This window comes from Panthera tigris, chromosome D1 (genome assembly GCF_018350195.1).
Source record: "Panthera tigris isolate Pti1 chromosome D1, P.tigris_Pti1_mat1.1, whole genome shotgun sequence".
In the NCBI taxonomy this organism is placed as follows: Eukaryota; Metazoa; Chordata; class Mammalia; order Carnivora; family Felidae; genus Panthera; species Panthera tigris.
Window position 1 is genome coordinate 102,902,914 of NC_056669.1, and position 72,089 is coordinate 102,975,002.

The 72,089-nt window shown below is 37.3% G+C and overlaps 2 protein-coding genes across 2 annotated transcripts; both read right to left on the reverse strand.

Annotated features, from left to right (window-relative positions):
* Nucleotides 1-26,882: 26,882 nt before the first annotated feature.
* Nucleotides 26,883-30,852, reverse strand: LOC102955840 (olfactory receptor 1440-like). The gene is made up of 2 exons (XM_007092679.2): nucleotides 30,835-30,852; nucleotides 26,883-27,840 (listed from the first exon to the last, which is right to left on the reverse strand). Exon 2 carries the CDS (start codon nucleotides 27,825-27,827, stop codon nucleotides 26,883-26,885), a length of 945 nt encoding a protein of 314 aa, XP_007092741.2. The 5' UTR covers nucleotides 27,828-27,840; nucleotides 30,835-30,852.
* An 8,214-nt stretch (nucleotides 30,853-39,066) lies between these two features.
* LOC102956131 (olfactory receptor 1440-like) lies at nucleotides 39,067-57,072 on the reverse strand. The gene is given in 5 exon segments (XM_042958740.1): nucleotides 39,067-39,921; nucleotides 39,924-40,085; nucleotides 40,088-40,671; nucleotides 40,673-40,775; nucleotides 56,307-57,072. Coding segments are annotated over 5 exon segments (1,752 nt in total). The 3' UTR covers nucleotides 39,067-39,784.
* Between the last annotated feature and the right edge of the window lie 15,017 nt (nucleotides 57,073-72,089).

The following is a 72,089-nucleotide window of genomic DNA, read 5'->3' on the forward strand; positions in this document are numbered from 1 at the left end:
AGAATAGACAGAACCCAATTAATTGATTGCTCTTGGATCCTGAAATGGAAGAATCCAATATATTTTACCACTTAGAAGTCTGTAAAGAGACTGAGTAGATCAAGAAGTGGTAGAGTTAGTTGATAATGTACGAGCAACTGCTTATGACATTGCAGTAAGTATTTTATACTCACTTTTGTGTGTAATAAATCTAAGCCATCATTTAGCAAACACTGCAATCTCCATTTTACATAAATACATTTTTTTTGTTTCAAAATCAAATATACAAACAACACAAAGCTAAAGAGTTAAGTAAATTTTGATATATTAATGGTCTTACCCTAATAAACTTCATAAGAGTAATTATCCAAAAACTCATAATAGGCTATAAACATCAAAATTATGCCTAATCCTGGATGTTCATCAGTAAAAAACTGATATGTTTATCCAATATTTAAAATATTTTAAAACATACCATTTTCTTCAGATTTATAAATATCTGTTTTTGGCAATAAGCCAAGTCATAAAACCATTCATATCCTTTGATGCTGTTCCTTCTATAGAAAGCTCTTTTTAGGGCCAAAATATTGAAAAATATATATTATTTAAAAATAATTTCAAGCACAAACATATGCATTGTAATGTAATTCATTACATTTTACTAATAGTTTATTAATTTTCTATTAATTAGCTCCATTCTACACAGTAATTGCATTTCATCTTCCTGCAAACTTCCTGGTGTCTGAGTTTTCTCATCCCATGAGTGCTTGTCCTATCTGCTTAGATAATAATCACTGTCATCATGATCAATATAGAAATCAATATATAGACCTGGGTAAATTTCAGGTACTAATCTAACCCAGGTTAACTTTCTTTTTTCCAGTGAGTAAACAGAGAAGAGAAGAAACTTTAGTTTGAGATCTTTCAAGTACTCTGCAGTATAACATCAGATGTTAATAACGTGTACTTAGCACAAACTATGTGTCATTAAAATGAAATTACATTAAAGTATTATTAAAGGACTTCATGTATAAATTAACTCAATTTTCACAGCAAAATAGGGGAGCAGATGATAAACAATAAATATAAATAAGTTCTATAGTCTGAAAATGAGTGCAACAGCAACAAGTTGAGCAGGATGAGGAGAGTCAGGGCATTGGGGAGAGGGATAACAGGTTGCAGTTTAAATAAGGGGTCAGGGTAGGTGTCAGTGAGAACTCACAGTGGAGTTAAAGCTTTGAAGTTGCTGAGAGAGGTGTATATAACTGGGGAAAAGCATTCTCAGCAGAAGGAACAGCCTATACAGAGGCTGTAAGGTTCGGAATAGCTGAGGTGTTCAAAGATGGTAAGTGTGGTTGGGACAAAGTAAGTAGGAGACAGAGATTAAATCAAAGGCTATTGATTCGTCCTGGTCAGATCCTATAGATATTTTAATGATTGACCCCAAATAATTTCTTAATAGATAAGACTCAGATGATGGAAAAACAAAGGGATTTGAGAATGGTCTCAAGAATTTTGGCCTGAGCAACTGGAAGAATAGAGTTGTCATGAACTAAAATGGGAAAAGGGGGAGTGGGGGGCAGATTGAGATGGTGGTGGAAGAGAATCAACAGTTCAGTTTCAGACATGTGTAAGAAAGTTCTATAGACATCGAAACACAAATACTGACTAGGTGGTTTGATACAGAAATATGGCATGTAGGAGAGGGGTTTCTGCTAAACACTGAGAGTTGTCAGCATCCAGGTGATATGAAAGCTGAATGAGATCACTGAGGAAATGAATGCGGAAAGAGAAGGAAAAGGACCAAGTATTGAGCCTAGACCCAGGGTGCTCCAAAGATAAGCAGTCAGTAGCAACAGAAAGAGTCAGCAGTACAGGCTGTGTGGGTTGGAAGCCAAGTGAGGAAAGTGTGTCCAAGAGGAGGGAGTGGTCAGTTGGACCACATGGGGCTGGTGACCCATGAAACAAGAGTTGATTACTAGACTTTGCAGTAGGGACATAACTGGGCATCTTGACAAACAGATGCAGTTTTCATGAAGTCATGGGCTAACAGCCTGATGAAGAGCGTTTCAAGCGAGACAGGAGAGAGTTGGTAGTAGTATAGATGCTCTTCTAAAGAACTGTTACTAGAAAGGGAGCTGAGACATGAGGCTGTGGCAGACAGAGCAGCTGAATCAAGAGAAGTTGTTTCTTAAGATTATTGAAAGGACTGAATAATTTTATTCTGTTATCACTGAATTAGACTTTTATGCATAAAACATATGAGGTTTTACTTAAATGCATGAGAAAGCTAAATCATTTTATGTCTCTTATTTTTCATCGTATTGAACATCCCTTCAAACGCCTCTAGAAAGACAAAATGAAAACCAGTCAGTTAAAATTTAAGGAAGGGCTTTGGCTTCAAGAAGATGAACTAGGAGGATCCAAGATGGCAGAATGGCATGGAAGTTTTTTGTGTGTCTCGCGTCCATGAGATACAGCCAGACCAACACTAAACCATCCTACACACCTAGAAAACTGACTGGAGGATTAACACAACAATCTGCACAAACTGAACCACAGAATTCAGCAGGTATGTGGTGTGGAGAAGTGAATTTGGGGAGTGAGAAGGTGCAGGAAGGGAGGTGCTTTTGTGAGTGGAGAGAGGACAGAGACTGGGGGGAGGGGGAGAATACAGGAAAAGCACCCCTCCCCAAAAGCAGCTGGAGAGAAAGTGGAAAATTAGAAACAGCTGCAGTGACTAAACTAAAAAGGGAGAGAGGAGAAAGGAGAGCGCTTAAATTCCATTAAGACTGTAAACAAGGGGAGTGCAGTCTGCAACTCCACAGCTTGATACCTGGTGGTGCTCTGGTGGGAAGGGCAAATCCCCAGGAGCTGAGTGGGGTCCGGGAGGTTCTTGGGGCACACGGGGAAAAGCGGTTCCACTGCTGGAAGGATTCGGTAGAGACTGTTGAAGCCACCTGGTCCCAGCAGACCCCAGAAAACGGCCACATTCGCTGGTGCTGGAACAAGGTCGTTAAGGGTGACGCCTGGTGCCAGATGTGTGTTGCAATTTTCCATAATCCCTGAAACACTGATGCTACACTGTCGCGCATCTTTTTTGGGGGCGGGCTGGCACCTGGCTGCAGTCTTGGGGCACCAGCAATAGCATGGTCCAGAGGGCGTTCCTGGGCGCAGCCGACATTCGGCCATGGCACCCTCCCGCAGAGGGGTGGAACGGGTCAAAGCCGCAGTCCTTTGGAAGTAAGGGGCTGGGGAAAACATCTGCATCTGAGACAAAATTTGGGAGGGAGGTACTGCCTGGGGCCTGGTCATGGAGAGTGAAAAAGTGGAGAGTGGATGAGAGCTGAAGACAGAGGACGGGTGTGCGATTGCTGATCTGGGAGAACAGATTGGGTAGCTGGGTGGCACCATTTTCACCACTCCCGCACATGCACATACACACCTATGAGCGCCGCAACAATCCACCCCAGGAGGCTAGAAGTGCCATCTAGTGGAGAGCGGAGCCATTACACTGAGCCCTGCCCAACTGGGCCAACTTGGCTCTGAAGAACACAAGTCTCACCGGTGGCTTAGTTTATGGACTGTAAAGCACTACATGGACTGACTACTAGGGGAAAATGAAATAATTTCAGTCCTACTTCAATCTGTTAGCAATTCCATCTATTCAATTTTCTTTCTTTCTTTCTTTTTCTCTTATACACTTCTTTTTCTTGAATACAGAAAGAAAAGAACCTCATTTTTATTTTCAATTTGTATTAAAAATATTTTTCTTTAATTTTTATTACTATATTTTTTACTTTTGTGTAGATTTTTTCAAATTCTATTTTACTTCCATCGTTTTAGTCTACTTCAGTGTATTCACCTTTTCAAATTTTCAAACGATTTCCTTTTCCTTTCTTTTTTTCTTTCTTTTTTTTTCGTTTCTTTTTCTTGAATGCAGGAAGAGAAAAACTTCATTTTTACTTTCAATTTTGATTAAATTTTTTTTCTTAAATTTTTTTTACTATATTTTTTCTTTTATGTAAATTTTTTCAAATTCTATTTACTTCCATTATTTTATTTTAGTCTACTACAGTGTATTCACTTTTTCAAATTTTCAAATGATTTCCTTTTTTAAATCTTTTTTCTCTTTTTCGTTTTTTTCTTTTTCGTGAATACAGAAAAAGAAAAGATTCATATTTATTCTTAATATTTATTAATTTTATTTAATTTTTTTCTACTTTATTCGTTACTTTTGGGCATAGTTTTCAAATTCCATTTTACTCCCATCATCTCATTTTAGTCTACTTTACTGTATTCATTTTTCAAATTCTCAAACGATTTCCTTCTTTAAAAAATTTTTTTAAATTAAAAAATTTTTTCTCCCCCTCTTTTTTTCCCTCTAATCTCTCAAGCCACTTTCAACACCCAGACAAAATACACCTAGGATCTAGCATCATTTATTTGATTTTTGTGTGTGTTTTTAATTTTTTAACCTTAATATTTTTTTATTTTAATTTTTTAAATTTTAATTTTTCTACCTCATTAACTCCTTTTCTCCCTTCAAAATGATGAAATGAATGAATTCACCCCAAAAGAAAGAGCACGAAGAAACGACAGCCAGGGATTTAACCAACACAGATACAAGCAAGATGTCTGAACAAGAATTTAGAATCACGATAATAAGAATACTAGCTGGAGTCGAAAATAGATTAGAATCCCTTTCTGCAGACATAAAAGAAGTAAAAAATAGCCAGAATGAAATAAAAAATGCTACAACTCAGCTGCAATCATGGATGGATACAGCGGCAGCAAGGATAGATGAGGCAGAACAGAGAATCAGCGATATAGAGGACAAACTTATAGAGAACAACAAAGCAGAAAAAAAGAGGGAGATTAAGGCAAAAGAACACGATTTAAGAATTAGAGAAATTAGTGACTCATTAAAAAGGAACAACATCAGAATCATAGGGGTCCCAAAAGAGGAAGAGAAATAGGGGTAGAAGGGTTATGTGAGCAAATCATAGCAGAAAACTTTCCTAACCTGGGGAAGGACACAGACATCAAAATCCAGGAAACACAGAGGACCCGCATTAGATTCAACAAAAACCAACCATCAACAAGGCATATGATAGTCAAGTTAACAAAATACTCAGGCAAGGAGAGAATCATAAAAACAGCAAGGGAAAAAAATCCCTAACCTACAAGGGAAGACAGATCAGGTTTGCAGCAGACCTATCCACAGTAACTTGACAGGCCAGAAAGGAGTGGCAGGATATATTCAGTGTGCTGAATCAGAAAAATATGCAGCCAAGAATTCTTTATCCAGCAAGGCTGTCATTCAAAATAGAAGGAGAGAGTAAAAGTTTCCCAGACAAACAAAAATTAAAGGAGCTTGTGGCCACTAAACCAGCCCTGCAAGAAATTTTAAGGGGAACTCTCTGAGGGGAGAAAAGATGAAAATAATTTTTTATATTTATATTTATATTTATATTTATATTTATATTTATACCAAATGCAACAAAGATTAGAAAGGACCAGAGAACACCACCAGAAACTCCAACTCTACAAGAAACATAAGGCAATAAATTCATATCTTTCAGTACTCACTCTAAACGTCAGTGGACTCAATGCTCCAATCAAAAGACATAGGGTAACAGAATGGATAAGAAAACAACATCCATCTATATGCTGTTTACCAGAGACCCACTTTAAACCTAAAGACACCTGCAGATTGAATGTAGGGGCATGGAGAACCATCTATCAAGCTAATGGTCAGCAAAAGAAAGACGGAGTAGCCATACTTATATCAGACAATCTAGACTTTAAAATAAAGACTGTGTCAAGAGGTGCAGAAGGGCATGATATCATAATCAAGGGGTCTATCCACCAAGACCTAACAGTTGTAAACATTTATGCGCCAAATGTGAGAGCACCCAAATATATAAATCCATTAATCACAAACATAAAGGAACTCATCGATAGTAATACCTTAATAGTAGGAGACTTCAACACCCCACTCACAGCAATGGACAGATCATCTAATCAAAAAATCAACAAGGAAACAATGGCTTTGAATGACACACTGGACCAGATGGAATTAACAGATATATTCAGAACATCTCATCCTAAAGCAATTGAATATATATTCTTATCCAGGACACATGGAACGTTCTCCACAATAGACCACATACCAGGACACAAATCAGCCCTCAGCAAGTACAAAAAGATCAAGATCATACTGTGCATATTTTCAGACCACAATGCTATGAAACTTGAAATCAACCAGAAGAAAAAAATTGGAAAGGTAACAAATACTTGGAGACTAAAGAATATCCTACTAAAGGATGAATGGGCTAAACAAGATGTTAAAGAGGAAATTAAAAAGTATATGGAAGTCAATTCAAATGATAACACCATAACCCAAAACCTCTGGGACGCAGCAAAGGTGGTCATAAGAGGAAAGTATATAGCAATCCAGGCCTTCCTAAAGAAGGAAGAAAGATCCCAGATACACAACCTAACCTTACCCCTTAAGGAGCTGGAAAAAGAACAGCAAATAAAACCCAAAACCAGCAGAACACAGGAAAAAACAAAGATTAGAGCAGAAATTAATGTTATCGAAACCAAAAAAATAACAGTAGAACAGATCAATGAAACCAGAAGCTGGTTCTTTGAAAGAATTAACAAAATTGGTAAACCACTAGCAGTTTGATCAAAAAGAAAAAGGAGTGGACCCAAATAAATAAAATCAAGAATGAAAGAGGAGAGATCACAACCAACACAGCAGAAATAAAAACAATAATAAGAGAATATTATGAGCAATTATATGCCAATAAAATGAGAAAGCTGGAAGAAATGGACAAATTCCTAGAAACATATACACTACCAGAACTGAAACAGGAAGAAATAGAAAATTTGAACAGACACATAACCAGTAAGGAAATCGAATTAGTAATCAAAAATCTGCCAAAAAACAAGAGTCCAGGGCCAGATGGCTTTCCAGGGGAATTCTACCAAACATTTAAGGAAGAGTTAGCACTTATTCTCTTGAAGCTGTTCCAAAAAATAGAAATGGAAGGAAAACTTTCAAACTCTTTCTATGAAGCCAGCATTACCCTGATTCTAAAACCAGACAGAGACCCCATGAAAAAGGAGAACTATAGACCAGTTTCCCTGATAAACATGGATGCAAAAATCCTCAACAAGATATTAGCCAACCAGATCTAACAATATTCAAAAAATTATTCACCATGACCAAGTGGGATTTATACCTGGGATGCAGGTCTGGTTCAATACCCACAAAACAATTAACGTGATTCATCACATCAATAAAAGAAAGGACAAGAACCACATGATCCTCTCAATAGATGCAGAGAAAGCATTTGACAAAATGCAGCATCCTTTCTTTACAAAAACCCTCAAGAAAGTAGGGATAGAAGGAACATACCTTGAGATCATAAAAGCCATATGTGAACGACCCAATGCTAATATCATCCTCAATGGGGAAAAACTGAGAGATATCCCCCTAAGGTCAGGAACAAGACAGGGATGTCCACTCTCACCACACTTATTCAACATAGTATTGGAAGTCCTAGCTTCTGCAATCAGACAACACAAAGAAATAAAAGGCATCCAAATCGACCAGGGGAGGTCACACTTTCACTCTTAGCCGATGACATGGCACTCTATATGGAAAACCCTAAAGACTCCACCAAAAAACTGCTAGAATTGATTCATGAATTCAGCAAAGTTACAGGATATAAAATCAATGCGCAGAAATCGGTTGCATTCTTATACACCAACAATGAAGCAACAGAAAGAGAAATCAAGGAATCGATCCCATTTATAGTTGCACAAAAAATAAACATGAAATACCTAGAAATAAATCTAGCCAAAAAGGTGAAAAATCTATACACTGAAAACTATAGAAAGCTTATGAAAGAAATTGAAGAAGACACAAAAAAATGGAAAAAGATTCTATGCCCCTAGATAGGAAGAACAAATATTGTTAAAATGTTGATACTACCCAAAGCAATCTACGTATTCAATGCAATCCTTATCAAAATAACACCAGCATTCTTCACATAGCTAGAAGAAATAATCCTAAAATTTGTAAGGAACCAGATAAGACCCCAAATAGCCAAAGCAATCTTGAAAAAGGAAACCAAAGCAGGAGGCATCACAATCCCAGACTTCAAGCTATACTACAAAGCTGTAACCATCAAGGCAGTATGGTACTGGCACAAGAACAGACACTCAGATCAATGTAACAGAATAAAAAACCCAGAAATGGCCCCACAAACGTATGGCCAACTAATTTTTGACAAAGCAGGAAAGAATATCCAATGGAATAAAGATAGTCTCTTCAGCAAGTGGTGCTGGGAAAACTGGACAGAGACATGCAGAAGAATGAACCTGGACCACTTTCTTACACCATACACAAAAATAAACTCAAAATGGGTGAAAGACCTCAATGTAAGACAGGAAGCCATCAAAATCCTCAAGGAGAAAGCAGGCAAAAACCTCTTTGATCTTGGCCCCAGCCACTTCTTACTCAACACGTCTCCAGAGGCAAGGGAAACAAAAGCAGAAATGAACTACTGGGACCTCATCAAAATAAAAAGCTTCTGCACAGCGAAGGAAACAATCAACAAAACTAAAAGGCAACTGACAGAATGGGAGAAGATATTTGCAAATGACATATCAGATAAAGGGTTAGTATCCAAATCTATAAATAATTTATCAAACTCAACACCCAAAAAACAAATCATCCAGTGAAGAAATGGGCAAAAGACATGAATAGACACTTCTCCAAAGAAGACATCCAGATGGCCAACTGACAGATGAAAAAATGCTCCACATCACTCATCATCAGGGAAATACAAATCAAAACCACCATGAGATACCACCTTACACCTGTCAGAATGGCTAACATCAACAACTCAGGCAACAACAGATGTTGGCGAGGATGCAGTGAAGGAGGATCTCTTTTGCATTGTTGGTGGCAATGCAGGCTGGTGCAGCCACTCTGGAAAACAGTATGGAGGTTCCTCAAAAAACTAAAAATAGAACTACCCTATGACCCAGCAATTGCACTACTAGGCATTTATCCATGGGATACAGGTGTGCTGTTTCGAAGGGACACATACACCCCCATGTTTATAGCAGCACTATCAACAATAGCCAAAGTATGGAAAGAGCCCAAGTGTCCATTGATGGATGAATGGATAAAGAAGATGTGGTATATATATATACCACAGAAAACGTGGTGTGTATGTATATATATATATATATATATATATATATATATATATATAATGGAGTATTACTCGGCAATCAAAAAGAATGAAATCTTGCCATTTGCAACTATGTGGATGGAACTGGAGGGTATTATGCTAAGTGAAATTAGTCAGTCAGAGAAAGACACAAGTCATATGATTTCACTCATATGAGGACTTTAAGAGACAAAACAGATGAACATAAGGGAAGGGAAACAAAAATAAAAAACAGGGAGGGGGACAAAACAGAAGACTCATAAATATGGAGAACAAACTGAGGGTTTCTGGAGTGGTTGTGGGAGGGGGGATGGGCTAAATGGGTAAGGGGCATTAAGGAATGTATTCATGAAATCATTGTTGCACTATATTTTAACTAATTTGGATGTAAATTTTAAAAAATAAAAAATAAAATTAAAATTAAAAAAACCCATAACCCCCCCCAAAAAAAACAAACAAAAAAAAAGGATGATGAACTAAACATACTTATCTCTTTTCCTCCCACTGTGTGTAACTGGAAACCTAGTCAGGATATGTATAGGAACATAAAATGACTCTGTAAGATGGAGAGAAGAAGGCAGACCAGCAAGGGACCCTGAGGCTCAGGGAATGACACAGTAATGAATTCCCTGGTTTTCTTTTTTACTCATATATTCCAGGCCTAGAGTTGGAGAAGCCAGCAACATGGAAATACCAACAGGCACAGAGAAAATAGCAAGTTTTCTAGCCAAAAGGCCAGGAAAGGGAAAGTCTAGCAGTCATAAAACATTTACATAATAAACACTCAACTCTAGCCATAGGCATCACTGTGTGGCCTCATCTGTACTCAAGGCAGCAAAGGCCAATGGGGGTGCAGACTTCCACACACATACGGTTATAACATAGCACCCAACATCCTTGCTGAGATGATGTCTGAGAAGTCAAAGTAGGGAACCAGTACTTCCATACATACTGGCCAGTAACAAAGGTCACACCACCATGGTGTCAGTGGAAACCATATGGAGAGCACGAAATGCTTACATTAGAAAAGTGGAAAAATCTCAAATCAACAAATTCAGCTCCAAGTCAAGATATACAGAAAAAAAAAAGCAAAATAAACTCAAGCAAGCAGAAGGAAATAAATAATAAGAGCAGCAGACACCAAAAGGATGTTCAAGAACATTATGAAAAAGTCAACACATGTATATTTACATGCTAAATGAACCACCTCAAAAAACACACACTACCACAATACACCCAACAAGAAATAGATAATCTTCCCATCCCTGTAATAATTAAGAAAATTGAATTTGTAATTTTAAAATAACCCAAAATAAACTCTCTAAACCCAAGATGGTTTCGCTGGAGAATTCTACCAAATGTTTAAAAAAGAACACCAATTCTGTACAATCTCTTCCGGAAAACAGGAGAGGATAGAACACTTCCCAATTCATTTTATAAAACTAATATTATCCTGATACCAAAAGCACACAAAGACAGTACAAAAGAAGAGAGGAAGAGAGAGGAAGCTGACATCATCCTTTATTAAGACAGACCCAATAATCTCTCACAAAATATTAGCAAGTATAATTCAGCAATATATAAAAAAGAATTATATACCATGATTAAGTGGGGTTATTCTACGGATGTGAGACTGGTTCAATATTCAAAATTCCATCAATGCAATCCACCACATTAACAGGTTAAAGAAGGAATATCAAATGACTATACCAACTGATACATAAAAAGCATTTAACAAAAGTCAATATCCACTCATGATTAAAAAAAACCTCAGAGTAATAGGAATGGGAGGAGTTTATCCAAGTTAATAAAAAGTATCTATCAAAAAGCTACAACTACCATTTACTTAATGATGAAAAACTGAATGTTTTCCCTTGAGATCAGGAAAGAGACAATTATACTGCTCTCACCACTTGTGCTCAACATGACTCTTGAAGTTCTAGCAAATGTAGTAAGGTAAAGCAAGGAAACAAAAGGCATACAGATCAAAATAAAACTGTCCTTATTTTAGTGTGACATGATTGTATGTAGAAAATCCTAAAGAGTCTATTTTAAAAAAGCTCCTAAAATGTGCATGCATTAGGTTTACAGGCTATAAGATCAAAATACAAATACAAATTCTATTTCTATATACTAGCAGACATGAGGAAATCTAAGTTACAAATAAACAGTATTTACAGTAGCTCCAAAAATAATTAAATACTTAGGTGTAAATCAAACAAATTTTTGATTTATGCTGAATATCATAAATATAATTCCTAAAAATTCAAATGTTTATTTATTTTTGAGAATGAGAGAGACAGAGAATGAGAAGAGGAGGGGCAGAGAGAGAGGTGGGGAGGGGAGACAGGGAATCCTAAGCAGGCTCCAGGCTCTAAGCTGTTAGCACAGAGCCCGACGCAGGGCTCAAACCCACGAACTGCAAGGTCATGACCTGAGCCGAAGTCAGATGTTCAACTGACTGAGCCACCCAGGTGCCCCCAAATGACTTTTTAAAAATCAAAAAAGTCTAAATAAATGGAGAGATCCATCATGTCCACAGATCTGCAGATTCAATATGGTAAAGATGTGAATTCTTACCAAATTGATAGCTACTTAACTCCAAGTCTCAGTTTCCTACATCACAATGCTAGTAATTTTCTCATTTTGTTTTTCACTGTGCTGTATTGTAAATTTGAAAAAGGTGTTTCCTATAGTTATTTCACAATAATTCACTTAAAAACATAACTTCAATATTCCATGTGGTTGTCTTAGTTATTAAAAGATGTTAATTACACTTTCAGCTTTATTCTCAGTCACAAGCTAACATCAAGAATGTACATGCTCATTGAGAGATGTCACCCGTTATCAAGAACTCTTAGTAAACTGAGAAAGACCTTCTCAAAAAGGGGTTCTAAGTATGATCTGCAATGAATATGAATCTCAAAATAGACTTGGAAGAGGAGGAAGAACATGAATGTTAGTCTTGGGTCAACAGCACTTATTGTGTGACCTTGACCAAGTTGCTTTAATCTTTCTGAACCTCAACTTCTTCAGTCATAAATTGGGGATATAACAGCTGTCTGTAGGGTCACAGTGAGGGGTAGCATGGCATTATGCACATAAGGCACCTTACACAATTCCTGGCACAGAGTGGAAAGTTGCTCTCTGATGGATATTAATATTATTATGAAATTACCTGGGACATAAAGGCTTTCAGTACATGTTCCATTATTTACCTCATGTCTGTGACTCAATTTATATTAAAACCCAGAGAATTTTATCTTATGTTGTTCTTATGACATGAAAATAATAGACAGTGATTTCCCCAGCTAGGTTTTAATTTCCTGAAAGCCAGAGACATTTTTGAATACCCTTGGCCAAGCTCTCTGCTCTCTAGCCATGAATATTGATCCCTAGACAATGAAACTGAACACATAGAAATAGGTGTGGCTGAATTTTTCTATTTATTATATAATGATTAATATACATTTTCAACTCACAAAATATGCTTAATAATAAGCATATTTTGAATTGGACATTATCTTTTTTGAGTATAAAAACAAATATTTCATGGAGTTCCCAGGTGGCTTAGTTGGTTGAACGTCCGACTCTTGATTTAGGGTCAGGTCATGATCCCAGGGTCATGGGATTGAGTCCCAAATCAGGTTCCATGCTGAGCCTGGATCATGTTTAGGGTTCTCTCTCTCAGTCTCTCTCTCTCTCTCTCCCTCAGTCTCTCTCCCCACTTGCACTTGCACATGCACTCTCACTCTCTCTAAAATTAGAAAATAATTAATGTTTCATTTCTTTTTAAAAATTTTTTCGTGTTTATTTTTATTTTATTTTTTAAATTAAAAAAATTTTTTAATGTTTATTTTTGAGAAAGAGACAGACAGAGAGACAGAGTGTGAACGTGGGAGGGGCAGAGAGAGAGGGAGACAGAATCTGAAGTAGCTCCAGGCTCTGAGCCATCAGCACAGAGCCTGACACAGGGCTCAAACTCACAGCTGTCAGCACAGAGCCCAATGTGGAGCTCCAACTTATGAACCATGATGTTATGACCTGTGCAGAAATTGGACGTTTAACCAACACTGCCACCCAGGCGCCCCTTCACTGTTTGTTTTATTTTTAAGAGTGAAAGACACAGCATGAGTGGGGGAGGGGCAGAGAGAGAGAGGGAGACACAGAATCTGAAGCAGGCTCCAGGCTCTGAGCTGTCAGCACAGAGCCCAACGTGGGGCTCGAACTCACAGCTGTCAGCACAGAACCTAACTTGGGGCTCGAACTCATGAACCTTGAGATCAGGACCTGAGCCAAAGTCAGATGCTTAACCAACTGAGCCACTCAGGCACCCCTAAAATATTTCATTTGTACACTTGCTTCTATTATCATTGAATGAGTTTAGAAGCCTTGTCTCTCTAGGCACCTACCCAGAATCAAATGTTTCCAATAAAAATTTATCAGCATTTTCCAAAGGCAGAAAACATTCGGACCCTATGCCAACATAGAGTTGGCAAAAACATTTTATAACTGTAAAGCCATTTTTCTAACAAGACAACTGGTCTACTCAGGAAAAACAAATCAAGCAAACTAAGTACTTGGTATCTTTGTAGACTAAATTTTAATTGACTAAGCCATTTCATTTTCCAATTAGGCCTTGTAGTGTGATTTAAAGAACCATGGGAAGAGTTATTATATGTTACTATCATTTATAATTGAGGTTATGGGTTCTTGTTATTACTGTCCATCATAATTAAAACTACTTTTTAAAAATTTCTCTTAAAGATTTTATCTCAGAGTAGAAATAAATGTGATCAAAACACCATCACTTTCTTTGATTCTTTTTCCTGTTCCAAACCATTAGAAGAAATTAGAGATAACAAATGGTTGCTTAAGACACAAGAAAGTTGATCTTGCTAAGCAGGGGTCTTCAGAAACGGTGATTGATCACAAAGTGATCAGTGTCCTTAGTGTGTTAAGTGCATAGAGAGGAGTGGCTAACATTGTCAAATTAGAAATGTGATGTAATTTTCCAACCAGAATACCAAGCAGGGGTTCTGAAGTGGCAAGAATTAAAAGGATGGTTAAGAAGGTAGGAAGCCACTTCTCACATCAGTTATTTCCACATATTCCAGAAATGCTATGGGATCTTGGAAAATAGGAATGCACAGCTATTCCCCAATGTTCCGAATAGTAAATAAGGATGGACTTTATACAGGATAAGAACAATATAGGTTCATTAAAATGTCAATTCTTTCTTTGGGTTAGAATTCTACTAATTCAGTGTGCTATTAGTTTACCCATTTTAAGTTAAATCATTGCTGCATAGGGATTGCTTAGTTTGGGCCAGGCCCAGTTCTCAATGATTCACATACACTTCATTTATTCTTACACAACTCTGTGGGCATTGTTTTCCTTACTATACATATGGGGAAACTGAGGCACAGGGAGACTAAATAAATTGTCCAAGGTCAAGCAGCTGGTGAGTGGCAGTGCTGAGATTTTGGACCAGGTCTGCTAAACTCCCAAATCTCTTGCTCCTGAGCATGCTGCTAAGTTAATGAAAGTAAAACATTGTTTTAATTATAGTAAATAAATTAATTATGACTTTATAAATTCAGCTTTTGATCAACACAACCTTTTCAAAGCATGATACCGGTAGGGGGGATATGAAGTAGTCAAAGAAATCACACCAAACTCTCCATGCAACAGTGAGTTCCTACATGCAAGATATTCCTTCACCTCATCTTTTTGTTTCTGTCAAAATTTTCCATTGAGGGGCACCTGGGTGGTTCAGTCAGTTAAGCAACTGACTTTGGCTCAGGTCATGATCTCTCCGTTAATGGGTTCATGAATTTGAGCCCCGCAATGGGCTCTGTGCTGACAGCTCAGAGCTGTGTCTCCCTCTCTCTCTGCCCCTCCCCTGCTCATGCTCTGTCTCTCTCTCTCTCTCTCAGAAATAAACATTAAAAAAAATAAAATATTTTTTTCCATTGAGGAGAAACATTTTATTTCCCAGTAGAAAGGACCTGAGCTCTGAGCAAGTCTGAGGCACCGAGAGAAGACAGCCTACAAACAGGAAGATGGTGGGAACACGTGGCCGTGTGGAGGAGGGAAGTTCCCAAATCCAGACTCGGGGTCCTTGAGTATCAACACTAGCACGCTGCCCCCATGCTGCCCAACCAAAGCCTCACCTAGATATTTCTGCAGAAGGTGGGGCACTGCTGGGTGTTTATGGCCTGGGGAGTGTGGCAGTACCTGTGGCCCCCTGCAGGCCCAGACTCTTGTCCCAGATTCCTGGGAAAATCACTGAACACCATCTTTCAATTATCTTCTAAAGGAAACTTCCTCTCCTGTGCGGCCGTGATAAGAGAGGTGCTTCCAAGTGGGGTTCATTTAAATGCCTCCCTAGGACCCAAGGCGGAGACAGGATAACTAATTAATGTGTCCAGGGTAATTGTTCTCTAGTAGAAAAACATGAGAGATTTCCCCTGCTGATTCCATTTTCACTTTACAGCTCCTTCACGTTTAGAAAACTTCTTTAGACTAAGGAATCAATAGAACAGGAATACATTTAATACACCATCTTAATCTAAAACCTTTCATTACAGGTGGATATTTCTCAGTCTTTTCTGTTACACACGGGATGGTATAATGGGTGTGTTTCACTCAACATGTTACAATGCATATTTAAATGACTCATAAACATCATTATAAGGTATTAGTGGTTATATAATATTCCACTTTAAAAAATACACCTCTGGTGGATTTTTTTCCCTCTGGTGGATTTTAAATGAAATCTAAGTTTTTGCTATGAAAAATTATCTTGAGTCAATGTCCAAAGCGTCTACACTCCAGATAATTTCTGTAAAATAAATTTCTAGAAAGGAGAATTACTCCATTGCTACAAATGCATTTTCCTAGCTTTCCATTTTCATTTCATTTTATTTATGATCTCCTAACATTTAGAAAAATCTCATTTTTTTCATAGTGAATCTTATGGGTCTAATTTCATCCATTCATTTGAAGCAAAGTTCTTCCCTATTCAGAGTCCAGATAAGTATTTACCTATTTTTAACTGACTTTTTTAAAAAGGGGTTTAACACTTTTTTAACTACTTAAATGATCCAGAATTTAAAAGGGGTTTAACACTTTTTTAACTACTTAAATGATCCAGAATTTAACTTATGGTTGAGGACTTAATTTTTTTCTTTTTTTCTTTTTTCTTTTTTAAAATTTACATCCAAATTAGTTAGCATATAGTGAAACAATGATTTCAGGAGTAGATTCCTTAATGCCCCTTACCCATTTAGCCCATCCCCCCTCCCACAATCCCTCCAGCAACCCTCAGTTTGTTCTCCATATTTATAAGTCTCTTATGTTTTGTCCCCCTCCCTGTTTTTATATTATTTTTGTTTCCCTTCCCTTATGTTCATCTGTTTTGTCTCTTAAAGTCCTCATATGAGTGAAGTCATATGACTTTTGTCTTTCTCTGACTAATTTCACTTAGCACAATACCCTCCAGTTCCATCCACATAGTTGCAAATGGCAAGACTTCATTCTTTTTGATTGCCGAGTAATACTCCATTGTATATATACCACATCTTCTTTATCCATTCATCCATTGATGGACGTTTGGGCTCTTTCCATACTTTGGCTATTGTTGATAGTGCTGCTATAAACATTGGGGTGCATGTGTCCCTTCGAAACAGCACACCTGTATCCCATGGATAAATGCCTAGTAGTGCAATTGCTGGGTCGTAGGGTAGTTCTATTTTTAATTTTTTGAGGAACCTCCATACTGTTTTCCAGAGTGGCTGCACCAGCTTGCATTGCCACCAACAATGCAAAAGAGATCCTCCTTCACCTCATCCTTGCCAACATCTGTTGTTGCCTGAGTTGTTGATGTTAGCCATTCTGACAGGTGTAAGGTGCTATCTCATGGTGGTTTTGATTTGTATTTCCCTGATGATGAGTGATGTGGAGCATTTTTTCATCTGTCAGTTGGCCATCTGGATGTCTTCCTTGGAGAAGTGTCTAATCATGTCTGGGGACTTAATTTTTTTCTTAAGAACCTTTCCATTAAATTGAAAAAACAATTAGATTTTTCAAAGATGTGTGGTAAATCCTTTATCATATATTATATTTAAGGATTATGAACACATTTTGTTACAATTCTGTCTCTACCTTGAACATTACAGGCAGGATTCAAAACTGTCACCTATTTTATATACTTTCAATTTTGCATTTTATTATGTTGCATTAAAATTATTTATTTTTACATCATGCCCCCTACTAAACTGTGAGTTTCCTAGGGAAGGATCTGTAGTATTTATCTCTCTCAGCACTTGACACTAGTAGCTGCCCACTAAATGTTGACATAAATGAAAAGATGAGTGAATATCAGTTAGGTTTAATGATTGAAGAACTTTATACTAAGCTCATTTCTGTGGTTTAAGTTATTAGAGGACATTCTCATGTTCTTTTAGCTAGGTCCTGTTTGAAGACATTTCTTTTTTCTTCTTTTCATATTATTTTTGTTTTCAAGAGTTTTATGGAAGTATAACTTACATATCATAAACTCTACCCATTCTAAGTGTACAATGGGTACACTAAAATCTACTAAACTTTAGTAGATTTATAGATTTATAGAGTTGTGCAATGATCACTAGAATCCATTTTTAGAATATTTCCATCACCCAGAAAAAGATCCCTTGTGCCCATTGTGGTTTTCTGGCATGTCAACTATAATTTTGAACAGGGCACTGCTGTCTCTGAACTTCTGTCCGTCTATCATCTCAGATGACTGAGATGGTAGGAGTCTTTGGCCCCAAAAGAAAGATATGAGTGTCCCAGTCATGAAAAGTAAAGGAGAGTGGTGTGTGCTTATGGAGTGTATACAGATGTATAGTGGCAGAATACCTTGAATACCTGTAGTGACAGAGATAGCATTAAGGACAACTGAAAAATCAGGTGGTGCTGGAAATTATGTGTGGAGTTTTTAATTCTGTAGTTTTAGAGAGTGCAGGATGTTATTCCTTTTTTTAAATGTTTATTTATTTATTTATGACAGAGAGAGAGAGACTGCAAGCAAGTAGGGGAGAGGCGGGGGGGGGGGGGGGGGGAAACGGGGGGAGGCACAGAATCTGAAGCAGGCACCAGGCTCTGAGCTGTCGGCACAGAGCCCAATGCAGGGCTCGAACCCATAAACCACGAGATCATGACGTGAGCCAAAGTAATTACCCGACTGAGCCACCCCGGCATCCCTATTCCTTTATAATACGTGCCTTTGCCTTTGTTTTTCTATGATAACAGATCCTCTCAGGCTTATTCTGGCTCAAGTCCTAAGGTTCTCAGCACCAGTGTTCATCCTTACATTACTCATGCTATTTCAAATAAAGAATTGCTGTCCTCCCCGCCAAGGGTAAAACTATTCACCTGCAGGCAACTGGAGTTTGGCTCCACCAGTGATTCACTTTCTGCCATTCATTTTCCAAGGCTAGCTGTCAAGTCCTGCTTTCATCTGCCTGTGAATATACCCAGGTCACTGACTCCCTTTTTACACCACCAATTCATTCTGAGTGGGAATAACCCTCTTCCACAGTGGTAAGAGCAGAGAAAATGATCTAAGCAAGAGAGTGCCTCCATCACCGCAGCCACAAGGCATGTCCACTCATGGAATGAACTTTTGTATTCCCAGCATCACATGGTTTGCAGGCATTTCTTCACCCAGCTGTATGTCAGTGGCTGTTATCATCAATTCCAAATATAAATGTCTTTGGTAACTTTTGAAAGGCCAAAAGGATCTGAACATCTTGTCTAAGGAAGCTGGAACAGCCCACAGTTGGATGGCAGATGGGACATCAGGTATGTGTTTTACTGTCTTCACTCTAGCCCCCCTCGGGCTCTTCTCTGCTCTTGATTTTTTTAAATTTAATTTAAAACAAACAGGAAGCTTGAAGAATACAGTACAATAAAAAAAGTTACCCATAATCCTGCCACCCAGAAACAACTACTAATATTGTTGATTCTCTAGGGGAGCTCAACATTTTATCCCTCCTGTATTCATCACCTAAGGCTCCGTGGGAACTTTGCATCTTACTCACCAAGGGGAAGTGCAATTCAGTGTTTCTGGGCTGGACAAAGTGGTATGAAGTCTTTCTTTTGGGGGTGCATACCTAAGGAACTGGGCTAAACAGAGATTATTAGGGTCTGTTAACCTTAAAAATAAAACTGTCAGTTATTTTACCAGCAAAAATGGGTTTCTTCTAGTAACAGAATTGCAATTTGGGACATGCAAGCTATGGCAAAAGCATAAGCAAAGTCCAAAAACAGACAGGAATGTTATTATTTATTTTTTGAAAAGAAGGAGGAAGCTGGGAGGAGTAAGTTTGAACAAAAGTCCATTGAAGAGAAGCAAGAGTTCAGGGTGATGACCCTGTTTCTCACTGGCTGAGTTGCAGAGGCAGTCAGTTTCTTGTAGGAGATACAATCTGCCCTGTTGGGGCCTATAACTGATGATTCTTTCCAGTAGATACTGCTATTGGGGTTTGTAATTGACACTTCTGTTAGGATCTGTAACTGATAATTCTTTCCATAATTAACATTTGAGTGATAACTTCACCCATGTCTGGCCTCCTGATTCCATTTTAGTGAGGTTTGCCTTTATTTTCAAAGGCCTACATCTTACCAATTTTATTTATTTATTTTTATTTTTTATAATTTTATTTCATTTATTTATTTTGAGAGAGAGAGGCGAGCAGAGGAGGGGCAGAGAGAGAGGGAGGGAGAGAATGCCCAGGCTCCTCACTGTCAGCACAGAGCCCCAGGGGCTCCATCTCACGAACCGTGAGATCATGACCTGAGCCAAAATCAAGAGTCAGACGCTTTACCAACTGAGCCACCTAGGCGCCCTATTTATTTATATATTTATTTATTTAATAATTTTTAAATCCTTCTTTGGTCAGCTTCACCTGAATCTGAGATGGCTGTGCATCTTATTCTCTTAAACTTCCAGATTTTCTGCACTGATAAGACAGAAATCTGACTAAAAGAGAAGGGGAAACACCATGAAACCATGTCCAGAGGGATTTCTTGCCAGGCTGTCTCCTACTTGCAAAGGCTGAGTAAATAGCAATGAATTAGACACACAGACAAGCTCAAAAAGAGTACTAAATCCAGATTTCTAATCTGGACTGAGAAATTGAGTCAGCATGGCTTGGTTAACCTCCCACCACTATGGCCGCTGAAAAGTCTAATGAGGCAATCAAGGACTGGCCACAAGTTGGAGGGCATCTTTGACTCCTTTCTGGGATGTTGGGGGCCATGTCATGCTTTCGTTGAATCTCTTGTCAGCTTAAAGAAGATGAGTCACTGGAAAATACTGGTGGCTGAAGCAGTTGAGTTGTGTCTGTAATAATAAAAAAGATGTGGACACCTAGTTTTGGAGGGCCTCTCAATGAAATCCTAGGATATGGTGGATAGAGCTCTCACCAAAAGTTTAGTACATAAGTTTGGCTCTTCTGTTCCTTGCTCCTTGCTTCCAAGTTAGTATGTCTGGGGCCTTTTCTCTACTGGAAAATAGTTTGTCTCTCACTCTTCTCCCACCCCTCCCCCACCATGTTTCTTTCTCTCTCTGTCTCTCTCTGTCTCTCTGTCTCTCTCTGTCTCTTTCTCTCTCCCTCCCCCACCTCTGCCATATTCTCTTTCTCTTACCCCTACCCTGTCTCCTTCCCTCTCTCATTTCTCTTCCTTCTGCATGGCAACCACTCCAAGGGGAGCCACACAGTCTAAGTAATTTAAGACATAGTTGTGAGAAGAGTAGTCGATTTTTTCTTTTTTCCCTTTCTGTCTCTTGTGATCATGGTCTATGGATATGCTCTGAACTCAGAATTTGGTCTTAGGAGAAATAGCAGACCACTAGATTGTGACCCATCTCTGTCACAACGTAGAATAAGATATTTTCGTAGAATTAGAAGAAATTAACGTAGAATAAGATATTTTCATGCCACAAACTGAAGTGTGCAACAATGCATCTTCTTTATTGCCTTTTAATATAATTTCTATTTTGAGCCTCTATTCCATCTGAAGACAGAAACTTAATGCCTTCACTTTTATTTGCAAACACTTTCAAGTAAAGTCACTCACCTCCGGATTTTCTCCCCAGTTACTGAATATCTATAAATCTATCAGTTAAGATGTTCGCTTTCCTTTGCTCCCTGGGATTATTTCTAAGCTCCAAAGCTTGTGAAGTTTTGTAAGCTATGGTAGAGAGGACTTTCAGCTTTCAGATATGCATTGTCTGGCATTCCCACAACAGGCAGTTTCTCCACATTGTTCTTGGGCAATATCTTTCACCCTTGGCATTTAGCCTGTTACGGCCCCATCCACAGCCACCGATGGAGATGTTTGTGGTCTTAATGATTTCTGGTCATTAATCCACATATTCTGCAGTTTCCTGCCTCTAAACATCTGATTCTTTTGGTCCAGCAACCCCTCCCATCCCCTCTTTAGGTGTATGGGAAACTTCATGACCCTCCTCCATGTTTCCCTGAAGCTGTGGAAAACTCAGGATGACTTTCTCAAGATCTTTCTCATCCTGGGCTTCTTCTTCTTCTTCTTTTTTTTTTTTTTTCTGCTCTCCATACTCTAGGCTACCACCTTGTATTTATGTGGTAAATAGGCAAACTCTAGGACCTGTGTTGTTTGCTCATGTTCCAGTCAAGGAGCACCCGTGAATGTCATCTACTTTGGATTCTTCAAAAAGCTTCTTTATCTTTCTGGACCCTCAGCTTAACCCAAAATGGTCAGGGAGCAGGGCACAAGACTCCAAACTAACACATCCAAACTTTCTGGATTCACACCCAACTCTTGGCTTCCTCTGTTTATTAGTGAGGAAGATCTTTACTTGGTATTATTAAGTTTGTCACCTTCTAAACCTTCTTGGTCTAACACTTGAACCAAAGCTTTGAATTAAAAAAAAATAAGAATTTTCAACATTTATTCCTTGTTCTATGGCAACTTTCTCCCTAACATGAGTGACTAATGTCTGATTTTCCAGCTTGGGGAAAGACTTTCAAGATTTAAGCAAAGAAATATCATCCTGCCACCATGTAGAAAAGCACAAACACAGAGCACGTGGGTGGCTCAGTTGGTTAAGGGTCTGACTCTTGATCTCAGCTCAGGTCTTAATCTCAGGGTCATGAATTCAAGCCCCACACTGGGCTCTGTGCTGGGTATGAAGCCTACTTAAAAATAAAGTTCAAACATGAAACTCCCACTGTAGTAAATGGTTAATTCTTGTCAGACTCTCCAAGTTTTAACCTTATCTGTACCACTCATGAAATATTAAACATTAGGACAGTTAAACATTTTGCTCCAGTTTTTTTTTCATGTTGAAAATGAATATATAAAAATAATGCATCTGTCATGGGATTGTAAGGATTAAAAGACTACATAGGGGCTAGTATTTCATTAGTATACACTGACATAGCCATACTGGTAGTTTAGTGATTTTTTCATTCTGATAGGTTGGTGTTTATCCTGTGTCAAACTGTTAAACAGTTTTTAATCAGCAGTGTAGAGACAGCTGCTAGGTTGGCTCTTCACACTTCATCAGCTTTAGCTGGTGAGAAGAGAGTGAGCAGTGAAAGGATTCAGAGAGGGGGCAGCATGAGTATTATGATTACACTCCCCTACTGTCTCAAGTCCCATGGGGGCAACATGGAGGCAGATGTAGGAAGATCATGTGCACAAGGTATGGGTCTGTGTAACAGCTGGGGGACACTGATGCTAAGATGCCCCCAATCTTATAAAGGGCTGCTGGCAGCCAACCCATTCTTTCCTCCAGACAGAGACACTATCATTATTATCCTGGATGGTAAGCAAATATTCTCAAAGGTTGGAAGGAGGTGTCTCTATTTCTACCATCCTGGATTTTTTTTTTGACAGAGATTTCTTAAACATTGCACAGTCATTTTCTTACAAGATATGACCTAGATCATCTGAAAAATGAGTGCAATTGTGTCAGCAAAATTCATTTAATAATCACCATTGTCAGTGTCCCATCTTTGTCCCCAAAGAAAGGAAGAATAATTCACTTTATGTTGACTGGTAGGGATCTCCCATCCTAAGAAATGGAATATTTGACTGTGGGTCTTTTAGAATAATTAAACCCCATTGACTATTTGAAAATATTTTAAATCACTCTTGTGAATTTGACAGGTGAAAAGTCACACACTGCATTGTTATAATCTGCATTTATCCAATTACTTGGAGTTTGAGCTATTTTTCATACATTTGTTTAGACTCACTTTCTCTTTTGTAATTCATCCTCACACAGGATTTGTAATAATCTCACTACTTTTCAGACAATGGATGTAGCTTCCATCAAAATGTGAATCATTTGTAGGTCATTATTTGTTGCTTTATTTTCCCTTAAATGGCTACTTGTCTTTGAATTTTTTTGTGTCATTGATTGAAAAGAAATATAAAGTCTTTAGAGTACCAACTTATTTTCCTTTGTGGTTTCCTCTACTAATTTTAAGCTTGTTAAACTCTTTATTATTTACAAATCACATTTATTTATATTTTCTTAGCTATATTTCTCAATTTTGTTCACATTTTTTTTTTATTATTTACTTGTGGCTTAAATGTGTTTTATTCATATTCTTCCATCCACATGGCAGCTATAGTTTATGTATCATGAAACAAATAAAAACTTATTTTTATATTCCAAAATAGTTAACTAAATATAAGATTATAAATTGAATACTTTTATCAATGATTTATAGATGCTTTTATTAAAAATGTTAATTTTCATGTTACTAGATCTTTCTCTAAAATAAATTTTTATCCCATTTTTCTGTTTTTCAATCTTTGCACCATTTTCACATGGTTTAAATTATTGTATGAATTGAAAACCTAGAGACAAGCCAGTAGTTATAAGTATTTTTTCCAAAATATTCTTATTATTGTCAACCTTTATTCTCCAAATGGAACATTAGTACCATTTTACAAAGTTCTTTCCACTACTTCCCACCCACCACCAAATCCTGTTGGGATTTGGATCAGAATTAATTTTAACAAACACATTCCTTGGTTAAAACAGGCAAGTTTTCAGTATTTTTTCCTCAGATCAAGGGATTTCTCTTTTCTTAAAAATTCAACAATCTTGTCTCCACCTGTTTAATGATTATCTTTTGAATCTCCTGTTATATTACACTGGTCTCCTAAAGCACTCCTTCGTGCCTCATCATTTTATTCTCATATTTATCTCTGTACTTTGTCTCTGAATTCTTGAAAACTGTTTTTTTTTTTCATTTTTAAAAACATTTTAAAATTTTTTATTTATTTTTGGGTGGGGAGGGGCAGAAAGAGAGGGAGACACAGAATCTGAAGCAGCCTCAAGGCTGTGAACTGTCAGCACACAGGGCCTGACGTAGGGTCACACTCATGAACCATGAGATCAAGACCTGAGCCAAAGTCAGAGACTTAACCAACTGAACCACCCAGGTGCCCCCTTTTTATCTGAATTCTTAGGAAAGATCTCAGGGAAGTTCTTCAATTCGATGCTTAGTTTTTTGAAACATCCACTTTGCTGTTCACTGCCTCAACCATTTTTTAAATTCTTGGACTTACAGAGCTCATTGTGGTCTCCCCCTTAAATGAAAACAGGGTTGCTGACTTCTGAAGTCAGATGAATGTCAGCCTTCCTGAAGATGCGCTTGCAATAGTGTAGCTACTCACTGAGCCACATCCCTGGATATGTCTCAACTTGGAAAGCTTAGGAACCATTTTCAAATCCCACTTTTAACTTCCCTTTCAGAAAACTACCTTCATTCACCAAAAATAAAGCAGTAGAGCACTTAGGAAAAATGAGACACAGGCATGTTAGTATAAAATAAATATTATTTGCAATTTTAAATTATGAAATAATTGAGATACACAGTGATCAACAAAACAACCAGTCAGCAATCTGTGCTGAATTAGCTTTTAGCCTATGCCCAGAGTCCTAGCAGCTATCAAACCCCCTCCTCTTCTGCTAACATAGCAAGGAAAATGTCACTTCTTAGAACGCAGGATTTTCTACTGCCTATCTGGGAGTATGTCCATTCTTAGTCATGGGGCTAAATTCCCGTGGCAACCCAGAAACCCAGGGGATATGTCATGATAGAATTAATGGATGCAGATGTCTTCCCTCACACAACAGCACATAAAGTACACTTGTTTCTTTAAAATATCAAGACAAAAATGTTAATCACATGTAGTTACAGAAAGAGAAACACACAGTACGATCCAGAAGTCTGTCTAATCACAGAGCCTCTGTATGATTAATTAATCTCTGGTCCTCTGTTGCTCATGAGACACACCTGCACAAGGGTATGTGTCATATACATCTAGATGTTACAGGTGATTTAAGGATCAGAATAAAAAGGAGACTGGTCTTCTTGGAAATAGGCTCTTTTGCATTAAGACCCATATCACTCTTTTCTGAGGACTATGTTCTTCATAATTGAGATTTTTAATTTTATATATTGAGGCATTTCTCCTGGCTATGGCCTAAGATTGTGGAAAGCAGAATCTAAGGATAAAAAACAGGAGTGTGCTTTCTCTCCCAGCCTCAGTTCTCCAGGACTGCACTACGCCTTGTAGCAATCCAACCAAGGGTACAAGGGAAACAGCTAAATCTAGACTTTCTTATGTACCAGAAAGGTACATAAGATGTACCAGATGTACATCTTATGTACAAAATGTACCAGAAAGGGTACCATAAGTTCAGCTTCTTATATCTAATTTCACCAACCACTTCCCACCTGTTAATTATTGGAAAAACAACTTCCTAATGGAGACTTGTTCTACTTAAAATACAAAAAAAAAAAAAAAAAAGTAACATGAGGACATTGTTGTTGATGCCAAAACCAGGCACTAGATCACTTTCTCAGCAGAGTGCCAGTTTCTCATTCCGTTTTCTGGTTTCACAGTGAAGATGGATGACTCTATAGCAATAACAGACAAGGAATTTCCTAGGGATTGCTAATGAGCCAACTAGTCGACCAAACCTTAACTAGGGCAGACATGTTCATCATTCGTATTACAATAAATTTCTTTTTGTTTGAAGTTAACAAATCTGATCTGGTATAGTTACTCTTGCGTTGGACAAATCCATAAATGAAGAAATTCATCCATTATTTCCAGAAATGAAAAAATAGGTTAAATCTGAGAACCAACCTAATTACTTAGGAAATTCATTTTAAAGAGATCTCTCAACACTAATAGTAATCTCTGCCTTACCTAAAATGAGTTGCCATAAAGACACATGCTGGTCTCCTGGCAGCCTTGATCAGTACTGGCATCTCTGGTTCTTGAGGTAGAACACTAGGTAGAGATGGAATATTGAAGGTGAAGGGTCATACCACCACAACTAGCTACAAAAACAGTTGTGAATTGTTTGGCCTTTCGATGTATTGGTTCATAACTGATGAAGGATGGAGATGTTGAGCTTCCAGTTACTTTTCATGCATTTTCTAGTCCTTGTGCCAGTCACGGATTTATACTGGGAGAGTGAAGCAACTGTAATTCATCCCACAGTTAGGACAGTTGTGGTTCAATGTTTTAGTCACCAGTTTTTCCTATACTGTACATTTGAAATAAATTCCATAATTAGTAACAACAGAAAAAGATTCTCTTCTTCCTTCTGTTTAGGGCATCTTTGATTTCCTTGTTCCTCAAGCTATAGATCAATGGATTTAGCATGGGGATTAGAACAGTGTATAAAACTGATGCCAACTTGTTTTGGCTCAGGGAATCACCAGAGTTAGGATACATATAAACAAAGATACCTGAGCCAAAGAAGAGAGCCACAGCTGTCAGGTGAGAAGCACAGGTGTTGAAGGCCTTGGACCTGCCTTCAGCTGAGGTGATCTTCAGAATGGTGGCAACAATATAACCGTAGGATATCATGATAACCAAGACAGATGTGAGCCCAAAGATCACTGTGAGCACAGAGGTCATGATTTGAAAGAAAAAGGTGTCAGAGCAGGATAGGATCAGCAACTGGGGAAGATCACAAAAGAAATGGTTGATGACATTTGGCCCACAGAAATGAAGCTGAAGTAAAGCACACAGTTGGACAAATGAGCCACAGAATCCAATTACACAAGATCCTCCCACCATCTGCACACAGAGGGTGGGCAACATGATGGCGGTGTAGAGCAGAGGATTACAAATGGCAGCATATCGGTCATAAGCCATGGCGGCCAGGAGACAGCACTCAGTCAGACCCAGGCTAGAGAAGAAGAAGTACTGTATAGTGCACCCCGCAAAGGAGATGTATTTCTGCTTCTTGAAGAAATCTGAGAGCATCTTGGGCGCTATAGTGGAAACGTAGCAGATGTCCAGCAAGGACAGGTTACTGAGGAAAAAGTACATAGGTGTGTGCAGATGTGAGTCCACCCTGATGAGAGTGATGAGGCCTAGGTTCCAGGACACAGTCATGAGGTAGATCGCTAGGAATATTGAAAAAAGAACACTGGCGAGCTTTGGAAATTCAGAGAATCCCAAGAGAATGAACTTTGTAACTATTGTACTGTTCCTTCCCCCAGCCATTACATTAGTATTCCTAGGATAAGTAGACAAAGAAGAGAATAAGTCTTTAATTCAGTTGTTATCCCAATTTCTATTAACACCTTCTACTCACACTAAACACAAAGCCAAGAGAAATATGGAGCCATTTTAGAAAAAATAACCCTGGTTAACTTTGCCCCTAAATAGCTACAATGGTCCTGTGTATCAATTTTCCCACATGTAAAAGAGGACAATTACACTTTTCACTGTTAGCCAACCAGGCTCTTACAAGGACAAAGGAAAGTGTAATAACATTCTTAAAAGATGCTTTAGAAATTTTAGGATATTATTGAAGGGGCTATAACTCCTAGGTATAGTTTAGTGACTAAAAGCATGGCCTTAGATGTCACATAGGTGTCTTTGGAATGTGGCTCTGCTGTCTGTGGGTTTTATGACTCTGAATAGGTTGTCTGTTATCTTTCTACCTGAGTTACTTAATCTGTAAGACAGAGATAATAGAACCTATCTCATAAGGTTCAGTTGAAATTAAATTAGTTCAGTTATGTACAGTGCCTATCATGCATATAGTAAGTATTGAATGAAGTTGTGTCATTAGCTATTATCTTTGTAATGTAGTTTTGAAGCAATCCTTTGGTTTGTGAAAAACTTTTAAAGTTTAAAAGGTTGGCAATACATATAACATTCTCTGCCTACAGTGGAATTAAGTTAGAAATCAGTAACAAACTGGTAATTAAAGAAACATCATAATTTGAAACTAATCACATATTTTTAAACTATTTAAAAGTAAAATAATAAATTATAATAGAAATTAGAAAGCATCTGTAACTTAAATATAATGAAAAATACTATTTACCAAATCTTGTGGATGTTTTAATTGAAATATAATTGGCATATAATATTGTGTGAGTTTAAGGTGTACAGTGTGTTGATTTGATACATTTATATATTACAATATGATTATCGTCATAGCTTTAACTGACACTTCTATCATGTCACATAATATCATTTCCTTTTTTGCAGTAAGTTAAATCTTGTGTATTTAAAGATGGACTTAGATAGAAAAGACTGAAAACAAATGACCTGACCACAATTCTTAGTTAGGAAGGAACAAAATTTTAAAAATATTAAATAAAGAATTTTAAAGTACTACAAGAAAATCAAGAGTTGATTTGTGACATATCTGGTGATATCAAGCAAAACATTTTTTTTTTAATTTTTAAGGAATGAAAAGGGGGATATAACTCTAGCTCCTGCAGTTGTCACAAAGGACACTCTAAAAACTTCCATGTCAATAAATTTTTAAAACTTAGAATATACAAATTTTTAGGAAAGTGTAACTTGCCAAAAGTGACTCAAAAAGGAATAGGAAATATGAATATTTAATAAACACTAAAAAATAGTGTTTTAAAAAATAGTGTCAATAGTAAGGGTCTTCCCATGAAGAAAACTCCAGGCCCAAATGGTTTAATCAGCAAGTTTTACCAAAAACAAAGGAAAATAGTAATTCCAACTATACACAAAATCTAATGTATAGATACTTAGATCAGTTTCCAAGTCATTTTGTGGGACTATCATAACTTTATACCAAAAGCTGACAATAATGGAATAAAAATGGAATATTATAGCCATATTAACTATGTACATAGATTAGAAACATCTTGAACAGAATTTTGACAAATTGAATCCAACGATACATAAAAATAATACAGCATGAACAAGTTGTGTTATTTCAGAAAAGTTATTTCAGACAGTTATTTCAGAAAAGCACGTTGCCTTAATATTAGAAAATCATTTAGAGTAATTTACCACAGTAAGAGATTAAAGAAGAAAGCAATATAATCATCTAAATGGATATAACTAAAAAAATTCATTCATGATTTTAAAAAATCAGCAAATAAGGAAAGTAATTTAAACTTGTCAAGGATATCTTACAACCAAACTCAGTAAATTAAATTTTTAATGGTAAAATAATGAAAGAATTATCATAAGGGTCAAAGCAAGGAAATAAAGCTCACCGTCACATATTAATCTTTGCCTTAAAGATTCTAGCTAGTGTAACAAGGGCACAAAAACAATCAATTTCAAAAGTCAACTTTGGGCCCCTGGGTGGCTCAGCTGGTTAAGTATCTGACTCTTGATTTTGGCTCAGGTCATGATCTCACAATTCATGAGATCGAGCCCTGCATCAGGCTCTGTGCTGACAGCATACAGCCTGCTTGGGATTCTCTCTCTCCCTGTCTCTCTGCTCCTCCCTTGCTCTCTCTCTCTCTCTCTCTCTCAAAAATAAATAAAAATAAAAGGTCAACTTTAGAGAAGTATAATTTACAAACAATAAAATATATCAATTTTATAAGGTCGACAAATTTGCTCACCCATTTGCCACCACCACAATCAAGACATAGGACATTTTCTTCCTTCCAAAATATTCTTTTCTGCCTTTTTAAAATATAATTCCTCTCTCCTAACCCCTTGTCTTAGGTAACCACCAATCTGCTTTCTGTCACTCTGTATTAGGGGAACTTCACTAGATTTTCAAAATGAAATCAAATTGTATGTACTCTTTTATGTTGGGTTTCATTTGTTCAACAAAATCTTTCTGAAATTCACCCATGTAATTGTGCTCCTCATCAATAATTTGTTTCTTTTAATGGCTGAGTAATATTTCATTATACATATATACCACAATGTATTCATTCACCTGTTGATGGATATTTGAATTGTTTCTAATTTGTAGCTATTATAAAGAAATCTTTTATGAATTTTTGTGAGCAAATCATGGTGTAGACATATGCTTTCATTTGGTGGGGGGGTAAGTACTTTGCAGTTGAGTTGGTGGATTATATGGTAACTGTGCATTTAACTTCAAAAGAAATTGTCAAATTGCTTTCCCAGTGCATAATTTTTAAAAGTTTATTGAGATATAATTCACATACCATATAGTTCACTTGATTGTACCATTTTACATTGCTAGCAACAGCTATGACAATTTCACCTTTTGAGGATAAGAAAGAAATTATATTTTTCTTACCTCCATGGGATCTGGTTACTTTTGTAGAAAATCCAAAAGAAACTAAATAGAAATATGAGAATTAAGCATTATTCCCACATGATCTGAATGTCTATGTAGAAAATAAAAAAGACTGTACAGGTAACTCATTGGAAGTAATGAGAGTTTAGCAAAATCAACATATAAAAATAATGTTGAAAATCAATTTAATGAAAAAAATCACTATCACAGAGATTAAGTTCAAGTTGGAGGCAGCAAAAAAAAAAAAAAAAAAAAAAGAGACAATATACTGCTGAAAACAAAGTCAAAGACAGAAGGAATAGGCTTTTTAAAAGGGAAGTAAAAGATTGAAAGAGTTGAAAGGATTAATGAGACTGTAACACCTTGTCCCTAAAGAAAGCTTGTCCTTTAAAGAAAGAGTGCTCTTGTCCCTAAAGAAAGCAAACCAAAATAAAGGAAAGGAATGTTACTGAAAAAAAAATTCGGTAGTATATTCTGTAATGAAGAGTTAATGCCACAAATCTAATGAATGCAACTTGTCAAAACAAAGGTCACACACTGATTTAAAAAAAAAATCAGAGGCACCTGGCTGACTCAGTGGGTGGAGCATGTGACTCTCAATCTTGGGGTTGTGAGTTTGAGCCCCACATTAAGTAGAGCTCACTTTAAAAAAAAAATAAAATAAAAGCTTCAAAAGTTAAAAAAAAATATCTTCTGAGCAATCAGAAAAATAACAAGTTACCTCAGGGGAAAATACCAACCCATCTTTACATTTCTTCATATAATATTCAACAGCAGAAGAGAGAAAGTCATGGTTTTAAATGTTTAAACATTTAAATATTTAAATGTTTAATGTTTTAAATGTTAAAACATTAAAAGTCATGTTTTTAAATGTTTAAAACAATTAAAGTTTGGGGGCAGAGAAAGTGGGATGCCCCAAATCTGGTGCCAAACCAACGTGTCATTCAAGAGTGCAAGCAAATTTACATCCATTTTTAAAAATGAGAGGGGCACCTGGGTGGCTCAGTCGGTTAAGCAGCCAACTCTTAATCTCGGCTCAGGTCATGATCTCACGGTTTCATGAGTTTGAAACCTGCATCAGGCTCTGTGCTGACAGTTATGGTTCAGTTATGATAGTTTTAGCAAGACCATCCCGTAGGTAATACTGGACACTTGTTTTCAATATCCACATTTAGAAAGCACATATCTTCATCCTGTGTCATGTCATAAGTGCAGGGCTTTGCCTGGCGTCCCACTCTGAGCACCTATGGGAAGCCATGAGAAATGGTTACATGGCCCACAGATGCATCCTCGTTGTTACACGCCACCTTAGTGGATTTTTAAAAGCCTTTCCCTCCATTTCCCTCTCCCGCAAGTAAATTTCACAGAACTTTGTTAAATAATCTGATGATTATTTAAATTAACTTCTAGTTTTAAACTTGTGCATCTTTCATGTAAATGATTGTTCTCTCTTCTTACTCTAACATTGTCCACTGCAATGTGATGAGATAGCTCTTGTTAAAGAATGTGTACATACCTGTTCAAATATTTCAGAAGAAAACAGAAAAAGAAAAAAATCAGGGTTTTTTTTCTCACCTAAATCAAAGATACAGTTAATATTTTGTGTGGAATAGGGAGTGAACATGAGGCAAGAGACTGTTGGTTTACACCCAAGTGAAATGGGTGTGAGGTCTTCCAGACTGCTAGTAATGTCAATAACAGGCTATAACAACAAGAACAAAAAGCCCAGAAACAGGTGAGGTTAAGAGGATCCTAACGGTTGGATAAGATGTATCTGATATACATAACCCTTTGCACCACTCAGATTTGTTCATGCCCTCCCATTGTACCTCCAATACTACAATATAGAGGCTCCAATTTTGTGAGAACAAAATGCCATCAGTTCCTCCCAAGAGGAGAGGTACAGTCAATAGGGCTAGTGAAGCAAGTTTCTTCCTTGACAAGTAGCTAGTTCTGAGGTCCCAGCAGATTAATCTTCTCTCTCCACTACTAATTTCAGACTTCCCTCACTCTCAGCCATTATTTCAGATGGTCTAGGCTTCCTGTTCAGAGAATTAACCCACAACTATATCCCTGAAGAATCCGAGTGCTTAGTTTCTTTGCTCTTAATAGTTCTTGGTTGCTGCAATTGCCCATTAACTGTTCTCCTGGGCATCAAAAGATGCCCCGGTGAATTCTCTGGGCTCCAGACACACTCCTTCTAGCTGACTGTGTAGCAGCAACCCTAACTCCTCAAGATAATCAGATCAATTATCCCCACCATACAGTAAGTCCTTTCTTTGCCTGATGGTCTATTAGCATCAGGTGAAAGTCTCAAATTCATTGGAGTCCTTCTGTGTCCCCTGACAGACTGATTCTACCTGGGATCTAGAGCCTCTAACTTGGTAGAACTTAAGTTTATGGGGAAACAAAAGCACAAATTGTAAAAGTGGGTCACTTGGAATCACAGCGAAGGGGTGAAAATCTTATTCCATTCTTTGGTTCCTGGAGCCATATACTTAAGGTACTTGGGAAAAGCACTATATATTACTTGTTTACTTAGTTCACATACAGCTTCCTAGAAGATAGTGCCTTACCTATCAGGAATTTCTAGCTGACACCTTAATTCAGCTATTAAACCATATATTTCTGCATAAAGACATACAATAAAATATCAATAAATCTCATGATCATACTCCCATTAGTTCACCTTCTTTGCCATAAAGTGTATCGTTTTAACTGAGGTAATGTCATATGGGATAGACTGGGTGTTCAGCAAGCCTTAGATGGTGGTACTGGCAGAGATAGTGCATGCATGGAAGGCAGGCCTTTAGCTATAGAATGTGTCAATTTAAGTAGGCATAAATCCCTCTTCCTTCCAAGGTGGTAGAGTTCACTATTATATACCTACCACCAAGTGGTTGGCTGGTGTTCTTGAGTACTATTGATGGCTCTGGCTTCACTTATTTTCTAGCACATTGGACATTCAGTTGTGTCAGTAATTTGGCCTTTATGAGAAAGAACTTGAGCAGTGCCTTCAACCATTCCACCATGGCCACTCGCTGTTCATGATGGCCATGAACTGTAATATACAAAGAGAGAGGCTGGGTGACATCTGGTCTTTGTCAATCTGTCCATCTAAGTATGAAAACTCCCACTGGAATGGATGCTTTCTGGTGAGTATTAACGTGACAAAAAGATCTGTGTGTTTCATGCCCATAGGTTCATCCATATACTTCTTCCCTGGATGTTCTTGTCCCTGGTCTTCCAATATTGCTCTTTCCAGGCTCCTGACCAACCAGTCCAAGCTATCTGACACTGCTGAAGAGCCCATGTGTATCTTTAACCCAGGAGCTTTTTCCCTCAATGTAAATTGGACAACCAGGTGTGCTTCTTGGGACTGTGACCACTAGGAGGATTTCCCTTCACCACTGTCCTTTAGGGACACTTTCTTGGGCAGTAACAGTCTGCTTTCCACTCTATTACTACACATTCTTGTCAACACTTGACTTTGTCCTACTTGTTAGTTTTTAGTTAAATGGTAGGTGTGAAATTATATTGCTCTATAATTAATGAGATTTAAATCCTTTAACATGTTTCAAGACCATTTGTACTTCCTTATGAAATTTCTATTGACTTACTTAGCCCATATTAACTCAGACATTTGTCTTTTTTATTTATAGGAGTCTGTTATATACTCTAGATGCTAATCAGTTGTATTTGTCTTAGTATCTTCTCTGGTCAGGAATGGATCTTTGAGGGATTCCTAGAAGTCTCTTAATAATGTCTGTATGGTTCTTGGTTTAGAAACATGTGAACTAAACAAGTTAATCTGTAAACTTAATCTGTTAATCTGAATACCAGATATGCAATGGTGAAATGTGGATCAAGAAATGGCAATACACACACTTCTTTTGAAAGTTAAGGAGGAAGAGACATATAACACTCACCAGACTATAGCAATCCCTATTCTACTAAGCCGATCTTATGAAGAACCCTCAGAGTGGGAGTGCACTATTCCATGACTAGGGACTACTACATTCATTCTTCCTAGTCCATTATTTTCCATGACACTTAATTTCACTTTCTGTAAAGTCCTTACTTTGATATTTCTCCTCTTTGGCCACATTTGAACAGTAAATTGAAGAATGTCTCTTCCTTGGGAGTGTCTGATCAGCTATCTCAGATTGCTTCCTGGACACTGAAAATTGATGGCCCAAAAATTCTTTTAAGTCTCAAAGAGCCAACTTTATGCTAGTCCAGACTAATATTTGACTTATTTTCTTACTTAGGTCAGCTCCCCAGATCAATAGCCATATTCACAATTCTTTTCCAGATATCTCTGTCTTTATCTCTCTCTCTATTTCATATATATCATAAATATAAAATATCTTAGTCGTATCAGGCTTCTGTGTGAGAATCACACTCTAAGTCCCTAAATTTCTTTTACATGGACCATTTTGTCAAATTAAAAAGATTTACTGAGCATAACCTTCAACCACTTAGACTTTAAGACAATGGGGGGTGATAACCACATCCTTGATATGGTCCTTAATGCAAGGCTGGGCTTTATTGCCCCCTCTTTTTTTCTGGGTCCTTCTAATTTTTATCTTTACTGGTTAGAGATAGAAATCAGTTTTCTCCTCTAGTTGTGTAAGTCTCCAAAACTTATTTTTTTCTTTTCTCCAAGTTTTAATTTAAATTCCAGTTAGTTAACATACTAGTAATATTAGTTTCAGATATGCAGAATTTAGCGATTTATCCTTTACATACAACACCCAGTGTTGTATGTATGGAGGTCATACATTTTTTGTATGTATGTACGTATGGAGGTCATACATCCTTTACATACAACACACAGTTGTATGTATGGAGGTCATCACAAGTGACCTCCATAACACCCATCACCTTTTCAACCCATTCCCCATCCACCTCCCTCCATCAACCCTCAGTTTGTTCTCTATAGTTAAGAGTCTGTTTCTTGGTTTGCCTCTCTTTTTTTCCCCCCTTTCCGTATGTTCATCTGTTGTGCTTCCAAAATTCCATATCTTAGTGACATCATATGGTATTTGTCTTTCTCTGACTGAGTTATTTCACTTAGTATGATACACTCTAGCTCCATCCATGTCATTGCAAATGGCAAGATTTCATTCTTTTTGATGCCTGGGTAATATCCCATTGCATATACAAACCATATCTTCTTTATCCATTCATTATTCCATAGACCTTTGGGCTCTTTCCATAATTTGGCTATTGTTGATAATGTACCAGGATGCATGTATCCATTCAAATTAGTATTTTTGTATCCTTTGGGTAAATACCTAATAGTGTAATTGCTGGGTTGTAGGGTAGTTCTATTTTTAATTTTTTGAGGAAATTCCATACTGTTCTCCAGAGTGGCTGCATCAGTTTGCATTCCCAACAGTGCAACAGGGTTCCTCTTTCTCCACGTCCTTACCAACACCTGTTGTTTCCTGTGTTATTAATTTTAGGCATTCTGACTGATGTGAGGTGATATCCCAGTGTAGTTTTGATTTGTATTTCCCTGATGATGAGTAAGGTTGAGCATCTTTTCATGTGTCTGTTAGTCATTTGGATGTCTTCTTTGGAAAAATATCTGTTCATGTCTTCTGTCCATTTTTTAACTGGATTATTTGTTTTTTTGGGTGTTGAGTTTGATAAGTTCTTTATAAATTTTGGATACTAACATCTGATAATGGGATACTAACCCTTTATCACATGTGTCATTTGAAAATATCTTCTCCTATTCCAAAGGTTGCCTTTTAGTTTTGTTGATTCCTTCACTGTGCAGAAGCTTTTTATTCTGATAAAGTCACAATAGTTTATTTTTGCCTTTGTTTCCCTTTCCTCAGGAGACATATCTAGTAAGAAGTTGCTACAACTGATGTTCAAGAGGTTGCTGCCTGTATTCTCCTCGAGGATTTTGATGGTTTCCTGTCTCACATTTAGGTCTTTCATCCGTTTTGAATTTATTTTTGTGCATGGTGTAAGAAAGTGGTCCAGTTTCATTATTCTGCATGTTGTTGTCCAGCTTTCCAACACCATTTGTTGAGGAGACTCTTTTTCCATTGGATATTCTTTCCTGCTTTGCCAAAAGGAGTTATCCATATAGTTGTGTCTCCCCTTGTAAGTTAGGGACTTTTTTTGTATTGCTGCTTTTAAGAATTTTTTCTTTGTGGCTTTATTTTGCAAGTGTAATTACAATATGTCTTAGTGTTGGCCTGCTTTTGTTGATTTTGATGTAAGTTCTCTATGCCTCCTGGATTTGGAAGTCTGTTTCCTTCCCAAGATTAGGGAAGATTTCAGCTATTATTTCCTCAAATAAACCTTCTGCCTCCTTTTCTCTCTCTTCTCCTTCTAGGACTCCTATGATACAAATGTTATTACATTTCATGGAGTCCCTAGGTCTATACCTGTGATCCATAATTCTTTCTCTCTTTTACTCAGCTTCATTATTTTCAATTACTCTATCTTCTATAACATTTAATTGTTTCTCTGTCTTCCATTCTTGTGGTCATTACATCTGGTCTGTTTCAAATCTGTTACTACATTTTCATTTGATTTTTTTCACTCTTTTATCTCTGCTGTAAGGATTTCTCTGATGTATTCCATGCTTTTCTCAAGCCCAGTGAGTATCCTTATGATTATTGCTTTAAATTCTCCATCAGGCATATTAATTATTTATACCTGTTTCAATTAGATCTCTGACCACAACCTTTTCTTGGTCTTTCTTTTGGGATGAATTCCTCTATCTTGGCATTTTTTCTAAGTCTTGGAAAAGCCTGTTATGCTTCCTGTTCCTAATAGTAATGGCTTTATGAAGAAGTCGTATAGTGTTCAGGGACTGGCACTTCAAGAAATGTCTCTAGTATGTGCTGCGTTTTTGGCTGAGTTTTGGCTGCCCTATCCTTCAGGCCAGTTGTCTGAAGAGACTCTCCTTGCCTGCAGTGGGCAGTGTTTAGACCTTGGCCACAGTGTGGTGAGTTTTAACCAGGTGTGCTCTAGTCTGCTTGTTAAATGAGACCTGATGCTACTTCCACTAGAGCTGAAGCCTTGCAGAACTCTCTGGTTGGTAGACATGGTGCAGGTGGGGATTTGTGCTGGTTTTCTGAGGAAAGGTTCCACTGCACTTGGACTTAGGCACACTTGCCCAAGAAAAGCAGCACCAAAAGAGCACAGGGGAGTGGGAGTTGGTGTAAGCAGGTTAGGCAGCCAGTGTTGGCACTGTGCTGTTTATGCAAGCTGGTTTATGATGATGGGGGAAGGAAATGGTGCCAGCCAGCTCCTTTGTCCCTGGAGAGGGATCTCTATGCTTGCTGCTCTCGGGGAGGCACTGCCAGAAAAGCGAATAATTTCCCCTCGTGCATCCCGGGCAGTTTTTAGATGGCTGTTTTCATGCTGTATTCATGTTGCTTGCCTGCCTGGAGCAGTGCAGTGCACTTTGGGCTCTATCCCAGACAAGCCTCCTGACTTTTAAAACTCCAAATTTTAGGGACCTGGTGTGGCAGGTCTTCTGGGGGAGTGTCTTGCCATGCTGGGACTGATGTAGATTTGACCCAGAAGGGCAGTCGTGCCAGAGCAGAGGCATGGGATTTAGAGCAAAGTACTCTAAAGAACCAGCGTCTGGGTTAGCCACCACCAGCAGGTGTCTCTGTGGCTATGCTTCCCTATGGTGCTCCCTAGCTCTTTGGTCCCTGGAGTGGCATCTCTGTGAATGCCACCTCTCACAGATGCACTACAGGAAGAGCAAACTGTCTCTCCCCATGCACCACAGGTCATCCTCAGATTGCACAGTCTACCCCAGGCTGCTTGAATGCCTTCTCCCCAGGAGTAAGGCAGTACCTTCAGGGCTCTAACCCAGCCATGAACTCCACCTCTAAAACTCCAGTGTTTGAGTTTTTGCAAAAACTCATGAAAATCAGCCCCTCTCATTTTCCCAGCCAATGGCTTTGGGGAAGCATTCTCTTTGTGCATCCCCCTATGTGCTCCTCTCTCTCTCTCTCACCCTTCTCTGTGACCTGGGCTCCCTCCTCTCTGCAGCACCCATGATCTGTTTCTTCCCCAAACCATGTCTCTGCACTTCCTCCCTCCCTCTATGTAGCCTCTTCTGCAGTTTGTTCTGTCAGTCCTCAGGTTGATTTCTTGGGTATTCAGAATAATTTGATAGTTATCTAGCTGTGTTTGAGGGATGAGACAAGCCTAGGGTCCTCCTACTTAGACTGCCATCTTAGCTCCTCTCAAGTCTCCAAATTTCTTGACTCTCTATATTCTCTTGCATTTCTTCCTTGCAAACTGGCCAGTTGTCTTGTGAGCTTTTCTCATTCTGGTAGAACCTTGTTAAATTCATCTAACAGCAACCAATTCATGCTACAAGCATTCCATTTTGCCACATAATCTCCCTTCAAAGTTATCACAAGTGCCGTCGTACCAAATGTTTTATTGTGCCAAACATAAATTACTATCCTCCCAGTTGTCAATAATATATTGCTTAACACCTATTTCCTGGCCCTAAAGAAACTTACAAATGTTAACACTGATTTTTTTAATAGCATACTACCACCTGTACAGATTTCTGTAACAGTTATGATGGACTGAGTATGTTACAGTAGCAAATAATCCAAAACAGACTTATTTTTTGCTAACAATACAAGTTTCTCTTATGTCAGCTGGGGGCTCTTCTCTTGCACCACCATCTTATTCCTTACAAGTCAGCCACTGACTAGACCACTGGGAATAAAAAAGGTAAAAAATCACACATATATAATCTCTACCTAGAAGTGGGATATGTCACATCTGTTCACATTTTCATTTGCCATAACAAGTCACATGCCCAAACCTGACTTCAAAGGGATGAAATACAATCCTCTCTCAGGGAATAGAGGGAAAGCAGATATTTGTGAAAAGTTACACAATATATTACAAGGCTTGTAAGTACTATTATAGCTGTTTTTCATACACTATTCTGCGTATTTTGTGTCCTAAGCCCTAAAAGGCACCAATAATTCCATGAAAATATTCTCTTTTCCCATCTGTTTAAGGCATCTTTGATTTCCGTGTTCCTTAGGTTGCAGATCAATAGATTTAAATCACCACAGTGTATACAACGGAGGTCAGCTTGTTTTGGCTCAGAAAATCATCAGAAGTAGGGCACAAATAGACTAAGGTGTGTGAGCCATAAAAGAGAGTCACAGCTATCAGGTGAGAAGCACAGAAGTTGAAGGCCTTGGACCTGCCTTCAGATGAAGTGATCTCAGAATGGTGGCAGCAATATAACCATAGAATATCATGATAACCAAGACAGATGTGAATCCAAAGATCACTGTGAGCACAGAGGTCCCGATTTGAAAGGAAAAGGTGTCAGAGCAGAATATGATCAGCAGCTGGGGAAGATCACAAAAGAAATGGCTGATGACATTTGGCCCACAGAAATGAGGCTGAAATAAGGCACACAGTTGGATAAATGAGCCAAAGAATCCAGTTACACGAGATCTCACAACCATCTGCACACAGAGGGTGGGAGATATGATGGCGGTGTAGAACAGAGGCTTACAAATGGCAGCATATCGGTCACAAGCCATAGCTACTAAGAAAAAGCACTCAGTCAGACTCAGGGTAAAGAAGAAGTACTGCATGGTGCCCCCTACAAAGGAGATGTATTTCTGCTTCTTGAAGAAATCTGAGAGCGTCTTGGAAGCTGTGGAGGAAACATAACAAATATCTAAGAAGGCAAGTTTATTGATAAAGAAATACATGGGTGTGTGCAGGTAGGAGTCCATCTTGATCAGAGTGATGAGGTTGACATTGCAGAACACTATCACGAGGGAGATGCCTAGGAAAAAGGATGACTTCAAGTTTTGGAGATTCAGAGTATCCCAATAGGATAAACCTGGTAATTGTGGTGCTGTTTCTTCCTTCACCCACTGCCATGGTGTTTCTGAGAACTGAAGGGAAATAACAAAAGGAATTTCTTATTATTCCAGTATCTTCAGGCTATTAAAAGTAAATACATGGTGTTACTTAGCTATTCAGCCCTGCACTTTAAGTAATTGCCTTGTAAACAATATAACAAGAAAAAAAGAAAAAGAAACTCCCCATACATATTTTTATTTCTTTATTTTTTAGGAATATTTTTATTAACCTATATTGAAAAAAAATCCATATAAGTGTAGATCTTAACCTACAATTAAAAAACAATGTATCTAGAGACACATACCCCATTGACGATGGATGAATTAGGGGGAAGTGGAGCAAATGAAACTTATGAAAGAGTTCAAAAAAGAAACTAAACATTATCTTGAGATCATACATGGAGGACTAACTGCCCGAACTAGCAACTAAAAATGCTGGATAAAATATTTTATAAATTTGCTCAAATGCATCAACTAGTTGGTTTTCTTTAAAGGCAAATACTATTCAAAACAAACACTAAATGAAAAAGAACACAGCAAGGTAGCACAACAGTTAACCTGGTTTGGGACTGCAGTCATTTGTCAAACTGAGACAAATGAGCATAGATATTTTTTAGCTTCATGGGACTCAGGGATCGGGAATAAGGACCCGATCAAGAGATTCCCATATAAGGTGGGTGCACCCAAAGGAATATACCATTAATACAAAAGTAAAAATTCAAACAACCATTATACCACAATAATGCAAAGAAAGTTGTATGTCTAAAACTTGGCATTGAATAGAAAGGATGGAGTTATTTTAATCTCCTCAAAGAAATTCATAACTATAAGGTAGTTAACACTGGAATGCCTAGTGCAGTCCAATTTCACACTACTTGAAATACCTGAAAAACCTCAAATGGGAACTGAGTTTAAAGAGATACTCAATATAGTCAATTCAATAGGCTAATGCAATTCAATATAGTTAGTCCATAAATCACTTGTCACAGTCAGATATGAGATAAGGAGCTTGTGGTACATTATAAATCAATTCACAGTTTCACTGAAAGTATTGCTATGAAATAAATGATAGATGAAGGAAACAATATGCATAATGCTGTAGTTGATTTACATTCTGGGGAAATCTTATCTTGCTGTCATTTGCAAACTGGCACCAGTCCATGTACCTCAATTTGAATAGCTCTGTCCTAGATACCTGACAGAAGCAGATGAAAGTGCTCTCTGGAGAAACCCACCTTCATTTCAGAGTTCAAAGTATTTTCATAGATGCAATTCCAAGAAAATTAATAGCTCAAAGTAAAAAATCACTAAGTATGTAAGTATATGAGAGTTAACAAAATATTAGCAGAAGCACACCAAAAATGGCTTTAGATCAATTGGACTTATCAGAATAGAAATAAGGTGCACAAATTTTAAGAAATATGAACATCTGTAAATATGAGTAAAGAGCAAGCAGACTCATATATGGCTAGTGAGAACACGTAGAAAACCACCTGGCTGTGGGTCTGGGAGAAGCCTCACAAATCTGAGTGTTTAGGAGTGCTCTGAGGAAAGCAAAAGGGCAGCTGTGGGCATCCATCCTCGCTTTGAAGGATAAAGAGAAAACATACAATCTTAAGAGTTCTGTCTCAAGAGGAAACAAGAAATGTGGAGCAAGAATATGCATAGAAGAAGTCTGAGAAAACTTCAGAATCCCTACCAGGGCTGACAAAAGATATTTGTCTCCTAAAGCCAGTTGGTAAAGCCTGAAGGAGACAACTCCTTTAAATGCAATGACATCAATGCAAATCTTCAAGGAACATGAAAAAGCAAGGAAACATAACACCACCAAAGGAACACAATAATTTTCTAGTAACTGCCCCTAAAGAAATATAGATCTGTAATATGCATAATAAGAATTCAAAATAGTTGCTTTAAGGAAGCTCAGTTGAGCTATATGAGAAAACACAAAAAGAGATCAGGCAAACAATACACAAACAAAATGAGAAATTTAATGGAAAAAGAAAAATCATTTAAAAAAAGAACCTAAGAGAAATTTTGGAGTTGAAGAATACAATGAATGAAATGAAAAATGCTATGGAGAGTATCATTATAAGATTGGCTCAAGCAGAAGAAAGAATCTGTTAAGTAGAAGACAGTCCTTTGAAATCATCCAGTCAGAGGAAAATGAAGAGAAAAGTATGAAAAGAAGTGAAAAAATACCTATATGGATTATGGGATACCATTAAGAGAAACATTCTGTGAATTATCAGACTCTAAGAGAAGAGAGGGAGAAAGGGGATGAGAGCTCATTTACATAAATAATGGCTAAGAATTTCCCAAATCTAGGAAGAGATTTGGACAATCAACTTCAAGAAGCTCATGTAGTCCCCCCAAATTTTAACCTAAAGTTATCTTCTCTGATACATTATATTTAAACTGTCTCAAATCAAACACACACAAAAAGAAATTTAAAAGCAATAACTGAGAAAAAATCCTCACATACAAGTGAACTATCAGCAGATTTCTCAACAGAACTTTGCAGGCCAGGGAAGACTGGTATACTATATTCAAGGTGATAAAAGAAAAAAATATGCCAACCAAGAATACTTTACCCAGCAGAGTCGTCCTTCATAAATGAAGAAGAAATAAAAACTTTCCAAAGCAAACAAAAGCTGAAGTGGTACATCACCACTAGACCTGCCTTACAAGAAGTATGGAAAATTCTTCAAGCTGAAAGGAAAGGGTACTAACAAGTTACATGAAAATAGACAACACACTGACAATGGTAAGTATATAGCCAAATTCACAGCACTCTAATACTGTAATATAATGGTGCGTTAAACCATTATAAACCATTGAAAAAAATCCATGTAAGTGTAGATCTTCACCTTAACTTAATGCCAGTATAAAGGTCAAAGGACAAAAGTATTAAAAAAAATAACTATTGCTGCAGTAATTTGGTAATGGATACATAGTATAAAAAGAGGTAACTTGGGACATCAAAACCATAACAGGTGAAAGGGGAGAAATATAAGGGTAGATTTTGTATAATCAAAGTTGTTATCTGCATAAAATAGACTATTATAACCATAAGATGTTTTATGTAAAGCCACATTATAGCCATAAAGCAAAATCCTACAGTATATGCATAAAAGATAAAGAGAAGCAAAAGCATGCCACTATGGAAAATTATCAGTTCACAAAGAAAGACAGAGAAGAAGAAGAAAGGAGCAAGGGAACTTTGAAACAGCCATAAAACAATCAATAAAATGTCATTAGCAAGTTCTTACCTACCAATAATTACTTTAAATGTAAATGGACTAAATGCTCCAATCAAAAGGCACAGAGTGGCTGAATGGATTTAAAAATAAATAAATAAAAAGACCCAACCATATACTGCCTAATGAGATTCACTTCAGGTTTAAGGACACACAAAGCCTCAAAGAAAAGGGCTGGAAAAAGATATTTCATGCAATAGAATATCTTTCATTCCATTGGAAGGTTATTTTGTTCAATGAAAATGAAAATAGACCAGAGGTAGCTATACTTATATCAAACAAAATAGACTTTAGGGCAAAAACTGTTACAAGAAACAATGAAGGTCATTATATAATGATAATGGTTTAATTTATCAAGAGGATATAACAATAATAAATACATATGCACCCACCATCAGAGCACCTAAGTATGTATTAAGCCAATACTATCAGAACTGAAAGGAATAACAGACAAAAAACAGTACTCCACTTTAAACAAAAGACAGGTCATTCCATACTAAAACTCAACAAGGAAACAATGGACTTGAAATATACTTTAGACCAAATGGACCGAACTGCCATATACAGAATATCCAACAGCAAAAGAACACACATTCTTCTCAAGCACACATGAAACATTCCCTAGGATGTCCTTAGGCCACAAAACAAGTCATAACAAATATAATATGACTGAAATCATATCAAATATATTTTCCAACAACAATGATATGAAACTAAAAATCAAAAATAGGAAGAAAGCTGGAAAAATAAAAAATATGTGGAAATTAAACAGCACAATTAAACAATCAATGGTCAAAGAAGAAATCAAGAGAAATGAAAAATACATTAAATGGAAATGGAAACACAGCATACCAAACTATGGGATAAAGCAAAAGAAGTTCTAAGAGGAAGTTTATAGAAATAAATGCCTACATTAAGAAAAAATTTCTGAAATAAATAATCTAAATTTACACCTCAAGGAACCAGGAAAAAAAAAAGGTGCATACTAAGCCTAAAGTTAGCCAAAGGAAGGAAATAACAAAGATCAGAGCAAAAATAAATAAAATGGACACTAGAAAAACAACAAAAAAGATCAACAAAATTAAGAGCTGGTTTTATCTTTTTTTTTTTTTTAATTTTTTTAACGTTTATTTATTTTTGAGACAGAGAGAGACAGAGCATGAACAGGGGAGGGGCAGAGAGAGAGGGAGACACAGAATCTGAAACAGGCTCCAGGCTCTGAGCTGTCAGCACAGAGCGTGATGGCGGGGCTCGAACTCACAGACTGTGAGATCACGACCTGAGCTGAAGTCGGACGTGTAACCGACCGAGCCACCCAGGCACCCCTAAGAGCTGGTTTTATAAAAAGATAAACAAAATTGACAAATCTTTAGTTGGATTAAGTAAGAAAAAAGAAAGAAGACTCAAATAAAATCAAATGAAAAAGGAGACATTACAATTGATAATACAGAAATACAAAGGACCATAAGAGACTACTATAAACAATTATATGACAGAAAATTAGGAAATCTAGAATAAATGGATCAATTCCCATAAACACACTCACTACCAAGAGTGAATCATGAAGAAACAGAGAACCTTAAAGATGAATAATGACTAAGGAGATTAAAGCAGTGATCAAAAGCACCTCCACAAATAAAAGACAAGGACCAAATTACTTTATGGGTGAATTTTACCAAACATTTCAAGAGGAATTAATACCAATTCTTCTCAAACTCACAAAGCACAAGAGGAAGAAACACTCCCAAACTCATTATATGAGACCAGCATATCCCCAAAACCAAAGCCAGATGGGGACATTACAAGAAAAGAAAACCATAGCAATATCTCTGATGAATAGATGCAAAAGTTCTCAACAAAATATCGGCAAACCAAACCCAACAGCATATTAAAAGGATCATACACCATGACCAAGTGGGATTCATCCTGGTGCAAGGATGATTCAACATATATATCAATCAATAAATGTGACACATCACACTAATTAAAGAGATAACAATCACATGATCATCTCAATAGATGCAGGAAAAGCATTTGACAAAATTCATTACTGTTATGATAAAAATCCTCAACAAATTGGGTATAGAAGACTATATAGTATGGTGATTATAGTTAATAATACTCTATTATATACTTGAAAGTTGCTAAGAGGGTAGATCTTAAATGTTTTCACCATAAAAACAAAGGTCATTACATGAGCGGATAGACGTGTTTAACACTGTGGTCTTTTCACAATATATGCATGTATCAAATCTTCACACTGTACACCTTAAACTTACACAATGTTATGCGTCACTTATATGTCATTAACAGTAGAAAAATAATGAAATAGGAAAAGCGCTCAAAAATAATTCGGTAATATTAGCCTAAAATTTAATGAGGTTAGACTTAGAGATTGAATGTACATATCTTATCTGGGGAAAAGTTAATACATAATGATCAACACCAAGTCATCTCCTGGTGAAGTAACAGGACTTCAGTGATAAAAAAGGAATCCTTTGGACATCGAGGGAAAAGAAAAATACCAAGTTACCTGTAGGGGAAAACATCAGATTGGCCCTGGACTTCTCCACAATAACACTGAACATCAAAAGGCTGTGGAGCAGTATTTACAAAACTCATCTCCTTTTATAACCAAACTGTCATTCCAATATTAAGGCCACACGAAAATATTTTCCACCATAAAAAATCTCAGAGAACACAGTATCCATTAGCCCTTAATGAAGAAAAAAATCTACCAGAATATGAAAATGAAACAGCAAAGGTTTTTTTAAAAAATAACATACTAGTGATAGCATTTCATTCAGTTAAAACAACCATGGCAATTATGGTTACAGGATACACGAATGCATCATATTTCAGTCATTTGAAATGACAATGTAAACATGTATTTATTGATAATAAAAATATCCAAGATAAAATAAGTGGAAAAATCAGGTTACAGAACAATGCATATTGAAAAATAAAACTTACACAACTCTATATACAGGCACATGTAAGAAAAATTTCCAAAGTATTTACATGAAGATAATAGCAGTGGTTATCTCTGGATGGCAGTAGCATAGGTGATATCATTTTCTTCATAATGCATTAGCTGACATATTTATAAATTTTTAGTGGGAATATTTTGTGTTGACTATTAGGAGGAAATTTAAGACATTTTTCTTTAAAAAGATACAATCCATATAACTCATGTTTTAACTGGTTCAGATAAAGTGAATTAGCTAAAAGAGTCATAAAATCATACAAGTTTATCAATTTCCAGTGCCTACAAAAATGGCAATAGAAAGGCATTATCAATATTTCAAAAGCTAATGAAAATGTGTACATTTCCATTATACCACACGGAGATTTTACTTATTTATTTTTCTTTTATTTCATTATTTATTTATTTATTTATTTAAAAATTTTTTTTAAATTTACATCCAAGTTAGTTAGTATATAGTGCAGCAGTGATTTCAGGAGTAGATTCCTTAATGCCCCTTACCCCTTTAGCCCATCCCCCCTCCCACAACCCCTCCAGCAACCCTCAGTTTGTTCTCCATATTTATGAGTCTCTTATGTTTACCACACAGAGATTTTTAAACTACCAAATTCCTTTGCTTTGTAGGAGAATAGTCACAATTTACTGTGATTTCTTTATTTCACACTAAGAGCAAGACTTGATTGTCTTTAATAAAAATGAAGAAATTCATTGAGAGAGAGATTAAACCATTACCTGTTCAGGGTGTGTTTTTTGCTAAATTTGTCAGTTGAGCTTCATTTTCATCCTGTGTTAAGTGGAATCAATGGTTTGTATTCTTTGTATGGTGAGAAGGTCAAAACCAGATAAACGTATACACTTCAGCTACTGTGATGATCATGACTAACTGAGAGCTTGAAGGAACCGGTGTTTCACCTCCAGTGGGTTTCTCTGCTACAGAGAATCAGGCAGGCCACCCAACCAAGTCCAATGTTCACAAAATAGAGGTGATTAGTTTAAGTTGCTTTTAAATTTTCTTTCTTACTTAGTTCTTTCTCTAAATTTGGATGCCTGTTTTCTTCCAAAATATGCTGTAAGCCTGTATACATTTTTAAAAATTTTTACTAAAGTCCAGTTAGTTAACATACAACATAATATTAGTTTCAGTACAATGTAATGATTCAACACTTCCATACATCACCCGGTGCTCATCACAACAAGTGCTCTCCTTAAACCACCCCCCCCGCCCCCCACCTATTTCACCCATCCCACCACCGACCTCCCCTCTGGTAACCATCAGTTTGTTCTCTATAATTAAGAGTCTGTTTCTTGGTTTGCCTCTCTCTCTCTTTTTCCCTTTGTTCATTTGTTTTGTTTTGTTTGTTTTTGGATTTAAGAATGATTTTTTGTTATGATGAACAGAAATACAAGATTCTTCTGAAAACTGGAAGAGCTGACAGAATATGGTTTAACTTAATTAAACCTTTTTCAATGTAGCCTCTTCTCTCCCTTTAGTTGTGGAGCTTGATCTGTCAGTCTTCAGATCTATTTCTGAGGTATTTAGGATGATTTGATAGTTATCTAGTTGTGTTTGGTGAGTCTAGGGTCCCCCTACTCTACCACCATTCTCCTCTCCTATAAACCTGTATATTTTATCTATCTACTTGAAGACCTATCTGCCAAACTTAGTTATAAATTTATTGTTTTCTTTTCCCAACATATTTCTGTTTTTATTTTTCCTCCTGTTTTCCTTGCTGTTTGTATTGATATTCTTTTTCCAATTCTTTCAATTACAACCTTTGTTACTTTTATTTCTTTTCAAAAGATTACCTCTGATTTTTTCATTGGCTGCATCAATTAAGTACTATTATATTTTACTCATATTTTCCTTGTGTATTATTTGACACCTTGTACAGAGAAAAGGCTTTGATATCTGCAATCCTGAGTTTGAGTTCTTACCCCTTCACTTACTAGCTTTGGTTCTTAATTCCTCTGGCCTCGGTTTCCTCATCTGTAAAGTTGGTCTAACAGAATTTAGCTAATTTAAACTTAAATTTCTTGAACATAGCATTCATAAATAACAATACCTGACACATATATAGTGTTTATCATGTGCCAGGGTACTCTTCTGAGTTCTTGACAAATATCAACTCACTTACTCCTTCCAAACAATCTAACAAGATATATAGAATATCCCTGTTTTACAGATGAGAAAACTGAGGCACAGAAAGATTATGTTACTTGCCCCACATTACACAGCTGGTGAGTGACAGAGCCTGGGTTTGAATCCAAGTGTTTGGCTCAGGAGAAATTTAATTTCCAATTACAAAATATACTGTTTCACTCTTGCTGCATAACAAATCACCCTAAAACTCAGTGTTTACGGCAACATTCATTTATTGCCACTTCAGGTCAGCTGCAGGTTGGCTGAGATTCAGCCAGTCTAGGGGAGGCTTATTAAATGGGTGACTCCTCTGAAGTTGGCTGGTCTAGGATGAGCTTGGCTGAGATAGCTCTGACCCATGTGTTCCTTTCCCTAGGACCAACAGACACCCAGAACGTGTTTTTCTCATAGCAATGACAGAAGCACAAAGAAGCAAGTGAAAACACACAAGGCCCTAAGGCCAATGATGAGAACAAGCACTCTGTCACTTCTGTCAGCTAAAGCAAACCACATGGCAAGCCCAAGGTGAAGACAAGAAAATGCACTCTACCCATGACAAGACTGTAGATGCAGGGAGCCTTGAAATTTGGGGTTAACAATTCAATCTATCACACAAAGTGAATGGATTTTGCTTTACTTTTTCTTAATACCCTTGTGATCAGATAAGGTTATCTACCTGATTTCTACTGTCAGAAATTTATTGAGATTTTATTCTGTTACCTAGTTCTAGATTCCTTTTTTAAAGTTTTACAAACCTGGAAAAGAAGACATGTATTTACAATAGTCATTTTAAATCTATCACTAATGCTTTTAAATACCATATGTTTAAATTCAATTTTTGTCAACTCTAGATCTTAAAATTGATTGGACATAAAATTCATGGAATTTTAATTGTGGTACCATAACTTTATTTTTGCATTTTTCACATTTAACTTTGCATGTTTTGTGTCTGTTAGTCAATGCAGTTGTTTTATTACGTCATTATGAATTGGGTTTTCTGGTCAATACTTGAATTAGTTCACTCTTTCTCTTAAATTCTACTTTGCTTAAACTAATATTGCTACTCATTTAGTTGTTGTTTCTGTATGCTATCTATATGTTCCCCCACCATCTTGTATTTAATTATTCTGAGTCATTTGCCTTTAGGAGCATCTTTAAATAAACAGAATATCATGGTGGCTGGATATTCTTTTAACCCAGTGAGACAACTGAACTTTTATTTGTCTAATAGGTAGTGTTTTGGGGTCTTTTCCTCTTTAAGAAGTGAGTTTAACTCACACACACACACACACCCCATCTTTGTAAATGTCTTTTTCTGTTTGGGTGTCATTAGTCAATTGTTTTGCTTTTTGCTTGTTTTTGTTGTTGAAGTTCTCCTGATTACTCAGCTCAAATTCATTTAGTACTATTCCAAGTAGAAGAGGTCAGTGAATTATCAAAGCTTCTCCCTCACTTACTTCCAAACAACACCTTTAATCTAATCAGTACAGTGACATTAGAAATTTCTCAAATCTCCTGGCATGTGGACTCTTATTATCGCTAATTTCCAGTAGTAATAAAGACGATTCATTATTTGCAACTTTTGCAAGTCATTTTGTTGGGAATGTATTGGGAATGACCAAGATATCAGTGTAAAACCTACCCTCTTATCTAGAACCCTCCAATAGTTGCATTTTTTAAAATACAATACATTTTCCATTTTAAAAAAATTACAAAATTACTTAAGGGAGTAATGTCAGTTTCATTGTGACGTAAGACAGTTTCTTTTTTCTCTCTTTTTTAACAATTAAAATCAGCATCTATCTATGAACAAAAGTACTTTTTTGGGGAGTTGTGGGATCCAGCACCATCTGCCAAGGATCCTGGGAGGAATCTTTCCCACCTGTTCATCAGGTAATAGGCAGACAAACCTTAGTGTGGGCTGCAGAACCAAAAAAAAAAAAAAAAAAAAAAAAAAAGCCAGCCCCAACCCCTCTGGGCCATGGTTGGGGAAAACCATGAGTGGTTGGCTTGGGCAGACACCCACAGATGAGAGGATTTATGGAAGTCCAACATTCACAAAGAAATATTTCAGCACTCATTGGAGGGAAAAAGCTGAATTTGAATCCACTGGAGACAGTAAGAGGAACTAGGCCAGTGTTAATCCCCCCAAAAAGGCAACATAACACGGGATTGAACTAACCAGCAATAATTTCTCCAAAGGGTCAAAGGAAGAATGGTGAGTGAGTACCTGTCTAGCTTAGTTGTGTTAACCTATTTCTCTCCTGCAGTACCAGAATAGTGAGGCAGGGCCTCTATGCTTGGGTAAGGAAAGTAATCAAAAACCTCCCAATACAGAAAATTCGATTCTCTGGTAAATTTTGCCAAATATTTCAAGAAAGTGAATAAAAATTTTTCTCAAAATCTTCCCTAAAATCGAAGAGAAGGGAACACTTACAAACTATTTTTGTTAAACCAGCATTACCCTGATACCAATGCCAGATAAAGACACTACAAGAAAAGAAAAAAAATGTAGGTCAATAACCCTCATGAATGTAGATGCAAAAATTCTCAATAAAATAGTAGCAAACCAAATTCAACAATATATTTTTAAAAATCATGTGCTGTGATCAGCACTGGATTTTATCCCTGGGGTGCAAGGATGGTTCAACAAACACAAATAAATGTGACACATCATTAATAAAACAAAAGACAAAATCATATGCTCCTCTCAATAGATGAAGAAAGTGCGTTTGACAAAACACAACATCCTTTTGTGATAAAAACTCTCAACAAATTGGGTATAGAAGGAACATACCTCAACATAATAATGGCCATATATGACAAACCTACAACTGACATCATACTCAATGGTGAAAGACTGGGAGCTTTTTCACTAAGACCAGGAACAAGAAAAGACTGCCCACTCTCACCACTCTTATTCAACATAGCACTGGAGCCCTAGCTAGAGCAATCAGGCAAGATAAAGAAGTCTAAAGCATACAAATAGGAAAGGAAGAAGTAGAACTGTTTCTATTTGCAAATGATTTGAACTTATATATAGAAAATCATAGAGTCAACCAAAACGCTATTAGAAGTAACCAATGAATTCAGTAAAGTTGCAGATAGAAAATCAACATACAGAAATCATTTGTTTTTCCATACACCGACAACAAAACATCTGGAAAAGAGGTAAAGGAAACTATCCCATTCACAGTTGCATCAAAAATCAATAAAATTTTTAGGAATAAATTTAGCCAAGGAAGTGAAAGATCTATACAATGAAAACTACAAGACATTGATGAAAGAAATTGAAAAGAACACAAATGAATGGAATAATATCCCATGTTCATGAATCAGAAGAATTAAAATTGTTAAAATAACCACACTAACCAAAGCCATCAATAGATTCAGTGCAATCCCTATCATAATTCCAATGGCATTTTTCAAAGAAACAGAAAAAGATCCTAACATTTTTATGGAACCACATACACACACACACACACACACACACACACACACACACTAGCCAAAGCAATCCTGACAAAGAACAAAGCCAGTTTGTTCTTTGAGGCATCCCACTTCCTAATTTCAAACTATACTACAAAGCTATAATAATCAGTATGGACATAAAAATAGATACATAGACTAATGGAACAGAACAGAATATCAAGAAATGAGCCCCCACGTACTAATATTTGACATAGGAGGAAAGAATACTTAATGTAGAAAGGATAGTCTGTTTGACAAATGGTGCTAGAAAACTGGATAACCACATACAGAAAAAAAGTGGACTCCTAACTTACACCACCCACAAAAATTAATTAGAATTTTAATTAGAGGGATTAGAATCTTAAACATATGACTTAGAAGAAGTCATAAAACACTTAGAAGAAAACATGAGGAAGAAACCCTTTGACATTGGTCTTGGCAATAATAAATTATAAAATGATATTATGTAACTTTTATTTTCTTAACTCTAATCCTACCTAGTGTCATTCAAATACCAAATGTGTTCTCCTAGATTGTGCATCCAGAAGCACAATTCTAATCATTCATCCCCCAGAGGGTTAAAAACTAAATTTTCATCTTGATGTGCACAGACTCAGCTATGTACCTCAGAGTAATCTAAAAGTCTGGAGACTGGAGATCTATTAAGTGAACCATATGCATGTCTCAAATGAGTCCTGTCCACTGCCAAGGCTCTGATTCTCCTCTATTCTTTAAATCTTATCAGTGTATGTGAGCATGTGAGATTCAAAATCAGCTTACCATAATTTCTTGGGGCTCAAACTTCTACTCATTAACTGATCTCTTGGTCTAAATAGTCTTTCTAAAACAACTCTAATGAATAATGGGTTTGATCTTTATACAGTATTAATAATAGAACATCACTGAAATTATTTGGAAAAAAACACATTCAGTACCTTAGAAAGATTATTAGGATCATTTAAGGAAGATTATTTGGGCCAAGAGGTCAATTATAATAATTAGTAGAAACTATCAACCCCTAGAGTCTCAATTATTTAGGCTCTTTGACTCTTGACTAAATACAAAGTGAAATTCTGAGTCTTTATGCTAAAATTCATGCTCAGCTTTTCATCTTTATGGTCCATGGCTCCCAATGATACCCTTCTGCACATTCAACACTCTACTTTGCAACTTACTCTGACTAAAGGGAATTCTCTTCTCTTTTGTGAAATAAATCCTGCAAAATGAGGTCAAGCTCTTCCTTTTGACCCAACTTTCCACTGACTCCCTAATAACCCATATGAATTCTTATTCTTTTCATATCCCTTAGTCTGTGGGTCTATTTTAATCACCTTGCATTGAACTATGCCTAAATATGTAGAATTTATTATTTTATGTATGGGTCTGTTTCCTAACTAGATATGAGGACAGGAAGCTTTTCTAATTCTCTTTTCATCCTTACCACCCACCTTGATGTATGTATCTAGCAAATGCTTAGTGAGGGCTTGCAGATTGACTGTTCCCATGAGATATTACATGGCTAAATGTCTATGCAATTACTAATTACTAAGAGTAGAATCTGGGTATATACCATTGGTCTAACTGTTCTTCAGGGACAAGTCTGGGTAACTATGTTTTATTTTCCCCAGGTTTTTTCTTTAAAATAATACTTAAAGGAATTTCCCATCAGTACCCATAGCTAATGTTTCTCAACAATAGCTGATTAAGGCATTTCTTGGAAGATAGAAGCTCCTGGGAACCTCACCCATCCACAGCAGCTCCCAGAAGGTTAACTTCCAGTTACCATCAGCAGCTCTTATTCATCACCTCCCTGAGCTCATCTGAACCGGTCAAGAGGGAGATCTGTGCAGTATTATGGAAATATCTTCCTTTAACATCTAGCAGAGTTTTGTCTCTTAAGGAAGGCTTCACAGAACCTTAGCAACAGACCTCCCATACATTCTTACACATATATAAAGAGCAGTGCTTCAAGAATATACCTCTACCTGGATTGGGGGGCCAAACATCCTTTGTTCATATTACAGTTTCCTTAGCATGGGATAAGCCCCCACACTCTCTCCTAGAGATTCCCCTTCTCTCAATCCTCCCCAAATGTAAACTCATGGAAGATTTGGCAAAAGCTTTAAATACTTCTTCACTCAAAGTTTTTAGTTAAAAAGAATAATTCATGTGACTAATTAAAATTGAGAAAAAGCATTCATAAAGAACCCATTAAATCTCTAAGAATAATATATAAATGTAATGGCATTTAGTTTTTATCATTTGGTTAATGTCTAAGCAATCTGGCAAATCAACAGTCAGTGTTGGGACCCATCTTGTTCCTCTTTTTAACCAGGCTTCTAGGACCAAATGTTTTATTTCCTCCTTCAGACAACACAAACTAGCCAGGGTTGAGAACCCTGCCTATTGCTATCTATTTCCTCTCCTGACCCTTGAGTACTCCTGGAAAATATAAGTATTAGAGTAACTCTGACCACCTACTCCATCCACTGTATCACCCATACAACCAAAAATCTAGGACATAAAATATTGAACACACACAATAGCAAAGAGTGTATACCACCTTCTATATTTGTTCTTAGTCTCTGCAAACATTGAACATTCAGTAACTATATTATTACAATGAATTCTCACACAAATCTCCTCACACCAAATTTGAACAGATGCTTAAAATACCAGAACAATTTGGTAGTGTGATCCCATTGCCTATGTCAACAGGGCAAATTTTCCAGATTTAATGGGGGAAAGAGGTTTGAGTCCTACAGTATCAGAAATTGCTATTAGTTGACATGAATTTTGCACAGCATCTCCCCCCAGAAATCCACATTGGACACAAGATTCAAGAATTAAAACATCAAACTCATAAATAAATGCTACTGAAGGGACCACATCCTTCATTCCATTACTCTTTATGATTCAAATCACCCCCCGCTTCATTAGATTACACCTGGTAATGTGACCAAATCTTAATAGATGATTAGCCCTGAAAAAGGCCTTAGACAAACATTAGCTATCTCAGACTGCTCTTCCCAGAAGACACAACTGGCTAATTGTATAGTTTCGTTTCTTTTCAAAGGCACATCCCCTTTCTCTATTCTCTCCCATTATGGTCAGAAACCAGAATAAACATCAATCACCATCATGTCTTGATTACACTGCATCAAAATATTTGGGAGACAGGCTTCTACATTCCTGGGGGCATCTGTCAGGTATCACTCTTTTACAATCAGAGGTTTGAGACTGAACAGGGCTCAATCTCCGAAGCAAAAAGTGACAGGTTTCTAAACCTTAAAATTTTACAAATACTTGCAGATTACTTATAAGTGAGGTCACTATTCATGTAGGGCAAAAGTATGAAATTCCAGGACTTAAATGTACTGTGTTTGTATGGAATCAAGTCACTTGTCAGCCCATTTGGCATATTATCTGTGTCAAATTAAGCTTTCTTTATACAAAGATAGTATATATTTTGTTATATTTCATTCATGTGCATATTGTTTTAAGGTTTCTGATGGGACAAATCTGGACAGGACCTCAGCAGGAACATTTCTTCTTTTGCAGCCTCTTCAAGGCATCTTTGATTTCCTTGTTCCTCATACTGTAAATCAAGGGATTCAACATGGGGATAACCACAGTGTAGAACACTGATGCAAATCTGTCAAAACTGGAGGAGCCACCAGAGCTGGAACTCAAATAGACAAACATACCTGAGGTATAGAAGAGGGACACTGCTGTCAGATGAGAAGCACAGGTGTTGAAAGCCTTGGACCTGCCTTTAGCTGAAGTGATCTTCATGATGGAGATGACAATATAGCCATAGGATATCATGATGATGAAGGCATTTGTTATCCCAAAGATCACTGTTAATATAGCAGTCAAGAGTTGCACAAAGAAAGTGTCAGTGCAGGACAGGACTAACAACTGGGGCATGTCACAGAAGAAGTGGTTGATGACATTAGGCCCACAGAAGTGAAGCTGAAGTATGGCACACAACAGGGATACAGAAGCAGAGAGTCCAGCCAGATAGGACCCCAGCACCATCCGAATACAGAGGGTGGGTGACATGACTGATGAATAGAGAAGAGGATTACAAATGGCGGCATATCGGTCATAAGCCATGGCTGTCATGAGACAAGACTCACTCAGTCCCATGATTGAAAAAACAAAGTATTGAACGGCGCAACCCACAAAGGTGATAGTCTGCTGCTCTTGGAAAAAGCTGGAGAGCCTCTTGGGGGCTGTGGAGGTCACATAGCAGATATCCATGAAGGACAGATTACTGAGGAAGAAGTACATGGGTGTGTGGAGGTGAGAGTCCATCCTTATTAAGATGATGAGGCACAAGTTCCAAGTCAGAGTCATAATGTAGATGAGCAGGAATACAACAAAGAGCACTGCTAGGATTCTGGGGAAATCAGAGAATCCCAAAAGGATGAAATAAGTGACCTCTGTAATATTTCCTCCCCCAACCATTTGCTTGGTGCTTCTAGAATCAGGAAAGAGAGAAGAGAATGCACTGCTGACTCAGGTGAAATGACAGAATTACATTGCTCATATATGTCATTCGCTCCTCTACTGAGAACTGGGAAAGAAGCAATGCTTCACTTTCCTGAAGAAAAGACCCCACCTTTTCATCTTAAAGTGTCAGGAATTACCTTTTAAAAAGTGCTTCAGGTTCTCAGTTATTCCATGACGTCTCATGAAAATTAAAAGAGATATTTAAAAATTGACCACTTTAAAAAAAGCAATAGAAACCCTATGGTTCTTATATATAATGCTAAGAATCATTGATTAAAATAATAGGTTTTTAAAAGACCTCTGATAAATATGTAACTGCTGCATAAGTGGCATCATTGAAGAATACATTTGAAATAGCTCTTCTCCCCCAGATGATCATCTAGATAGGTTTCTTAAATTTCTTATCTCAACCATTAAAAAAATTATCCTTTTTATAATAACGTCTCAAACTTTTAAACAAATTTATCTAATAAAACATCTCCAAAATGGCCTGGTAAGTTACATCATAATATGTAATTCTGAAAACATTCTCTTGGGGGCACAGCAGATGTGCTCAATTAGGTTATGGAATACGTCTTAGGGAAGCCTTCACACAAACTATTCCATACAGAGGCTAGCACAACTCACTATTGCCCTCAACTATCGTCTCAATTTTAGAATATTTTGTTTCTTAGGAAACAGCATAGTACTGTGGTTAAAAGTTTAGACTTTGGTGTTTTAGTTCTGAAAAACATCATCAAGATTGCACTATAGGTCATTTCCTGACATCAGCCCCCTCCCCAGGACAACTAGCAATAGAATAACTATTCATAGGCAAGACAACATTTTGAAAATCCTAGAACATGGAAATGAGGCAGAAACACCTACCTTGGACTACAGAGACCACACAGAAGGTTAGAGGTCAGCCACACTTTGATTGTACTGCCACTCTCCCATGCTGGCACAGTGCCACACCAACAGGATTCCTTTTACCTATGGTTTCCCCAGTTGGGGCAGGAGGGGGAGGGAGAGATCCCAAGGTGAGTGGTTATCCAGCTCCCCCAGAATTGTGGGTCATTTCGTGGGATGTCCAATCTGGTCTCACCTCTAGGGGATGGCAGGGGAATCTGTGGGGTATGATTACTGGGAATCCGATTGTGAGGGAGAAGGAGGCAGGACTTTCAGCAATCAGTGCTCAGATCCTGGCAGACTGAGTTCCTATTTGCATTGACACTCAGGTAGAAATCCCCACCAGAGGTTTTACCCATTGCAGAGACCAGATGGTGGTCCCATCTGACCACCGGGTAATTTGATAGGCAGTTCTGTCTGATCTAGGATCTGAAATGGCAAGCTTTCTGGCATTGGAGCCTGTTCTGCCACTCTGTACAGGCTGGAAACCAATTCATAAACTCATCCACTGGCCCATCAGGCCCAGCCCAACCAGGAAACCTGCCCAGACCACCTAAAAAGGAGCATCCTTCAGCAGTCAGCAGTGCTGCCCACCTGCAGAGCTAGGACAGTGGCCTCATTTGTCCAGGGAAATCAGCACACAGTTCTGCCTGATTCAGAACCTCAAACAATGAGCCTTGTTGGCTTTAGAGCCTGTCTCCACCATGTCCAGGCAGAAAAGCCAATTCATAGCCCCACCTACTGCTGAGTATATCTCCTAGTACCATCCAACCAGGAAGCTGACCAGGGCTCCTGGGAAGCTGCCAAACCCAGAAGCACTCTAGCAGAGAGTCCAGGGAGTGGCTTTATACATTTAGGTGTGGCCCAGAAACAGAACCACGAATATGTGGTCAACTAATATTTGATAAGAAAGCCTAAAATACTCAATAGAGAAAAGACAGTCTCTTCAATAACTGTTGTTGGCAAAAACGGATATTCATATGCAAAAGAGGGGCCCCTGGGTGGCTCAGTCAGCTGAGCTTCCAACTCTTGAGTTCGGCTCAGGTCATGATCTCAGGGTCATGGGATACAACCCCACATTGGGCTCCATGCTGAGTGTGTAGAGCCTGCTTAAGATTCTCTCTCTCTCTCTCTCTCTCTCTCTCTTTCCCCCACTTCCCCTGCTCACACACACTCTCTCTCTCTCAAAAAAGCAAACAAATAAAACTTATCTCGTATGCAAAAGAAGAAAACTAGACTCAAATCTTACACCACTCAAAAAATTAACTCAAAATGAACTAAGGACCAAAATGTAAGATCTGTAACCATAAAACTCCTAGAAGAAAACATAGGGGAAAGACTTCTTGACATCACTTGGCCGTGATTTTTTGGATATCACACCTAAAGTACAAGCAAAAAAAAATGATAAGCAAAATGAAAAGGTAACCTATGGAACAGGAGAAAATATTTTCAAACCACATATCTGATAAGAAGTTAATATACAAAATATAAAACAAACTCATATAACTTAATAGCAAGAAAATAAATGGTCCAATTAAAAATTAGGCCCAGGACCTGAATAGATATTCTTCCATGATGACACCCAATGACCAAAAGGCACATGGAAAGGTGTTTTCTACATCACTAATCACCAGGGGAAATGCAATGAGATATCAACTCACATCTGTCAGAATAGGTTGGAGAGAACAAATGCTGGTGAAGGTGTGGAGAATAGGGGTGTGCACTGCTGTGGAAATGTAAATTGGTATAGACACTATGGAAAACAGTATGGAGATCCTAAAAAAATTAAAAATACAACTACATACGATCCAGCAATTCCACTTCTGGGTATATATTCACAGGAAATAAAATTAGTGTTCTGAAGAGATATTTGCACCACTCCCCGGCCATGTTCATTGCAGCATTATTTACCATAACCAAGACATTGAAATAACCTAATGTCCATTAAAAGATAAATGGATAGGGACGCCTGGGTGGTTCAGTCAAGTGTCCAACTCTTGATTTCGGCCTCAGGTCATGATTTAAGGGTTGTGAGATCAAGCCCCGTGACAGGCTCTGTGCCCAGTGTGGAGCCTGCTTAAGATTCTCTCTCTCCCTCTCTCTCTCTGCCTATTTCCTGCTTGTATGCATGAATTCTTTTTCTCTCTCTCTAAAACAAACAAACAAAAAAAGAATCTTTAAAAAAATGAATGGATAAAGAAATCATAATTGATATATAAAATGTTACACTATTATATACATAATATATGCTAACATTCAATATTATATATAAAGATTATTCAGGCATGAAAAAGAAGGAAATCCTGGCATTTGTGACAAGCTGCATGGTCCTTGAGAACACTATGCTAAGTGAGATAAGTTAGACCAAAAAAGACAAATATAATATGATCTCACTATATGCGAAATCTAAAAAAACTGAACTCACTGAAAGAGATATCTGATTTGCGGTAGCCAGAGGCAGTGGGTAGGAGATGGGGGAATCGGGGAAGGTGGTCAAAAGGTACACACTTCCAGTTATAAGGTAAATAAATTTGGGGAATGTAAAGTGCAGCATCATGACTATAGTTAACAATACTATACTGCGCATTTGAAAGTTGCTAAGAGATTAGATCTCAAAAGTTCACATCACAAGGAAGATGTAACTGTAACTATGAAAAGTGATGAATGCTAACTAGTCTTCTGTGGTAATCATTTTGTAATGTATACATATATCAAATCATTGTGTTGTACCCCTCAAATTTATACAGTGTTGTATGTCAATTATATCTCAATAAAATGAAAAAAAGAGTTCTCATTCTGATACCATCTCATGCTATGCACTTGTCCCAGTGGTTTAAACACACTAGATATGACTCACTCCCAACAAAGTGAGGACAAGAACCCCTGAACTGTAAGGTTAATGGGAGAGTTACCTGAGGAAACTCATGCACATGCTCAGCACACAATCCAGTACACATTAATTGTCCAATAGGTGTTGGCTATTACTATCACTGATTGCTCAAGATAACCACACAGGACAGCTGTGCTTGTGGATAAGCATGCCAGGCATACTAGCCTTTTATGGGTTAATCTGGGGAAGTTCCTGAGGCATTATCAGCCCTGTAGATCAGCAGGCTTCCTTGCCTCTAGGCAATACTGATTCAGACCTTCTGTGGAAGTCAGTCAAAGCACCTGGGGCTATGGTAAACTATTTAGATTTCTGGAGTTAAACCATGTACATTATTGTCTATTTAGTTTTCTTGAGTTCAGTAAGAAGTTGCTGTGGGCAAGGTCAAAGAGGTGTCTGTCTACTTTCTCCTCCAAGATTTTGATGGTTTCCTGTCTCACATTTAGTTCTTTCACCCATTTTGAATTTTTGTGAATGGTCTAAGAGTGTAGTCCAGTTTCATTCTCCTGCAAGTTGCTGTCCAGTTTTCTCAACACCATTTGTTGAAGAGACTGTCTTTTTTCCATTAAATATTTTTTCCTGCTTTGTCAAAGATGAGTTGACCATACATTTGTGGGTCCATTTCTGGGTTCTCTATTCTGTTCCATTGATCTATGTGTCTGTTTTTGTACCAGTAACATCATATTTTGATGATTACAGCTTTGTAATACAGCTTGAAGTCCAGAATTGTGATGCTTCCCACTTTGCTTTTCTTTTTCAACATTATTTTGGCTATTTGGGGTCTTTTCTGGTTCCATACAAATTTTAGAAAAAAAATTTATGAAAAATGCTGGTGTTATTTTGATAGGAATTGCAAAAACGTGTAGATTGCTTTGGTTAGTGTAAATGTTTTAACAATATTTGTTCCTCCAATCCCTGAACATAGAATGTTTTTCCATTTCAAATAGACTTGGGTCAATTGACAACCAGAATCAATCTATGACGGGCCTTGATGTCAAAAACATGTCAAAGTATATATTTCAGTTACCAAATACTACAAAGTTATATTTAATATGTTTGGTTGATATAGTCAACATGATAGACTCACTAACACATTTGTAACAGATGCCACCTATTGGCTGTACTACATACCCAAACTGTCCTTCCTTGAGATAAAACAGTATATTAATTACAGCCAAAAATTTAGATAAAAAATAACTGGACTTGAACTTTCTGATATTAACTTTATAAACATGGATAACTCATTATTCTTGTAAACATAGACATGTATCAGAGAACAAATACATATTTAAGAATAAATTTAGGGGCGCCTGAGTGGCTCAGTTGGTTGAGCGTCTGACTTCAGCTCAGGTCATGATCTCACGGTTTATGGGTTCGAGCCCCACATTGGGCTTTGTGCTGACAGCTCAGAGCCTGGAGTCTGCTTTGGATTCTGTGTCTCCCTCTCTCTATGCCCCTTCCCACTTGTGTTCTGTCTGTGTGTGTCTCTCTCTCAAATATAAATAAACATTAAAAAAAAATTTTTTAAATAAAAAAAAGAATAAATTTAAAAATTGGTGAGAATTTAACAGCTGATAAAATTAGTATTTTAATTGATACAGAAATGATAAACTCTCCCATTAATGGTCTGTTAGACCATTAGGGCATTAGAGGAATAAATAGATATGCATTTATATAATCTTGAGATAGGAAAGAAATTTCCAAAATATAACACTAAAACAGAAACTCTGAGAAAAAATATAATTATTCAAAACTTTCTTATAACTGAAAAACCCATTATATGAGGTACTTTTCAAACACAATTGATGAAGTTAGAAAAACAGCCAGAAAATATAAAAAAGACAATGTGGATATGTCTGTAATATAAAAGATATTAATCAGTTAGGGATGGAGACTCACATATGCTGCTGATGAGTATACACAAATAGTTCTACCTTTTTTGGAGGGAAAAAATGCTTTATATAATCTCTCTCTCTCTCTGTCTCACAACACATACACGAGCCAATTACAAATGCCAAAAGTAATAACTGGTATGATTTTGATTTCCTTCTTTAAATGTCTCTGTGCTTGGTCAATGTTCGACAACTCCTGTATTTATAAGAAACAATTTATTACAATATATACAGCCTTAATTGTATGCACAGATTGAGAAAGAAAGGGAGAGGGGAAGGGAAAATGATGGAGAGAGAGAATGACAGAGAAAACAGACTTTCAGAATTTCCTGAATTTTACCTACTGCCCATGTCACCCTTCGCAAGTTATTAACCTCTCTGTGCCTCAGTTGCCTCATCTATAAACAGGGCTAATAACACTTACTATCTCATAGGATTGCTGCAAGGACTGAATGACATAAATGGCCTCAAACAGTAGGGGCTCAATAAATGTTAGCAATTATCATCCCCATTCTCATTCCTCTCTGTGAAAGAAAAATAAAGCAAAACGAATACTGAAAGGTCAAGGAGCTCTTCACATAATTATTTTCTACATTAGATGGTCTCTGAGCCTACACTCAAGAATATTGTTAACCAATAATATAATTATTTCAATCTTGTGGTGTTCTGTTATCTTCCAGTCAGCTGTAAACTCCTGATGCCACTTTTCATGTTCTACCACCACCAAATACTCTTGAGCTGACGATACTACGCACAGTGCATGGTCCAGTGGAGGTGTTCCACTATTTAGTGATAAGCATCTTGTATACTAATGTTTGCATAACTGCATAAATACATGATGAACAAATGGTTCTTTCACTCACTTTTGGATGTAAAACTAAAATTGTCTTATTTCATTTCAATTATGGTTTTAGGAACCTGGAAATCTTTCTGTTTACTCTCAAAATAAAGTGTTGCCAATAAAAGTTCTCCATTATTTTAGAGATTCAATGAAAATCCATTAATTAGATTCAATGAAAATATTTTGCAAATATGAACCTCTGTGCGCAACATCCCCCTAATTGGAAAACCTACACAAGAATGTGTGATCTGAGGAAATTCCCCTGAAAGGCAGTAAATTGTTATTTTTAATTCAGTGCTCAATTATTGACTTCTAAATTTTGTTAGTTTTAAAAAAAACACATTATCTCATTAGATTCTAAATGATCTCATTATCCCCTATTTTACAGGTGAAAAAAACAGAAGGTAACAGAGCCCAAGATTAGGGTCCAACTTCAGCTCAGGTCATGAAATCACGGTTTGTGAATTTGAGCCCCACATCTGGCTCTCTGCTGTCAGCACAGAGCGTCCTTCAGATTCTTTCTGTCCTCCCCCAATTGCTCCAGGTGTGCTCTCTCTCTGTGTCTAAAATAAATAAACATTTAAAAAACTTTAAAAAAAAAGATCACATCCTTAAGAAATTGCAGAACAGGAACTCAACATTCATGCCTCACCCCAGAATAATCCCTGATATTTAAGAGTAGAGATTAATCTTTTTAATGAAGTTCAGAGACATTGGCTAGGAGAAAGAGAACCCAAAACAGAGCCCACAGTGGAAGGTGTGGGACTGAGGGAGAGGAGGTGAAGAATGGGAGAAACTGAGGACCATAAAACCTTGCTCCAGAATCACATGGCTATTAAGATAGCACAAAATCCACCGTTCTCACTAAATCTTGCCCTCTCACCTTGACCCAGATTCCCCAAGAAGACAGAGCTCTTGCCAAAGGTTAAAAATGCTTATTTCTTTTCCAAAAGAAGTTGCCAGCTGGGCCCTATTGTTCTCCAAGATGGGAGTCTTTGGCTTTGAAACTGGCTGTCCACTCAGGGCAAGAGAGATGCCCAGAACTGGTGATCCTCTTAAATATGCTATTAAGCGCAGAGGTAACACGAGAAAAGACAATTAGAGGGAGAAAACCCTCAGGGACGCTCTCTGGAGTCACGGTTGTCATGGAGTTTTTGTCCCTGCTAATTTCATGCCCCACTTTGCCATGTCCCTTCTGGATCCATCCCTGACATCCCCATAGTCCAATAATGTTCTCATGATTGTAGTCTTTCTGTTGGAAACTTAAGAGTCACTAGAGCTGGAAAGAACCTAGAGATCATTTAGTCCAACACCGTCCATTACCAGGTGAGGAACCTGAAGCCAGGGAGCTAAAAGATTTGCTCAAGATGACACGGCTAGCTGGTCAAATACCTTAATTAAAATAAATTAAATACATGAGCATTTCCCTCTGTACAAAACACTTTCATTTTAGATATAGACATACATAAATTTTCTCAAATACCTGACCAGACTCAACCATCACAGCAGCGCTGTGAGTCACACGTGCCATTATTTCCTATGCATAATGAAGAAACTGAGACAATAAGGAAAACAACAAAACTAATTCATGACAGAGTCACGGCTTATTGTGGTTACAAACTGGAACATGGGTATCAATGAATCTGGGTTGAATTTCAACCCTTCCACTTGATGACTGTGTAACTTAGAGCAAATTAACCTCTCCCAGCCTCAGGATTATCATAAAATGGGGCTGGTAGTAGTAGCTACTTCATAGAGTAAGTCTTCATAGAATAAAATTAGATAATGCTTCTAAAGCACTTACCAAAGGGGTGTACCACAAGCATGCCTTCTATTAATAGTAGGTGTAATTTGGGATGGATAAAGAAGATGTGGTTTATATATACAATGGAATACTACACGACAATGAGAAAGAGAGATATCTTGCCATTGCAGCAATGTGGATGGAACTGGAGGGTATTATGATAAGTGAAATAAGTCAGTCAGAGAAAGACAGATATCATATGTTTTCACTCATATGTGGAATTTGAGAAACTTAGAAGACACGGGGGAAGGGAAGGGGAAGAAACAGTTTCAAACAGTGGGGGAGGCAAACCATAGGAGACTCTTAAATGCAGAGAACAAACTGAGGAGGGGAAGATTCGTGATGGGCACTGAGGAAGGCACTTTCAGGATGAGCACTAGGTGTTGTATGTAAGCGATGAATCATGGGAATCTATTCCTGAAACCAAGAGCACACTGTATACACTATATGTTAGCTAACTTGACAATAAATTATATTAAAACAATAGTAGGTGTAATTTATATATTCTGATTTGAACTTCTTTCCAACATGTTCTGCTGCATTACTAATCCTACAATAAAAGTGTCTACTTAAGACCATTCCCACAAACATTTTTGCTTGTTTGTTTCTAGGTTTTCATAAATGAAACTCATCTACCCTGCCAGTTACTAGGGATACAGAGATGTTCTAGACAAGGTCCCATCCTTGGTTTGATCTACTTCAGCCATTCTTACCTCCAGGGAGAAAGGGGTGGGTGGGCAATGAGTTAATTATTCAACTTTGCTGATAGGTTAGCAGTTATATATTTCCCCTGATAGGAACTGTAATAACTTTAACCTTGAAACTGAATGGATTTTTAGTAGTTTTTAAAGATATAATACCAAAAGTATAGTATGTGGGCTCCATGGCCAAACAACGAAGACCATGCTATTGGTCAGTAAGAACCAAGTATGTTCCACAAATCACACTTTGTGAGATTCAAATGAAGTGTTGCTATACTGGGAAGAATGTGGCAGACCTCTATGTACCCAGAAGTTGTATCTGTAATATCTATCATCTAACTTCCCACCTGCCATCTTCATATGGTTAACAGAAAACAAGTCAAATCTATGTGATGTAACAATGCGATATATAAAGTATTGTATAAATATGAATGTAATATGTATGAAATTAGTCCATAAACTCTTATATAGAAAAAAAATTCTCTTTTTAAACTTTTTTGAAGTCCTCTTATTTGGACTCTGAGTGTTCATGGAACTCTCAAGTCTGGTGGCTCCTCTGCTCCTGATCAACTTAAGGTCCTGGAATCCCAAGGGGCTCAGATCAGGAATTCAGTTCCCACACCCTAAACACACCACAATAGCCATCATTTCTGAGGTCTTACACAGTCTCTGTGAAAATACCAAGCAGCATGCTCCAGGTCTGACTATGCCAAGAAATTGATGACATTATAGAAGTTTCAGGTGTATATTATAATCAACATCTCTATACAGTAGATAATAATCATCACCAAAAGACTGGTTACCAATCATCTCCATACAGTTGACCAACTTCACCATTTTACCCACTTCCCAACCACCTTCCTCTCTGGTAACCATCAGTTGTTCTCTGCATCTATGAGTTTGTTTTTGTATGGTTAAGTTTGTTTCTCTTTTGTCTTTAGATTCCAAATGAGTGAAATCCTATGATAACTGTCTTCTCCATGTGACTTCCTTCACAGAACTTAATATCTTCAAGGTTAAAATAAAAGCAAAAATGAACTATGGAGGCCTCATCAAGATAAAAAGCTCCTGAGTGGTGAAGGAAACAATCAACGAAACCAAAATGCAACTAATAGAATGTGAGAAGATACTTGCAAATGACATATCAGATAAAGAACTTACCAAACTCAACACCCTAAAAACAATACAGTGAACAAATGGGCAGAAGACACAAACAGATACTTTTCCAAAGGAGACATCCAGACACAGGAAAAGATGCTCAACATCACTTATCATCAGGGAAATACAAATCAAAACCACAGTGAGATATTACTTCCCACCTGTCATTATGACTAAAATGAACAACTTGGGCAACAACAGATGCTGGCGGAAATGCAGAGTAGGGAAACCGTCTTACACTGTTGGTGGGATAGCAAAATGGTGCAATCACTCTGGAAAACAGTATGGAGTTTCTTCAAAAATTAAAAATAAACCCTCTTCAAAAATTGAAAATAACCCAGCAATTGCACTACTAAGAATTTATCCAAAGGATATAAAAATGCTAATTTGAAGGGGCACATGTGCCTCAATGCTTATAGCAGTACTGTCAACAATAACCAAATTATGGAGACAGCCCAAATGTCCATCAACTGATGAATGGATAAAGATGTGGTATATATACTCGGCAATGAAAAAGAATGAAATCTTGCCATTTGCAACAGCATGGATGAAACTAGAGGGCATTATGCTAAGTGAAATAAATTGGTCAGAGAAAGATAACATACAATTTCAATCCTATGTGGACTTTGAGAAACTCAACAGATGGATCTAGGGGGAGGGAAGGAAAATAAGATAAAAACAGAGAGTAAGGCATGTATAAGAGACTTTTAAATACAGAGAACAGGGGTGCCTGGGTGGCTCAGTTGGTTAACTTTCGGACTTCGGCTCAGGTCATAATCTCATGGTTCGAGCCCCACATCAGGCTCTGTGCTGACAGCTCAGAGCCTGGAGCCTGCTTCACATTCTGTGTCTCCCTCTCTCTCTGCCCTTCCCCTACTCACACTCTGTCTCTCTGTCCCTGTCTCTGTCTCTCTCTCAAAAATAAATAAGCATTAAAATTTTTAATAAATAAATAAATACAGAGAACAAACTGAGGGTTGCTGGAGGGGTGTTGGGTGGGCTACATGTGTGATAGGCATTAAGAAGGGCACTTTTGGGGATGACACCTGGTGTCATATGTAAGAGATGAATCACTGGGTTCTATGTCTGAAGTCAAGACTACACTGTATGTTAATTAACTTGAATTTAAATTTAAAAGTTTAATAATACCTTCAAGGTCTATCCATATTGCCACAAATGGCAAATTTTCACTCTTCTTTATGGCTGAGTAGTATTCCATTTTACACACACAAGCACATGTATCAGTTATATAACTTTCCATTTATATGCGTCTTCTTCATTTCTCTTATCACTGTCTTCTATAGGTCTTTCAATTCCTTGGTAAATTCATTCTTAGGATTTTATTGTTTGTGAAACACTGTAAATGAGATTACTTTCTTAATTTCTCCTCTTGCTAGTTGATTATTTGTATATAGAAATATCACAGGTTTGAGGCACCTGGGTCACAGTCAATTAAGCATCTGACCTCAGCTCAGGTCATGATCTCATGGTTCATGAGTTCAAGCCCCACACTGGGCTGTATGCTGACAGCTCAGGGCCTGGAACCTGCTTCAGATTCTGTGTCTCCCTGTGTCTCTGCCCCTCCCCCACCCCCTCTCTCTCTCAAAAATAAATAAACATTAAACATTTTTTTAAAAAGAAGTCTCACAGGTTTTGGGGCACCTGGGTGACTCAGTTGCTTGAGTGTCTGACTCTTGATTTTGGCTCAGGTCATGATCTCATGGTATGTGGGATCGCACCCCACCTCAGGTTCTGCACTGACAATGTGGCACCTGCTTGGGATTCTATCTCTTCCTCTCTCTCTCTCTCCCCTTCCCCTGCTCATATGCACGTGCTCTCTCTCTCTCTCTCACTCTCTCTCTCAAGATAAATAAACATTTAGGGAGCCGGGGTGGCTCAGTCAGTTAAGTGTCTGACTTCAGCTCAGGTCATGATCTCACAATTTGAGCCCCACATCGGGCTCTGTGCTGACAGCTCAGGGCCTGGAGCCTGATTCAGATTCTGTGTCTCCCCGTCTCTCTGCCCCTCCCATGTTCATGCTCTGTCTCTGTCTCTCAATAAAAAATTTTTTAATTTAATTTTTTTAAAAGATAAACATTCAAAAATACTAATAAGTGCTAAAAAAATAAATGTCACAGTATACTGATTTTTTCATATAACTACTAAATTTGTTATTAGTTCTAACAATGTTTTTGTAAAGTCATCAGGGTTTTCTATGTACATAATCATGTTATCTACAAAGAGAGACAGTTTTACATCATCTTTTCATACTTGAATGCATTTTACTTCTTTTTCTTGCCTAATCACTCTGGCTAGAATCTCTAGTACTATGTAGAATACAAGTGGTGAGAGGGGGCATCCTTGTCATGTTCTTGATTTAGAGGAAGAGCTTTGAGATTTTTACCACTGAGTATAATGTTGGCTGTGGGATTATCTTACATCTATACCCAGTTTGTTGACAGGTTTTTTTTTAATCATGTCTGGGTGTTGAACTTCTCAGGTGCTTTTTCTTCATCTATTGGCATGATCATATTTTTACTCTTCATTTTATTAATATGCTATATGACATTGATTTGTGGATGTTGAACTCTCCTTGCATAACTGAAATAAATAAATCCCATTTGATTATGGCATATGATCTTTAATGTAGTCTTGAATTCAGTGTGCAATATTTTCTTGAGGATTTTTCATCTATGTTCATCAGGCATACTGAGCTATAATTTTCTTTTCTTTTGGTGTCCTTGTCTGGTTTTTGTATTAGGGTAATGCTGCTCTTATAAAATGAGTTTAGGAGTGTTCTTTCAATTTGTACATTTTGGAGGAGTTTGAGAATATTGGAACTTAATTCTTCTTGAAATATTTGGTAAAATTCACCAGTGAAAGCCATCTGGCCTCGGACTTTTATTTGTTGGGAGGTTGTTGTTTTTTTCTTTCATTTGACTTCAAGTTTTTATTTAAATTCCAATTAGGTAACATATATGATAAAATTGGTTTTGGGTGTAGAATTTAGTGATTCAGCACTTACATATAACACCCAGTGCTCACCACAACAACTGCACTGCACTTCTTAATGCCCATCACCCATATAGCCCATCCCCCCCACCCAATGCCCCTTCCAAAACTCTCCCCTATGTTCATCTGTTTTATTTTTTAAATTCCACATGTGACTGAAATCATATGGTATTTGTCTTTGACTGACTTATTCGCTTAGCATAATACACTCTAGCTCCATCCACATCATTGCAAATGGCAAGATTTCATTGTTTTTGACCACTGAGTAATATTCTATTAATATATACGATACTCTATACACTATTACTATATACAATATTTTATATATATATGCACTATTACTGTATACAATATTCTATTGTATACATATCACATCTTCTTTATCCATTCATCAGTCAATGGACATTTGGGCTCTCTCCATAGTTTGGCTATTGTTGATAATGCTACTATAAAACATTGATATGCATATACCCCTTCAAATCTGTGCTTTTGTATACTTTGGGTAAATACCTAGTAGTGCAATTGCTGGATCGTAGGGTAGTTGTATTTTTAGTTTTTTTAAGGAACCTCCATACTGTTCTCCAGAATGACTGCACTGGTTGAATTCCCACTAACTATGCAAGAGGGTTCCCCCTTCTCTGCATACTTGCCAACATCTGTTGTCTCCTGTGTTGTTAATTTTAGCCATTATGACAGGTGTGAGATGGTATCTCATTATGGTTTGATTTGTATTTCCCTGATGATGAGTGGTGTTGAGCATCTTTTCATGTGTCTGTTAGGCATCTGGATGTCGTCTTTGGAAAAATGTCTATTTATGTCTCCTGTCCATTTCTCAACTGGATTAATTGGTTTGGGGTGTTGAGTCTGATAAGTGCTTTATAGATTTTGGATGCTAACTCTTTATCTGATAAGTCATTTGCAAATATCTTCTCCCATTGCATAGGTGGTCTTTTAGTCTTGTTGATTGTTTTCTCCACTATGCAGGAGCTTTTTACCTTCATGAAGTCGCAACACTTCATTTTTGCTTTTGTTTCCCTTGCCTCTGGCAATGTGTCTAGTAAGAAATTGCTATGGCCAAGGTCAAAGAGATTTCTTCCTGTGTTCTACTCTAGGATTTTGATGGTTTCTGTCTCACATTGAGGTCTTCCATGCATTTTGAATTTATTTCTCTGTATGGTGTAAGAAAGGGGTCCAGTTTAATTCTTCTGCATGTTGTTGTCCAATTTTCCCAACACCATTTGCTGAAGAGACTGTCTTTTTTCCTTCAATAGTCTTTCTTGTTTCATTGAAGATGACTTGACCATATAGTTGTGGGTCCATTTCTGGGTTCTCTATTCTGTCACACTGATCTATGTGTCCATTTTTGTGCCAGTGCCATATTGTCCTGAAAACGACAGCTTTGTAATATAGCTTGAAGTCCAGAATTGTGATGCCTCCAGCTTTGCTTTTATTTTTCAAGATTGCTTTGGCTATTCAGGGGCTTTTGTGGTTCCATACAAATTTTAGAGTTGTTTGTTCTAGCTCTATGGAAAATGCTAGTGGTTGGGGCACCTGGGTGGCACAGTTGGTTAAGTCTGCAAATCTTGGATCTCAGCTCAGTTCATGATCTCACGATTCATGAGCTCAATCCCCACATCAGTGCAGAGCCTGCTTGAGATTGTCTCTCCTTCTCTCTGACCCTCCCCCATTTGTGGTCTATCAACCGAAATAAAAAACTTAAAAAAATTTTTTTAATGCTGGTGATATTTTGATAGGGATTTCACTGAATGCATAGGTTGCTTTGGTTAGT

What these genes read in the sequence shown, in the direction of transcription:
- LOC102955840 (XM_007092679.2), bottom strand. Translation starts at nt 27,827, where the DNA reads ATGGCTGGGGGAAGGAACAGTACAATAGTTACAAAGTTCATTCTCTTG.